This window comes from Physcomitrium patens, chromosome 20 (assembly GCF_059467195.1).
Source record: "Physcomitrium patens ecotype Gransden chromosome 20, ASM5946719v1, whole genome shotgun sequence".
Lineage (NCBI taxonomy): Eukaryota > Viridiplantae > Streptophyta > Bryopsida > Funariales > Funariaceae > Physcomitrium > Physcomitrium patens.
This window is the reverse complement of record NC_143429.1, coordinates 15,443,821-15,515,909: the sequence shown is the minus strand read 5'-3', so window position 1 is coordinate 15,515,909 and position 72,089 is coordinate 15,443,821. Positions and strand designations below refer to the sequence as shown.

The 72,089-nt window shown below is 34.1% G+C and overlaps 3 protein-coding genes and 1 pseudogene across 7 annotated transcripts; 2 read left to right on the top strand and 2 right to left on the bottom strand.

Annotated features, from left to right (window-relative positions):
• Positions 1 to 23,970: 23,970 nt before the first annotated feature.
• LOC112273208 (TMV resistance protein N-like) lies at positions 23,971 to 40,190 on the top strand (annotated as a pseudogene).
• Positions 40,191 to 40,294: 104 nt separating this feature from the next.
• LOC112273091 (SH2 domain-containing protein A) lies at positions 40,295 to 47,168 on the top strand. Of its 4 annotated transcripts, none has more exons than XR_002966897.3 (13): positions 40,339 to 40,507; positions 41,621 to 42,011; positions 42,165 to 42,341; positions 42,629 to 42,841; positions 43,023 to 43,124; positions 43,517 to 43,594; positions 43,763 to 43,930; positions 44,173 to 44,978; positions 45,308 to 45,470; positions 45,679 to 46,034; positions 46,257 to 46,334; positions 46,499 to 46,640; positions 46,818 to 47,168. XR_002966897.3 is itself a non-coding variant. In XM_024501476.3 (12 exons), the coding sequence occupies exons 2-12, from the start codon at positions 41,838 to 41,840 to the stop codon at positions 46,581 to 46,583; spliced, it is 2,400 nt and encodes a 799-aa protein (XP_024357244.1). In that variant the 5' UTR covers positions 40,295 to 40,507; positions 41,621 to 41,837; the 3' UTR covers positions 46,584 to 47,168. The 4 variants fall into 4 exon arrangements, 2 of the variants coding, with proteins under 2 accessions (XP_024357244.1, XP_090101277.1); XR_002966898.3 differs by having other exon boundaries at positions 46,890 to 46,924; XM_024501476.3 differs by having other exon boundaries at positions 40,295 to 40,507; positions 46,499 to 47,168.
• Positions 47,169 to 49,157: 1,989 nt separating this feature from the next.
• LOC112273093 (calmodulin-2/4) lies at positions 49,158 to 50,763 on the bottom strand. Of its 2 annotated transcripts, none has more exons than XM_024501482.3 (3): positions 50,691 to 50,763; positions 49,992 to 50,081; positions 49,158 to 49,770 (listed from the first exon to the last, which is right to left on the bottom strand). In XM_024501482.3, the coding sequence occupies exon 3, from the start codon at positions 49,719 to 49,721 to the stop codon at positions 49,380 to 49,382; it is 342 nt and encodes a 113-aa protein (XP_024357250.1). In that variant the 5' UTR covers positions 49,722 to 49,770; positions 49,992 to 50,081; positions 50,691 to 50,763; the 3' UTR covers positions 49,158 to 49,379. The 2 variants fall into 2 exon arrangements, with proteins under 2 accessions (XP_024357250.1, XP_024357249.1); XM_024501481.3 differs by having other exon boundaries at positions 49,158 to 49,753.
• A 772-nt stretch (positions 50,764 to 51,535) lies between these two features.
• LOC112273092 (uncharacterized protein At5g43822-like) lies at positions 51,536 to 53,736 on the bottom strand. Its single transcript, XM_024501480.3, has 6 exons — positions 53,514 to 53,736; positions 53,052 to 53,170; positions 52,676 to 52,849; positions 52,470 to 52,517; positions 52,173 to 52,237; positions 51,536 to 51,967 (listed from the first exon to the last, which is right to left on the bottom strand). The coding sequence occupies exons 1-6, from the start codon at positions 53,643 to 53,645 to the stop codon at positions 51,924 to 51,926; spliced, it is 582 nt and encodes a 193-aa protein (XP_024357248.1). The 5' UTR covers positions 53,646 to 53,736; the 3' UTR covers positions 51,536 to 51,923.
• Between the last annotated feature and the right edge of the window lie 18,353 nt (positions 53,737 to 72,089).

Genomic DNA, 72,089 nt, shown 5'->3' with positions numbered 1-72,089 from the left:
ATTTAGGTAAATGTGCCCTCGGTACTGGAATCGGTCTTAGATTCCAAGGTACATGCGGTACAGTGAAGATAACCATAGGTGTTATAATATTTGGATCCACACACCCAATTTCATGAGATTCAAAGGCAAACGATCTACCTTGTTTAGCCAACATCTTTTTGAAGCAAGTAATTTCTTCCGGCAATAAAGAACCATCAGAACCAATCTTCAATTTTTCAAAAGTCTCTTTAGTAAACTGATGTCCAATACTCATTGGATCTCTTAAACTTGCTTCTTTTGATGCTTCTCCCATTTGTTCTTTAGAATCCTCTGGTAATGGTCAGGTAACAGGCTTTACCTTCTTATCTGCCGTTTTATATCTCGTCTCTACTGTGACTTCTGGTGCTTGAAAAGATTCAAGCATGGTATAAACCTCTCTCGAATGAATCTCAACAATCTTATCATTATCTCCTAACCCAATAGATGTAATCAATTCCAATGAATCTTCCAGTCCATTTTCTTCATAAACACCCAAAATCCTCTCATCATCTTACAATGTACCTATTTTGCGTAATTATCCTTCAATATTATATAATCTTTTTCTTTATTTTCTTTTAAATCATCAACTTTCTTATACATAATATTTCCATTCTCTAATATATCAATAAAACTCGCATCAAAGGCACCTTCATCTCACGAGAGTACCTCCTCTTTTGTACCTCCATAATCTCGCTTTACAGTGGTACCTCCCCAAAATCCTTAAATCCTTCAACAATCTTTGGCAATGGTTTCTCCCTCAACCTATCTCGATTCCGTTTATGGTTAGGAGGTACTGTTAGAAATTGTACAGCTTTCCTCCCATCTTCGCTCCATACCCTTGCATAAGCAGAACCATCGTCAAGTACTTTTGTTTCTATCCGTGTTGCCATGATATAAGGTTGTCCTAAAATCAATGGATAAGAAGGTGTATCTTGAACGAAGAAATGTTGCTCCGTTGCAACATCCCCAATCCGAATTTTGATATCTGGACAAGCTCCATATAATTCGCCCCGTGTATTATTAGCTGCTCGTATTGCCCATCCATGTTCCATATCAATTGGCCATTTTTGCTTCTTATAAAGATCTTTAGACATGAGATTTATTTCAGAACCATGGTCCACCAAAGCAACTATTGGTTCTTCTATATCTCCTACCTTCACCAATACCTCAGTAGTTGCTCTTGCCCAATGCTTTCGAGTATAATGGCTCAAAGTTTCCATTTCCTTGTGACTAGAATCTTTGAAATGTACTCGCTGATTATACCCATTCTTTTCATTTGTTGGTTGCTTGTAACCAATATCAACCTCTTCTTCATCTCTACATATTCTTGCATCAATAGCATGACTCATTCCAGTTTCGCCCATTAATTGCCTCTTTCGCTTAATGCTGTCAATGATAATATCATGAAACTCTTTCTTTGCAATTTCCAAGACTTCTTTCAATGTGAATTCTACCTTAGCATTTAATATACATTCTTCCAACACCCCTTTCAAATTTGTTGTCGCTTCAATGTCAGAAAGTAGCTTATAAGCAATTGATTTGTCCTTATCTTTTGTCTCCCTTGTTTTTTCTCCCAATAATACTGAGGTATCCTTTACAGGCAATTCTTGTGAAGCTGCCTCCTGAGCCTTGTCTCCTCGAGTTTGCCTCTTAAAAGAATTTCCTTCTCTAGTATCATCAAAATTTCTTCGTCTTTTTTCTTCCATCAAAGCTTCATGTTGGCTCTTAGCAATATATGCATGAACTGAAAGAGACTCAATAGGATCCTCCCAACCTGTTCTACCTCGTATTGTAGCAGCAGTTCTCAATAACGCTTCTCGAGGTAATTTTCCTTCTTGCATTGTAGAAACGACAGAAGCCCAAAACTCACTAGTTTCCGTACTTCCACCAAGGTCATCATCTACTCTAGCACCATAACTTGCACTTTCTCATGCTGCTGTTTCATGCTCTTTTAGGTAATCTTGAACCAATGCTTTCATTCCTCCTTTGCCAAAATTGGTTTGAAGAAGATCCTTCCTATCTTTTAATGCTATCTTTCCATCTTTTCAGCAAATAATTTCTTGTCGTATCATATTATTAAATTCATTGCAATCTTTCCTAGTGTGTGAAGCGTCATCACACAAAATGCATCTTTGTACATATCCTTGTTTTGAAACATTCTTCAAATTATTTGTAGAAGTATTCTCTTCAAGTCTTGCCAATTTGATTTGAAGATCGCGCATTCCTCATATAATTTCTTCCATATTCATATCTGCTTTCTTTGATAAAGACGCCGAAGGTTGAACTGTAGGCATTGTTGGTGGTGTTGTACGTACTGGAGCTTTGGGTGCTTGTACTGCTTTCGGAATATTGCTTCTATCCTTCTTCCTTTTTCTTTTTGCAAGCAACTCCACCGCATCTTCAACGTTCTTCCATTTTGTTGTCAATCCTTCATCTTCTTCTTTGTCTTCAAGAAGGGGTTCTAATTTCTCTTGTTATTTTCCATCTGCAGCTTGAAGAAATAGATCAACTTTGTTCGGCTTCAATGTCAATTTTTCTACCTTCGACAATTGAGAGTATTGCCTCTCAAATTCCCTTAGTAGCTCTGTTGCTTGCAAATTCTTATTGGGCCGTTCAATCCATCCCAGAAACAGCTTCTTAGTAATGCGATCAGAATCTTCCAAGAAATATTTGTCTTTCAATGCATGTGAAAAATCCTCCCATGAATTCCCATAACGATCCGTTGTCATATTATGTGCTTTCCTGCTTGAGAACGTGTCGGGTGTCTGGCTGTAGAAGGTAGTATGGAGATTCATCGATAGTCAAGCAGTCTATCAGTTTTGACTGCTGGAATATAAACGACTGCAACAATGTACCGTAAATCTATACGGATGCTCTTCGACTACTTGTCGAAGTCCTTTTTGTCCCAGCCGGTAGGTCTCTAGACGTTATAGAGAACCCCAAATAACCCAAACTGTTAATCTTCAATACCGCTTTGTACTTACGATCTTGTATCCACTGACTGTCTTGTTAGATTAACCCAATAAATTTCATTCACTCCGCATACTCAATCCTATAGACACCCTTTTAATCCTTCAATCACAGACGTAACTCGATTTCACAAAACAGTCAAGAGTATTCAAACCCACTTCATTAAAAATCCCGATTCACCATTACAATACTGACTTCAGCAGCGATTGCCTTAGTCTTCCCAAAACTCTACGAAGAAAAAAATCCAAATTCTATGTCTTTCCTTCCCCGACCCAAAGCATGAAGCTCCTCTCTCTAATCTCCTTTGATCTTCAAAAACCTCCAATGAAAACCGAACTAGTAACCTTGCAAAAGCTTGAAAACTAGCTCCCCCCTATTCCTCGAGAAAAAAAAAAAAAAAAAAAAAAAAAAAACCCCTTCTTCAAAACTTTTTCCCTCTAACCTTATCCTCTCAATTTCTTCAATCTTCCGTCTTAGATCCGGAATTGGCTCCCACCGTCAAGCTTGGATCCAAAATTGGCTCTCGTCATTTGAGCTTTCTCCTCCGTTTTTACCTTTAAGAAATCCATTTACCGAAAACAACGTTCCTTGAAACGGCACAAAGAACAGGATAGCCTGAAACAGAATCGAACCCCGTAATCGGGACCACATTGAGTCGCCCGACCAATTCAGGTCTCATATTGGATAAGAGTCCAGTAATAACCTGGATGTTCCCGTAATTGGGTCAAATTTGTCCTCACATCAGATTGGCTAAGACCCGTAGTAAGACCTGGATTTCCCGTAATTAGACTACATTGGATTGACCGGCCAATTCAGGTCTCATATTGGATAAGAGGACCCGGATTGGATTCTCGAAATTATATCCAATTGGCTCTTCGAACCCGTCGTGTGAATTGGTCCTTCTCTTCCTGCTGACTCCCGTTATTGGAATCGAATGGAGCATTTCAGTATGCCCCGGCTGACTGTAACGGAGTGACTAAACCTGACCACTCAGTATTTGCCCTGGAGTTGGTCGATGCTCCCAATATTCGAGGTAACTGAATATTAATAAAATTCCCCTTTCTTTTTATTTTCACTGTATACTCGTGTTACAACACGACACCGTAATCGATGTAATGTGGTCTTTTATCTCAGGTATCGTGGCAAGTCCAAATAGTGCAACCATTTTCTTCTCAGAAACCCGATTTAATTCCATTTCACAAACATAACATCTTAAATACCTTGAAATATTCCTCCCATCAAATTGATCAATTTTATTGACCACTGCTTGCAATGCTTTGGTTGCCAAAGCTTCCTTTCGATCATTGCTTTGTTGTTGCTGTATTGACAATGAGAAGGCTTGAAACAAACTAGCAATAGACGGATCCATGTACATACCTTGTCCTTTAGAAGACTCCCTACCAGAAACTTCTCCCAAAAATCCTTCAAAATTTTTATTTTTGTTTTCCATAAAAATAAAGATAAAATCAACCAAAATCCAATACCTTCCACCTCAAGCTTTCACGTCGGGTTCACCACTTTTTGTCGTATTACGTGCTTTCCTGCTCGAGAACGCGCCGAGCGTTTGGCTGTAGAAGGTAGTACGGAGATTCGCCGATAGTCAAGCAGTCTATCAGTTTTGACTGCTGGAATATAAACGACTGCAACAATGTACCGTAAATCTATACAGATGCTCTTCGACTACTTGTCGAAGTCCTTTTTGCCCCAGCCGGTAGGTCTCTAGACGTTACAGAGAACCCCAAACAACCCAAACTGTTAATCTTCAATATCGCTTTGTACTTACGATCTTGTATTCACTGACTGTCTTGTTAGATTAACCCAATAAATTTCATTCACTCCGCATACTCAATCCTATAGACACCCTTTTAATCCTTCAATCACAGACGTAACTCGATTTCACAAAACAGTCAAGAGTATTCAAACCCACTTCATTAAAAATCTCGATTCACCATTACAATACTGACTTCAGCAGCGATTGCCTTAGTCTTCCCAAAACTCTACGAAGAAGAAAAATCCAAATTCTATGTCTTTCCTTCCCCGACCCGAAGCATGAAGCTCCTCTCTCTAATCTCCTTGATCTTCAAAAACCTCCAATGAAAACCGAACTAGTAACCTTGCAAAAGCTTGCAAACTCCCCTGATCTTCAAAAACCTCCAATGAAACCGAACTAGTAACCTTGCAAAAACTTGAAAACCCCCCCCCTGATCTTCAAACTTATTCTTCTCCTAACATTATCCTCTTGAATTCCTTCAATCTTCCGTCTTGGATCCAAAATTGGCTCCTGCTGTCAGAGCTTAGATCCGAAATTGGCTCACGTCATCAAGGCCTTCTCCTCCGTTTTTACCTTTAAGAGATCCATTTGCCGCAAACAACATTTCCTGGATGTTCCCGTAATTGGGTCTGCATTCGGTTGCCCGGCCAATTCAGGTCTCATATTGGGTAAGAGGACCCGGATTGGATTCTCGAAATTGGATCCAATTGGCTCTTCGAACCCGTCGTGTGAATTGGTCCTTCTCTTCCTGCTGACTCCTGTTATTAGAATTGAACGGAGCATTTCAGTATGCCTCGGCTGACTGTAACGGGGTGACTGAACTTGGCCACTCAGTATTTGTATAGGAGTTGGTCGTTGCTCCCAATATTCAAGGTAACTGAATATTAATAAAATTCCCCTTTTTTTTTATTTTCACTGTATACTCGTGTTACAACATGACATCGTACTCCTCATTTTATGGTTGCATCGCTTCTTTGGACAATGTTGAGCATTATGCTTGGGTTCTCCACTATATAAACACAAACCTTCTTGACGATGACAAGTTTTTTCTTGCTCAATAAGAAGTTTGAAACGTACTGCATCAATTTACATATCCTCTACTTTCGAATGTATGTGTTGAAGAAGTATTGGTGCTGCCATTGAATTATAGTAACATTGAGGTCCTCTTGTACGATTCTTTGATCAAAATTCAAAAAGGTGATTGTTGCACTTCACAGCAAAGTCAATTGCTTGACTCAATGTTTGAGGATCAGGTAAGTTGAGCATTAATTTTTTTACCTCATATTGTAATCTGTAGAAAAATTGGATAATAAGTGCAGCATCATCCCACTTGATATCAGTTGTAAGTTGTTGAAATTGTGAAGTATACAACATTACTGATCGATTGCCTTGTCGTAAAATACAAATCTTATTGGTTGCAATACGAATTACATCATGTTCTCCATACATGGATCGAAACTCTGCCAAAAAAGCCTTTAGATTATCCAATATTAGATCTCATCATTCAAAAAAAGATAAAAACTATGATAGTACTGAACTTGAAAGAAGCATATCAATGAATTTAACTTGCGATCTTGGAGTTGGATAGCTTTAGACTTGAAGTTCAATCACTAGTTGTTGTTAATTGATAAATCAATGAAACTTGGATCTGGTGCCATCAAACTTCTCGGGTAGGACAATTCTTGATTTTCTAACACTGGAAGGACGTTCCATGATAGGAGAAGGGACATGATTTGGTACAGATGTTGAAGCAGCTTCAATCATTTCTATATCTTCACTTCCTGCTAATCTTGTTGCCCCTTGTGGTGGTAAATTGAGTTGATGCATCGCAAGCATTAACTCCCTCAATTGCTCTTGCATTTGTGCCATTGCACTCTTTATTTCAGCAAGTTCTGTCATGATAACACTTAGAAAAGAAAAGATGTCAAATATCGCTCAAGACAAATAGAAGAGAGGACTTGAGAACAAAGAAAATACTAAGAACAATATCAGTTTAGAAGAGGCTAATTCGTAACTTTTAATATGCTTGTGTCTTATCAAGAAAATAGGGTAATCCACTCTTAATAAAGATTAGACAAAGCTCTGATATTGTAGGTATACTCTTGTCAATCTGTCAAGGACAAGAATATGATAAAGACAAATAAGTGAGACTTCTCTCATAGAAAGATGAAAAAATAGAAATAATTTGATATATACATATATAAGAAAGAAACTAGAATGGCTATTGCCAAAAGCCAAGAAAACTAGAGACCCTTGAAACTAGACTAGAAGCAAGAAAAGAGTTGACAAGAGTGAAGAAGGCTTCACTCTTGTCTCTATATATACTATCTAACTAGGGACTACGTGACGATGTTCTATAGGACCTCCAATATGTGTTGACTTTATAGGACATATGCCTTGACTTATAAGGCAAGTTTTTCTACATATGGGCCACATAGTTAGCTTGGTCTTGAAGCTTACAACATATGTGGCACATGGCTAACTTGTTGACTACGTTTATAATTCCAAAAAGTCAATTAAAGACACCTATAAAGTCAAAGCGACGTCTATAAAGCTTCTAAGAAGCTTCTATATTAAATACTATAGAATTAATTTACTTTTACCTATTTTTACTTACTTCTACTTATTTATATATGTAATTATTGGCTTACATACATATGTTTATGACAATAATATACTCTTGGTAGATCTATTTTTGTATAGATCTTTGCTTGATTTAATTGATCAAAAAGTCCTCAAATCAAAGGTAGAAAATACTTATTCTTGATGGTGATCTTATTGAATCTTTGATAGTCCACTTATATCCATAGAGATCCATCTTTTTTCTTTATAAATAAGATAGCAGTTTCAGCTGGAGATTTAAAATGACATATAAAATTCTTAGCCAAGTTCTCATCAATATGTTCTTTGAATACAACTAATTCATTTTGTAATAGGCTATAGATTGGTCCAAATGGTGGTTGAGCTCTTTCATGAAGATCAATGGAATAATCATAAGGTTGATGCTTTAGAAGAATATCTATGTTCTTCTTTTCAAAAACATCTTAGAAATCTTGATATTGGCTAAGAATATTACTTGACATCTTCTTGCCATAAAAAATGGGCCCGGTATATAAAGCAAAAGATAATCCTTTTTTGTGGCATGCATAAAAGCTCTTGCACTTATGAGTAAGGATTTGGATATAGTAAACTTATATATTTCTATTTGACTAATAGAATTTTGGATTAAACCATCAAAAAAAATAGGATTACAAGAAATCCAATCTATCTAAGGATTATACTTTTTTAATCAAGATAATCCTAAAATAACTAGATTGGACATAGATCTTATTATGTTAAATATTACTATGCAATTATGATCTTTAATTGCTACATCTAAATGAACAGCTTCATGTTTAACATCTTTAGAAGATAGCAAATGACTATCTATGACTTCTATATGTACAAGTTTAGTTTTTTTGACTAATGATATCTCTTATTTTTTGACAAAGTCTTCATCTATAAAACATGTTGAGGCTCCTAAATCTAACAAAGCTAAGACTATGTGATTTTTTGGTTCTAAATAAACTTCTATTGTAAAACAAGGTGAAGAATTTGTAGAGAGAATAAGATTTTTATTAGAAGTTACATAATATTTTAGATGCACGATCCCTATTGTAGCTAAAAAAAACTCTTTTTTTGAGACATTATCTTCTTTAGCAACCATGCTTCTCATTTTGTGGTTGTATTGTTTTTTTGGATAATGTTAAGCAATGTGTTTAGCTTCTCCACTATATAAGCATAAGCCCTCTTAACATTGTCAAGTCTTTTTTTGCTCTATAAAGAATTTAAAAAATATTATATCAATTTGCATTACTTTTGGCTTTGATGAATAAGTTTTAAAAAATTTGGAAGCTACTATCATTATTTGATTTATTCTTTTCTAGGCAAATCTTTATTTTTGATGTCTTTCAAATAATTAATTATCACATGTAATGGCTTAAATAATAAATTATTTCAAAGATTCTACCTTTGGAATTTTCAATAATAAATCTTTGACATTATCATTTAATCCATATTGAAATTGATTGATAAGGGCTTTGTCATTTTAGTCCACGTCACAAGTGAGATTTTCGAATTCAGCAGCATATATGGTGGTCGATCATGATCCATTCCGTTGTCATGATGTAACATGGCTAATAGGTAAAAGAGTGTAGAAATTATCATATTGTAGAAGATTTTAGTATAAAATATTATACAAAATTATCTTAGAAATATAGATAATAATCAAAAGGATAATAAAACTAAAAGTAGTAATATTTCTTTTTATAAAATGGGCTTCTATTTACTTTGTAGGACAATGAATTTTAAAAAAAAATAAAAATAAAAAAAATAATAAAAAAATTATATAATATAGACATATATAGGAAGAAATTGAGAGTATATTTTAATAAAATTTACCTCAAGAAGCCAAGAATTGATACCCATAGAAGATTAGTTATCAACTTGAGTCGAAATCAGATCCCAAGGTACAAAACTGCACACTTATAGTGAGTCTAGGGTTCTTTTGTAGATCAAAGAGTGGACTTTGATAGCAGACTTGATAGGATTTTTATGAGCATTGGTTTTGTGTGATTTGAATTTTTAATGACTTTGTAAGAGCTTTACAAAGTCAAGTTTGTTTCGGATAACTCGGATTTTTGTGAAATAAAATAGGGTTGATATTTTGGACAATTTGAAGAGTTTTGTAGCAGATATATAAGTGAAATTTTGCAGGTTGATGGTTATAGTTGTGTTTAATATGTATTATAAATTTTAGCTTGATTTAATAGTTGAATTGAGGATTATTGAGGTTTAACTGGGTCAAGGTCTCAAAAAGTAGAATTTTAGGTTTAGTAAGGATTTCTAAGATTTATTGCAATCTACTAGTTGAATTAAAGTGAAAGTTATGTATATAAGTATTTGACTTGTTTTTTTATGTGTATGAAAATTTTGAGATCAATTGAATGGTATAAAGAGGAGATGTTAGTACTAGAAGATCAGCATCAAGATTGGAGAAGGAGGCCGACCAACATCTAAGCAAATTTTAGGATTTTTTTTCTATTTGGTAAGTACAATTGTTTTCAAATTTGTCATAATTATTTTTAATTAAGAAATTAAGAGGTGTGTAAAATTTTAAATAAGATCAATAATTTAATCAAAAGATATTGAGGTTTTAAACTACCTTAGGATTTGGTTTAGGATTTAGAATTTGGTTAGGATTTGGTTAGGATTTGATTAGGGTTTGATTAGGGTTTGATTTAGGATTTAGGATTTGGTTAGGATTGATTAGGATTTGGTTAGGATTTGATTAGGGTTTGATTTAGGATTTAAGATTTGATTAGGATTTGATTTAGGATTTAAGATTTGGTTAGAATTAGACTTAGGATTTAGGATTTGGTTAGGATTCGGTTTAAGATTTAAGATTTGGCTAGGATTTGACTTAGGATTTAGAATTTGGTTAGAATTTGGTTTAGGATTTAAGGTTTGGTTTAGAGTTTAAGATTTGGTTAGGATTTAACTTAGGATTTAAGATTTGATTAGGATTTAATTTAAGCTTTAGGATTTTTTTAGAGTTTCATTAATATTTGGTTTAGGATTTAGGATTTAATTAGGATTTGGTTAAGATTTGGTTGAAGTCCATTAGGATTTTAATTAAGATTAAATTAATATTTATTTAAGATTTATTTAAGATATATTTGTGATTATTTTAAAATTTCTTTAGGAATTCTTAAGGATTCTTTTAAGGTTTATTATAGATTTCTTTTGAACTTCTTTAAGATTTTTTATTATTTTATTTATAATTTTTTTAAGGTTCTTTTAAATTTGATAAAAGCTTATTTATCATTATTATGATTTAATTAGAGTTTATTGAGTGTTTTATAAGAGTTAGGATTTTTTGTTGTAATTTCTATTCTACCTTTCACAACCAGGTGTCTAGTGCATTCTCAAACAAGACTTCACATATTATCAAACTATAAAGATAAGAGCTTAGTTTCTATTAGTCTTTCTTGATCACTTCCTCTAAATGTGGCCGTAAATACTTCTAAGAATGAATTCAAATCATAAAAGAGTTACAAATCTTTTTTCATTATAGGTACAAACCAAGAAAGAACACTTTCTGATAGAAGTGCGCTTGTAAATCCAACTTGAAAAAATCCATCTGAGTATTGAAAATGATGCAATCTTAGATAGAACTTGAATTGTTTTAAAAATCCTCAAAATTTTAATCTCGTTCCATTAATCTTCTCAAGCATACTAATCCTTGTTCCTGTCATATTTGTAAAAGCAAGACTCTCTGGATTTGATTGCAAGATTAATCTAATTACTTCTTTTAATTGCACAACTTCTTTCTACAAACTTTGAATTTCATCCATAAACGTAGGCATAGTACTTCTATGATTCACATTGAAAATATATGAGATTTCCACTCTGAGAATGTTAACAAGCTCATGAAGATCTCTAATAGTTGTAAATCTATTCTCACTTTCATTGAGATTAGAATCCATAATCTTTCTTCCCATAGACAATTCAAAAAAATTCAAAATATTAAATTAGAAGAAGATAACTTGTAACCTCTAATACCAATTAATAAAATTTCTACAAAGAAGGATAATCCACTCTCTTTAAAAAAAAAGATTAGTGTTAAAAAATAAGATTTTTTGTTTAAAGATGGATTATCCGCAACCTTTAAAACACAACAATATAAGTGAAATAATATACTCACTTCTAAAAAAAGACAAAAATAATAAGTTAGCACTCTTATCAAATTGTTAAAGATATGAATCTTGAAGAAAGAAAATCCTCAATATACTCTTGTGTCACTGAAAAAAACTAAAAAATTATTCAAAGATGATATATTATTGAATTAGAATGACTATTGCTAAAGGCAAGAAGACTAGAAAGTCTTAGAATAAGACTAAAAACTAGAAAGGCATTGACAAGAGTGAAAAAGGCTTCACTCTTGCCTCCATATATATTCTTAATTAGAAACTATGTGGCAATGTCTTATAAGACTTCTAAAACGTGTTGACTTTGCAAGACATGTATTTTAACTTACAAGACAAGTTTTCTATATGTGTGCCACATAATTAGCTTGTTCTGCAAGCTATCAATACATAGTTAACTTGTTAACCAAGTTTCTAACCTACCAATCAACTACAAACATATATAAAGTCAAAGCAGCATTTATAAAGCTTCTAAGAAGCTTTTCTAGAAGGTATTATAAAATTAATCTATTTTTATTTACTTCTATCTAATTATATAGGTATTTACTAAAGTACCTATGTATATTTTCGACAACATACTTCTTCCAAAAATTAGACACTTTTATAAGCCCATTTAGACTAAGAAGTGGTATACTAAGTATTTAGCAGATTGGATTGATTGCCACATGCTAACAAGTTTATGAGATTAATTTCTCCGGAGCTAAATGGCTACTATTTTGAAGTGTTTTATTTTACAATTATGTTTGTTATTAGAAGTGACAAAGTAAATAGGCTAATGTATTGATTGTGAATTGAAATTATGTTGTATTAAAAGAAAATAGACTTAGTTTCAAGTAGATTTTGAATAAGAATCTAATATAACTAAGTTATTTTGTCAAATGGAGTTTTTTTTATTGTGATAGTTTTTTATTTATAATATTTAATATATATAAATTTTTTAAATTTTATATACTTTTATATATATGAGAATATATATATTTTTTATAATTAATTTAATAAAATCGATACTTATGCATATTAATAAAATATTAAGTGACTAATTTATTTTATTATTTTTGTAATTAAGTGAGGGATCTTATTAATTTTTTAAAAATATATATAAACTTAGGTTGAAGAATTATTTATAAGTTATACATTAATAGATTTGGAACATGTCATTGATTCTTGATGCAATTATTTGTTATATAAATATTTACACTTTTTGACAAAAGGTTGTATTTTTGCTCAATGGTTGAATAATGTAGAAGAATAAACATAGACATAGATTTAGAAAGAATTTTAAATTGGTATAGAAATTAATATTTTTATTATTTGTATTTATATATATATTTATAATAAATTATAAATTAAAATAATATGGCAATAAATTAATATAGTAAATACTTTTAGGTCTAGCTAAAATAGATAATAATATTTTATTTGATAATTATAGTACATGAATTTATAAGTTTATTTTGAAATTATAGATTTAAAAGTAAAAATTAAAATTGAATTAGTAAGGTCAATTGGATAAGAAAAAAATTAAAAATTACAAAGGTGTGATAACAAGTTATTGTAATAAGAAGTCATAGTAATTAATAATACTAGATCTATTAAGTATAGATATAATTGTCTAAATAAATAGATGTAGTACATGAAATTTTTAAGTTAAAATTTGAAACTAATGGAATTAATAGAAATTCAGATAAAATTGATATCAATAGAAAAATTAAGTAATTTTATGAATTTTTTCTTATGAAATTAAATTAATAGGTAAAAATAATGGTGGTTAAAATTTATATTAATTAAAATTTTCAAGAAGAACTTTTTGGTATAATTGATTAATGTATATAAAAGATATGATTTTTTTATATTTTTTTAGATTTTTTTAGAATTTTAATCAGTTTTTTTATTCAATCAAAAGATAATGGATGAATTTAAAGAACTTATTATAAATATACATACTTACTCTAATAATTACTTATATGATTAAGTAGAAGTAGGTAAAAGTATATTAATTTCATTATATCTTCTAGAAAAACTTTCTAGAAGCTTCATAGACATGGTTTTGATTTTATATGTATTTATAGTTCATTGATAGGTTAGAAACTTGGTCAAAAAGTTAGCCATATGTTACACATGTTAGTAGCTTGTAGAACAAGCTAACTATGTGGTACACATATAAAAATCTTGCCTTGTAAGTTAAAACATATATCTTGCAAAGTCAACATATATTGGAGGTCCTGTAGAATATTGCCATATAACTCTTAGTTAGATAATATATATAGAGATAAGAGTGAAGCCTTCTTCACTCTTGTTAACATCTTTCTTCTACTTAGTCTAATTTCAATAGTCTATACTCTTCTTATCTTTGGCAATAATCATTTTAGTTTAATATTATACCATTTTTGAGTAATTTTCTAGTCTTTTTGAGTAACACAAGAGTGTATTGATCTTTTAGTTCTTTAAGATTTATATCCTTGACAGAACTTTATTTCATGATATTGTAATTTTAATGTAAATATTTTTTAACATGTTTGTAACTTATTAAAAGATATTTTTAATTATGTATCTAAATTTGTAAGATATATTGGTATAGATAGAAGTCATTTAAAGTTTAGGATTAGTAAGTTCTATATTAAAGTTATAAGTTAAAGTAGGTTATTAAAATAGATATAAAAAATTGAAGTATTGGTTTTATAATTATTTAGGATTGGTGGTTTAATCTTTGAATTATAAATTTTATATATAAGGTAGAATATAAAAAATTATTATAATAATTTTTTTTTTTTTATTTATGTCATATATATGTATATATATATATATCTAGTTTTTTTATCAATCCAAGTTGCATATCTTTGTCAATAAAATAACATTCATCATATACTATAAATATATTATAGGTACCAAATAATTATTTTTTAATATAAAATATATATTATATAAATTAAATATTTATATATCATAATAATTACATACATGATTTATTTTATCTAAAAATAGTATTATTATATGTATTTATTTTAAATTTAATTATTTCTATAAAAATATATAATAATTATAAAATAGTATATATATATATATATATATATATATATATATATTGAATAAGACTATTTTTATTTGGATGAAATATACTACTTAAGTAGATCAAATATTGTGATTTATTTATTTTTATAATATTTTAATTTTAATTTCATAAAGTATATATATACTAATATGACTATGTCTAGATTGTTAATTGAATGATGATATTATTGATTTATCAAAAAAAATATTAAATAGTAGTAAGTTGATCTAATATAAAAACAAAATCTATCTACAAGTTTTCATCCATTGGAGGCATGTTTCACGGAACGGTCCTCTACGGGCATGAGCTCAGTTATTTGGAGCCTAATGGAACTTGCAAAGGGCCTTTGAGACTGAAAGAGATTGTGCATCACCACATTATTTAGCATTTGTCGATGGTCCAAGGGTTTGGTGATAGCCACCACAACTTGTGGTACTGCGCTGTGTTCAAGAGCAGAGGTAAATTTCTCTGTGGGAGCTTTACGTCAGAGGAGAGAGATTCACCAATACATGCCTTGACATTGTAGGAGGTTGTAGAGTTTTGATTTGTTGTACGGTTCACAATGGTTGTTGCATTAGGGTATGCATGAGGGTATGTATAAGGTTTCGAGGAACTTACATAATGCATTGCATGGCTTTTAGTGTTCCTATGCGTATCATGATTCTTGAAATATCTCACTTCTCTTTTCAATCTTCAATGTGAGATAGCCATAAAACATTAATTTTGTGCCCCTATATCCTGTATTAGTTTATTTTTCTTTTAGATTCCTGTCGAGTTGTAGGTCAAGCCCCCAAGGTTTGAAAAGCATGAGCATTGTATAGAAGGTGATTCATGTCTGTACAATTGATCCATTTCTTATACCAAAGAGGGTTTAGTCTAGCTTAAATAGAAGTCGCAAAGTACTTTTTGGTAGAGAGCATTTGAGGCACTTAAGGTTTTATTGTATTCTTCAACTTCTAGTATATGTGTATTTGAGAAGCAGCACTAAGCAAGTCGTAGTGGATCATTTGGAAATAATCTCAACTATGAGATGTGATTTTTTTAAAACTTGATTGAGAAACGGCAATCTTACTTTTCATCCTTGCCTTGACGATAGATGGTTGAACTGCAATTTAAGAGCCTCTTCGGTATACTCTACAAAAAAAGTTCTGAAAAGTGACTTGTATACTTGGTGTATTATTGTTATATTCTTCAACTTTTGGTGCATGTGTATTTGAAAAGTGGCACTGAGCGAGTCGTGGTAGATCATTTGTATACAATTTGAATGATCAGATGTGATTTTCTTAAAACCTAATTGACAAACCGCAATCTTATTGAAGAAATAGAACTTTGAAGTCATAATACATAGTATCAGCAAGGTTGTACACAAAGAGAGTATGGAATAAGATATCTTTCACTTCCAACACCCAATACTTATAGGTTGTGGATGTTGTCCTATTAGACAACTTCCACTCATTGATTTTTATACTTATGATCTTTGGTCCTAGGATCCTTTGGTATCTAACATACCTCAACGCTATCCTATGGTCCTTGAATCCTTTGGCATCTTACTAACCACAAAGGTATCCTATGTCAAATACTAATTACTTTTACCTAGTCTTTGGATATTCGCTAGTTCATACTTTATCTTCTTGACTTTGATTCTTAGTCCTTAACCTTATCCTATATCCATAGGATTTCCTTTCTATATACTAAGAGTCAACTCTTTGACCATTAACAACTTACTTGAAGGAATATCCTCTACAAGGTAACTTATTCTTCTTTTTTTTTTATTTCAACGCTCCCATTTTACTATTGGTCAAAAGACTTTGAATCCTAATGCCTTTGTCTACATGTGGTGTTTATCTTTTACTAATACCTTTGTCAACAAATCAGCAAGCATATCTTCCATTGCTAAATACTTCATATCAATCACTCCCATTTCAATCTTCCCTCTTATAAAAAGATGTTAAATGTCAATGTGTTTGGTCCTTGAATGATGTTTTGGATACTTTGCAAATACAAGATATCTTTGGTTGTCACACTTCATTGAAATTGCTTCCATTTGTACTACTCCAATGTCCTTTAAAAGTTGTCTTAGCCATATTGCCTCTATTACACCATGGCTTGCTCCCATGTACTTCGCCTCCATTGTTGATCTTGCAATTGTTGGTTTTCTTTTACAATTCTATAAAATTACTCCCATTCCAACAAAGAATATATATTCCATTGTTGACCTTCTATCATTTGCATCTCCAATCCAATCCATATAATAATAACCATGCATAGTAATGTTATCACCTCCAAGACATAGTTTGAAGTTCAAAGTACTTTTTAAGTACCTCATGATCCTTTTGATCGTTGGCCAATAGATTAGTCTAGCCTTTGATATGTGTTGACTTATAACACTCACCGCATATGCAAGATCCACCGTTGTATCAACTATTGCATACATTAGTGAGTCCACTACTGCCTTATATGGAACACCTTACATTTGTACTTCAACTTTAGCAAACTCTTCTTTTGTAAGCTTCATCAACTTCAAATTGGCTTCTAAAGGTGTTCCAATAGGCTTACTCTCCTCCATGTTGAATCGTTTCAACACCTCTTCAATGTACTTACTTTAACTCATTGTAATTGTCTTCTTAAAATGATCTTTCACAAACTCCACTCTTAAACAATAGTGAAGCTCTTCTAAATCACTTATCTCATATTCTTTTTCTAAATTTTTCTTCAACCAATCCATCATCTTCATAGCATTGGTTGAGATAATCAAATCATCAATATAGAGGATTACAATTAATATGAATTCATTTCATTACATCACATATAATGAATGATCAACATCACTCCTTACAAATCCTTCATTCACAAAGAATGTATCAATACGTTGGTACTATGACCTTGGAGATTACTTGAGCCTATATAAGGATTTTTTCAACTTACAAACAAGGTCTTATTTGTCATCTTCAACATATCCTTGAGGTTGATCCATGTAGATATCTTCTTCCAACTTTCCATTCAAAAAATTCGTCTTCATATTAATTTGATGCATCTTCAAGTCCATTGCTGCTCCAATTGCTACAATAGTTCTAATAGTGGTAAATTTGGCCACGGGAGCAGATATCTCATTGAAATCAACTCCAGCAACTTATGAATATTTTTTGGCAACCAACCTGACCTTGTATCTTAGAACATTATCCATTGCATCCCTTTTGGTTCTAAACATCTACTTACAACCAATTGAAGATCGATTTGGTAGAAGTTGAGTCAATTCTCATGTTCCATTATCCGTGAGTGATTTGTACTATTCTTCCATAGCATTCTCTCACTTCATAGCATCTGTTGACTTCATTGCATCACACAAACTCAATGGATTAGCAAGGAGTGCAATATTGGCATGTTCTTCACTTACTTGAGGAAAGATGTGATTCTTCCACTATGTACTAAGTTTTTTTTAATCTCTTAAAGGATATATTCTTTCACTTGATGAAGATTCACCTTCATGCATGCCAATAGCTCTTGTAATCTTCTTTTTTCTTAAAATTTGTCTCTTCATACTTAAAGGTTGGTACTCTTCATCACCATCATCATCTTCAACATCTTGATTGTCTTCATTGCTGGTTTTAGCAATTATAGGCACCTCATGGTCTACCTTCTTTGATTCTTCATCTTGATTTGAAATTCCACCATCTTCACTATCATCATCATCATCTTCTTTTTCTTCTTTCATTACTGGATTTAAAGATGTATCCACAAATATACCATTATTCTCACTTGGAGACATCTCCAAGTGCTCACAAGCACTCTTGTGCTCCAAAAACTCTACATCACGACTTTTAATGATTTTCTTGGTTTCTAAACACATGAGCCTATATGCTTTGGTATCTTCACAATATCCAATAAATATACATTTTGTTGGTTTTGCATCAAGTTTGGACCTCATGCAATCTAGTTTCTTTACATAAGCAATGCATCTAAAGATCCTCATGTATAAAATATAAGATTTCTTGCCATTCCAAGCCTCTTGTGGAGTCATTGATGTGAGTGCACTTGTTGGACATCTATTCCTTGTATACACAACATTGACCACAACTTTTGCCTAATATTCATGCTCAATATTTTGTATATGAAGCATACTCTTTGCCATCTCCACAATGTTTCCATTTGTCCTTTTAGCAATGTCATTTTGTTGTAGAGTGTAGGAAATAGAGGTTTATCTTATAATTCCTTGATTTTTGAAAAATTCATCAAAATGCTTTGACATATACTCACATCCATTGTCTGTATGCAACACTTTTATCTTGCACTCACATTGCTTCTCCACAAGTACCTTGAATTCTTTAAACCTTCAGAGATACTCACTCTTGGCTTTAATGATGTATATCTATACCTTTCTTGAGAAGTTATCAATAAATTTCACAAAGTACCTTGCGCCTCCAATTGATGGTGTCTTTATTGGTCCATAAATATCAAAATAAACCATCTCCAATAATTTGCTTATATGTATTGCAATTCCACTTGAAAATAAAGCCCTTTGTTGTTTACCTTGGATACAACCTTCATAAGTAAGTGTCATAGCATTATAGCTAAATTGACCAAGATCCAAGCCACTTACCATAGATTGGAGCTCTTTCATGCTTTTGGCATTCAAATGACCAAGTTGTTGATGCCAAATACCAAACTTGTCTTTATTTTGTAGAAAATTCGCATATGCCGCCACTTCAACTCCATTCACCTTCTTACAATTGATGAAGTAGAAGTTGCCATCTCTAAAGCCTTTGGCAACATGTTGTCTACTAAATGTCTTCACAAAACATCCATCTATGTCAAATTGAACTTTACAACCATGTGATACAAGTTTACTCACCGAAAGAAGGTTATTCTTCATCTTTGGCACATGTAAGACTTCTTTCAATCTGATCCTCTTGATTTGGTCCTTCACCACAATCTCCACCACAATGGAGCCAATTTCAATGGCTTGCACTATGCCATTATCTTCCAACCATATTTTTATTACTAGAATTGCTTCATAAGTTTTAAATAAATACTTGTATGGTATCATGTTCTTAGTGGTACCTAAATCTATAATCCATGTAGACATGGCAGCCATAGAGGCTCCTTCATCTACCATGAAAGCATAATCATCTCCACCAAAATTATCAATAGCATTATTTGCATTTTTCCTATCTCTTTTCTTGGCCTTATAGCAATTTCTAGGAAAATGACCTTGTTTTCTACAAATATAATAATTCTTTATGTTCTTTTTTGAATTTTTATGTTGGTGTAGAAAGCTACTTTTGCCTTGTCTTGAGAATAGAGTCGAATCATTACTTTGAAGCTCCTTTTTTTTTCCTCTTGGTTACTTCATATGTAAGTCTTGATGTGACATAATTCATGGTAAACTCCTTCATGTTGATAGACTCCAATGCCACAATGAGATAGTTGTAGGACTCGGAAAGGTTCATGAGCAATATCAATACAATTTCTCTATTATCAACTGACATGTCAACAACTGCTAGTTGATTTGTAAGTACTTTTACCTTATTGACATGAGCCATGATGTCATCTCCTTCTTCCATCTTTATCGTTAAGGACTTCTTCCTTATCCATAGAATATTAAGAAGGTTTCTACTCTCATAGATGTTACAAAGAGTCTTTCATGCTTCTGCTAGTCCATTACAAGCAATTATATGTGAAAAATTAGCATCATCAAGATTTATTGCAATCATACCAAAAGCCTTCTTTTCACATTTTTTGTACTCTTTCTTCACCTTGACATCAACATCATCACTACGAGGCTCTTCACTTTCATCAACAATGTTCCAAAGGTCCAATGAAGTCAACAAAAGCTTCATTTTCTTCTTTCAATGGTAGAAGTTATCACCTCTAAACTTCTCAATCACTCTCAAACCCTCATCCTTACTTGAAGCCATGTCTAAAGAAGGGATTTATCAAAGAAAATCAAGAAAAGAGAAGATAGAACTCTCAAAATCAATAAGAAGGTATTGCTGCCTTAGAATCCCAAAATACCTTCTTTGTGAGTAAAATAGTGAATTCACTCTTTGATCACTCTCAACTTCACTTATAAGACTTCTCACAAATCTTACACACTATTAAAACCTCTCTTACAAGCTTTGCCACTCTTTTATCACCTCTAATGTCTCATAACTCCTCTTTTGACTATAAGAAGATCTATTAGAAACTTAAGCAAATGAAAGTTCAATGTTAGTATATCAATGAGATAGGTCATCAAAGAAACACACCACTAGTATTCTAAAACAACATTCTAAAGTATATAACAATCTTCAAGACCATGAATGCACTTAACAACAAATAAGAGTATAACTACATCAACAACTAGATACAAAAAGAGATTTAGAAGATACCAAACTCTAATATCAGCAACATCTATAAGATCTACTCCTTATAACAACAAAACAACTTCAAAGAACTTCAAAATTCACGACAAAAGGTGAATGGGCCCATAACCTATTGAAGAAATAGAACTTTGAAGTCACAACACATAGCATTAGCAAGGTTGTACACAAAGAGAGTATGGAGTAAGATATCTCTCACTTCTAACACCCAATAGTTATAGGTTCTGGTTGCTGCCCTACAAGACAACTTCCACTCATTGACTTTTACACATATGATCTTTGGTCTTAGGATCCTTTAATATCTAACGTACCTCTACGATATCCTATGGTCCTTGGATCCTTTGGTATCTTATTAAGTACAAAGATATCCTATACAAAACACTAATTACTCTTATCTAGTCTTTGAATATTTTCTAATTCATACTTTATCCTCTTGACTTTAACTCTTGGTCCTTGACCTCGTCTTATATCCATAAGATGTCCTTTCTATATACCAAGAGTCAACCCTTTGACCATTAGCAACTTACCTGAGATAATATCTTCTACAAGATAACTTACTCTTCTTTCTCTTTTACTTCAACGAATCTTACTTATCATCCTTATCTTGGCTGTAGATTGTTGAATTGCAATTTAACAGTTTCTTTTAATAGAGGTATCTTCTATGACAAAAGTTCTCTAAAGTGACTTGTGTATTTTGTTACATATATATTTTTAATGTTTGAACTTTGCATCTTGTTGATAGATTATTTAATTTTTGTATAAAAGTCTTAGGTAGATTTTTTTAAATAGAAATAATTTAAGGTTTTGATGTTTGACATAGAATTAGTAATTTTTAACATAGGTTGAAATGAGATTATTAAAATATGTACATAAATTAAGTGATGGTTTTGTTTTAGAAGTATAGATTCATTTTTTTGGATAAAAAATTGTACGGTTTGTAGAAAAATTTGTATAAAAGAGTTGGAAAATTTTTCTTGAAATTCTAAATACATCTAACATGTTTTTTACATGTGGTGACAAGGTAAAATTGATTTTATTAGTTTACAAAATCAAGATGGGATATCTTTTGGAATTATTGAAGAAATATATAAATATGGTTTGGAGCTATTTACATGGTCTTTTCATATCAAGGTCTTCAAGCACTATGGAACAATATGAAAAAATATTAAAAATATAAGATATTTGTGTAGATACTTGAGAAGGTTCTAAAATCTATATTGGAGTATTCAAGGTTTTATTGAAGAAAAAAAATATATTGAATAGAAATCAATGTACTAATTTGTGTAAGAAAATTGAAAATTTTACAAAGGTTTTTGACCACCTCATGACTTACACCAATGATAAATTAGACTTTGGACTTCTATTAAGTCAGTTATTTTTTATATTGAATAAATCTTACTCTTTAGTAAAGAAGTATAAAAAACCAAATTGGTGTGAAGAAGCTATATTCTAATTCAATAACAAAGAAAATTTTAGAGAACTAATATTAGATTTAAAATATTATAGTCATATAGCAAGTAATTTTCTTTTAAAGCATTACTCTAACATATTTAAAGTCATCATATTTGCTACTTTTAATGTTGCAACATGTCAAGAAGTAGAAGATGATATTATATTTTTTACATAAGCAGTTGATTCATATAAATAAAGAAGAAGATTTTGAATATCATGCATTAGTAAAGTATCTATTACAAAGGTATAAAGACTTATATTACATAGAGATTGTAGAATTGGAAGCTTTAAATTTTATAATAGATATGAAAAGTCTCAAAATCATAGGATGTGTGAAGGAAAAACTTGGATCTTTTGGAGAAGTTTATAAATCTAAGTAGTTGGGACTTTTGTGTGCAACTAAAAAAATGGATGCTGCATTTCATAAGTTATTCATCAAAGAAGTGAACATTCTATCAACTGTAAGCCATGCAAATCTGATAACATATTATTTTGTAATGAAAGATAGTGCTAATTGAAGTATTGAATCTTTTAAAATAAAAGACAAAAAAGAATATTTATATATTAGAATGGAATTGATACAAAATAATTTGAGTAATATGTTGGAAGAAGAGAAAGAAGTATCTTATTAAAGAAGTATCTTATATTTTTTTCATTGACATCATGCATCAAATTGCAAAATGAATGTGTTACTTGCATGACATGTATATTGCACATCTTGATTTAAAGCTTAAGAATATTTTGGTTAAAATTGTGGAATCAAAGATTATGAATAAAATTATTCAACATGCTATTGTGAAAGTGATTGACTTTGGAATGTCCAAGATGGAAGTTGGAAGAAATTCAAAAACCATAGAACATAATTATATTTATGATAGTCCTAAATATATGGCTCCAGAGACACTGAAAAATAGATTTCAAACAATAGCAATGTGTCCTTTTGAAGCTCATGTTTACTCATTTGTAATAATATGTTCTAAGATTCTTTCAAAAAAAATCCATTTCATGATGTTTGTAACTTAAAAGGGATATTAGAAAGAATTGAAAAAGGTGAAAGACCAAAGCTACCTTCAAATTGTGATAACTTCATAGAACTTATCAAAGAATATTGGAGGTTGAATCCTTTGCATCGACCAAAGTTTGCAAGTATTTGTAAAAGATTAAACTTATTAAAATATAATTTTTTAGTTGGAATGAATGTGCCAAATGCACCTTATTTTGGAGTATCAAAGAAAAACTACTATCAAAATGAAGATTTGCAACAAATACTTTATCAATTACGAAAGATAAGACTTGTACAAAAAATTATTGAAAGTATGTAATGAATTTATTAGATTGCTTAAATTTTGTATTGGCACATACACTTACATACTTATAGTGAGGATTATATGCCTTGTCATGAGTATTAGTTGATAAATCTAGATTAGAATAAAAAATAAGTATTATTATGATTATTATTATTAATAATATTCTTTTGTTAATATGTGGTTGAATTTCTAATTGTATGTTGATTTACTTGATAAAGATATATTTGGTAGAGAATAATATTTATCTCAAATAAAAGAAGAATGTATAAATGAAATGAAGGTATTGTGTCTTGTTGGAATGGGTGGAATAGGCAAGACCACAATAACAAAGGCTATATTGGTTGATATAAAAGACATATATAATGCTTTATGCTTTGTTGAGTGCATGGAAAGTGGTGTTGATTGCTTCACAACTTCTTGCAATATTTTAGAACAATTCAAAATCAAATCACAATCTAGTGATTTAAAAGAAGCTCAAGAAATGTTAAAATCATTCTTAGCAAAGAACAAAACTATCTTGGTGTTTGACAATGTGAAGAATCAAAGCCAAATTGAAGATGTACTTATAGATGACATATTTGCTAGCAATGGTAGCACATTGGTTGCAACCACTCAAGATTCAAAAGCAATAGAGCATTGTGGTAAAAAATCTTGTAAAATAAATATTAAAGAACTTGATGAAGAAACACGTATGAAGTTCTTTATCACTCATTCTTGTGGTCAAGAAAATCTATCCAATGAATTAGTTGAAGTTGGCAAAAAGATTGTCAGAGTATGTAATGGCCTACTATTAAATCTAAAAGTTATAGGAGCATTTTTGAAAGAGAATAAGAGATTAAGATGTTGGGAGTGAACTCTATAAAAGTTGAAAAGAGGAAGAGAGTTGGATCGAGATGAAAATAATAGTAACTACAAGATTTGGAAGTTACTAAGAGTAAGCTTTGACAATTTGAAAGATAGAAAGAAGAAAATGTTTTTGGACATATGTTGTTTCTTTTGTAGTGATGTGAGTCCACAAGGCATGTTAAAAGAAAGAACATTGCAAATGTGGGATAATAATCAAAAAAGAATATTTAAACAAGATATAGAAGTTATGTTAGATACATTGATTTACCAATCATTGATAAAAGTAGACAAAGATGGAATTATACAAATACTTGATTAGCTACAAGATATGGGTAGAAACATTGTTGAGAAGGAAATGGAGTATAAATACACACGAATGTGGAACTTGAATGTAGATCAATTTCATGGATTATCAAATAAGATATTTTCACATAATTATTATTCAAATGGTATGTATAAAACTAATAATAGTATTAAAAAAGAATAAACAACTAAAAATTAGAAGTTTTTTATTTATATGTTATGTTATTTATACTATATATTTTACATGTATATCAATAAAAAGGTATTTTACATAAATATGAATCTTATATTGTAAGTAGATTTATATGTACATTAAATATATTACTAATACAAAAATTATAATCTAATTATGTATTTAATTGTGTTGATTTTTAGTTGGAGGGATTATTTTACAAAAATATAAATAACATTATAAGTGAAATAAGAAGTGATTCTTTTTCATCATCTCAATTTTTAAGTTGTAATATTGGTGATTTTGCACCCAATATTGTTATAAGAATACTAAGCATATTTTTTGTATTGATAAAATATTTTCTTAGTTTAAAATATTTTCTATTATATATGTCTAAAGAAAAAAACTTACCAAAAGAATCAACAAACAAAGCATTGCAAATGCTACATAATATAGATTTTTGGAAAAAATTTCAGAGTTTAAATATCTTACAATTGAGAAATTATTCTTTTATAGAAATATTTCTAAATTTATTTTTTAGAATAGCTAAATTATTGGAACTTGACTTAGAAGGATGCTCAAACTTAACTATGCTATTAAATAATTTGGAGTATATGACTTCTTTGAAGAAACTTAATTTGAAAGATTGTAAATAATTATGTTCATTACCAACATCAACTGGAAGTCTTCTCTATTTGAAAAACTTTAATATAAGTGGGTGCTCAAGCTTAATATCATTGCCAAATGAATTGGGCAACTGCACATCTTTGACTAAATTTGATATAAGTGGGTGATCAATCTTGACATCATTGCCAAATGAATTGAGCAACTTCATATTTTTTATTATCTTTGATATAAGTGAGTCCTCAAGCTTGAGATTATTGTCAAATGAATTGGACAACCTCATATCTTTGACTACCTTGAATATGTGGCAGTACTCAAGCTTGACATCATTGCCAAATGAATTGGGTAACTTCACATCTTTCACTGCCTTGAATATGTAGGGGTGCTCAAGTTTGACATCATTACCAAATGAATTGGGCAACCTCACATCTTTGACTATCTTTGATATAAGTTGGTGCTCAAGCTTGATATTATTGCCAAATAAATTTGACAACCTCACATCTTTGACTACCTTGAATATGAAAAAGTGCTCAAGCTTGAAATTATTGCCAAATGAATTTGGCAACCTCACATCTTTGACTACCTTGAATATGTAGGGGTACTCAAGCTTGACATTATTCCTAAATGAATTGAAAAACCTCATACCATTGACTATCTCTAATATAAGAAATTGATGTAACTTAACATCATTGCTAAATAAATTAGGCAATTATCATTATTATTAAATGAATTAGGATATTAAACTTTTTGATACGTTTAAAATCTAATGCTTTGTTTTGATAATAGAATAGTCCAAAAAACGTGACATCAATCAATTAGAGATTTAATTATACATTCTTTCATAATTTTTTTCACATAACTTAGAGAAAATAAGATGTTTTTTACTATGACAATGGAGTGTCAAGGACAAAGACTCGATGAGGAAAAATATACACCAAAAGGCTATCTCGATATAACAAGTCAAAATATAAACAAGTAGATATATTAAAAGAAAACTGGAATGGCTATTGCCACAAGACAAGAAACTAAAGACTCTTGAACCTGGACTAGAAGCAAGAAAGGAGTTGACAAGAGTGAAGAAGCCTTCACTCTTGTCTCTATATATACTATCTAACTAGGGGCTACGTGGCGACGTTCTATAGGACCTCCAATATGTGTTGACTTTGTAGGACACATGCCTTGACTTACAAGGCAAGTTTTTCTACGTGTGGGCCACATAGTTAGCTTGATCTTCAAGCTAACAACATGTGTGGCACATGGCCAACTTGTTGACCACGTTTCTAATCCAAAAAGTCAATTAAAGACACCTATGAAGTCAAAGCAGCGTCTAGGAAGCTTCTAGGAAGCTTCTATATTAAATATTATAGAATTAACTTACTTTTATCTACTTTTACTTACTTCTACCTATTTCTATATGTAATTATTAGCTTACATGATTATGGCCGTGACATTACCCCCCCTTCTAGAGATGAGTTCCACGAGGAGCGGTCATCATATGTTGAGGAAATCTATGATGCGACGAATTGTATTCGCCACATACTCTGATCTCTGTTCTCTTCGAAGATGATTGATAGGGCCTCTCAACCATCGGTAGTGTCCCATACCAGGGCGGGAAGACCACCCAGTTATTTGATGATTGTTGAGGCCTTCGTAACTTCCTTCGAATAGAATATTTGGAACACCATGAGGAGTTGTTCCTACCTCTAGCAAAATCACCAAACATCGAGAGTCCCTTCCCAAATCGTGATACCAAACGCATTGTATCTCACCATCTGTTCGAGGAAGAACATGTCGTTCTTGAAGATCTTCATCTCGATTGCGTCGACTTGAAGGTTGTGACAATCGTAATGTCTCGTCCGGCAGGTCAGCAAACGAAGGTTCTTGAGTTGAATCCGCTGGTTGTTGGCTCTCCATCTAATTAGCGTCACAAATGCAAAGAAGTTACAAATAAGGATAGGAAATTGAATGTTATCTTGCCTCAATCTTGTCTCTTTTATAAGAGAGATTTTCATCTTGGTTTTGATGGATGTCGTTGATGAAAAACTTTGACTTTAGCTGATGCATTTCCTAGATTCCTGGATGGCTCCCATGTGCGTTCACTAATATCATATCCGCGCCAATGAACAAGATATTCCAGCTTATTTCGGCGCAGCCTTGAGTCTAATATCTCTTCCACCTCAAATTCTTCATTATTATCTACTTCTATAGCAGGCGGTGGCATTTGTCTTCTTCCTTGTATATCCACTGTCTTATATGGTTCAAGAAGAGACACGTGGAATATAGGATGGATCTTCATTGACTCCGGTAGATATAACCGATATGCAACTAGGTTGATCTGTTCAGAAACAGAAAAGGGGCCAAGCCTACGATAGTCCAACTTGTCACAAGGTCTAGTAGTCTTGATATTGCGATGAAGTAGCCATACCTTATCACCCACGTTGATTTGTGGTTGCTCCTTACGATATAGATCTGCGTTTATCTTTTGTCGTTCTTGAGCTTCCTTCAATTGCGTCTTCATTATTGCATGTAACTCTGACAACCGATTTGCCATATCTTCTGCTGTAGGATTATCAACTTTTGAAAAATCAAAAGTATCAAGTCGTGGATGATAGCCATAATTGGCAAAGAAAGGTGTTTGTTGCGTGGAAGAATGTACCGTATTATTATAAGCAAACTCTGCCAATGGCAGAAGGGTTGTCCAATCATCTTGTTGGTAGTTGATAGTACACCTTAAATATTGCTCCAAGACTTAGTTTACGCGCTCTGTTTGTCCATCAGTTTGAGGATGGGAAGCCGAAGATAGCTTTATGTCCACTTTTAAAATCTTGAAAAGGGTCCTCCAAAATCTTGACACAAATTGAGTTCCCCTATCCGATATGATATCTTTAGGTAATCCATGATAGCGATAGATATTATCAATGAAAAGCTTAGCTGTTTCTTCACCTGTGATAGATTTTGTACATGGCACAAAATGTGCAATCTTAGTGAAACGATCTACTATCACAAATATAGAATCATAAGATCTTGAGCTTGGAAGATCTATGATGAAATCCATAGAAACAGAAGACCATGGTTGTTCTAGTATAGGTAATGGCTGAAAAAGTCTGTAAGGTCGATGACGAGGAATTTTTGATCTTGAACAAATATCACATGATTGTACAAAGTCTTTGACTGACTTCCACATTTGTGGCCACCAAAAATCTCTTGATATGAGTTCCAAAGTCTTATTATATCCAAAGTGCCCTGCTGCTAGAAAGTCATGACGTGCTTGAAGAACACGTAAACGTGCTTCTTCTTTTGGAACATATAGGCGTCCTTCAAAATATAATAGATTATTCTTGAACTCGAACTTAGAAGGATCATGAGATTTGGAAGAATTATTCTCGATATCATAAACAAGAGGGTCTGAGGACATACTGGACTGGATTTGCTTGAAAAAAGTTGAATCAACAGTCAATGTTGATTTCATTGCTCGAAGATGAAATTGCTCCGATTTCAAGAGGACCGTTCTTTTTTGCTCAAAAGCTGCATCTCCTTCTTTTGGTGCAAAATAAGAACGTCTAGATAGGGCATCGGATAAACCTTGTTGTTTTCCTGGCCGATAAGTGATAATGAACTCGAATCTTGACAAAGACATACTCCAACGAGCTTGACGACGATTCAACACGCGTGCTGATATGAAATACTCGAGGTTCTTGTGATCTATATACACAGTGACTGGACTAGAAGCGCCTTCTAGATAATGACGCCATTCTTGAAAGGAATCCACGATCGCAAGAAGTTCTTTATCGTGGATCTCATAATTGATCTTGGCTGCTGAGAATTTTTTTGAATGAAAAGCTATCGGATGAAGTTTGTCATCTGTTCCCATTTGTGATAAAACTGCACCCAAGGCAAAATCTGATGCATCTGTTTCCATAAAAAATGCCTTGGAAAAATCAACACGATATAAGACTGGTGCAGAGACAAACGATATCTTCAAGGCTTCAAATGCTGCTTCCGCTTCTTGATTCCATTGGAATTTATCTTTACTAGTCAAGTGTATAAGTGGAGCTGCAACTCATGAGAAATCTTTGATGAAGATCCGATAGTAATTGGCAAATCCCAAGAAACATTGGACATCTCTTACTGTCCTTGGAATCTTCCAATCTATGATTGTTTGGACTTTCTTAGAATCCATCATGAGACCATCATTTGAAATGATGTATCCTAAAAAGTCAACTTGAGTAGTATGAAATACATACTTTTCCATCTTGGCGTACAATCCTGCATCTCTAAGTTTTTGTAATACTTGACGAACATGTATTTCATGTTCTTCGACGTTCTTAGAATAGATCAAGATATCGTCTAGATAGCAGACGATAAAATTGTCTAAGAATTCACGAAATACATCATTCATGAGATGTTGAAAAGCAGCTGGTGCATTCGTGAGTCTAAAGGGCATGACATTATATTCGAAATGTCCATACCTGGTTCGAAACGCAGTCTTCCATTCATCTCCTTCTTTGATCCGTACTAGATTATATGCTCCTCTTAGATCTATTTTTGTATAGATCTTAGCTTGATTCAACTGGTCAAGGAGTCCTGATATCAAAGGTAATGGATACCTGTTCTTGATTGTGATCTTGTTGAGTCCTCGATAATCAACACACATTCGTAAAGATCCATCTTTTTTCTTTACGAATAGAATTGGAGCTCCTGCTGGAGATTTTGAATGGCGTATGAAATTCTTCGCTAAATTCTCGTCAATATATGTCTTGAGTTCAGCCATCTCATCTTGCGATAAACAGTAAATTGGTCCAAATGGTGGCTGAGTTCCTTCCTTGAGGTCGATTGAACAATCATATGGGCGATGCTCAAGAAGAATATCTGCATTCTTTTTCTCAAAAACGTCTTGATACTCCTGATATTGACTTGGAATGCCAATTGAAGTCTTTACGTTTTCAGAAATAGGTACAGCATAAATAGCAAAAGTTGATCCTTCTTTTGCTGCGTGTATAAATGCTTTTGCACCTATCAGTACAGGTTTTACTATACTAGACTTATAATTTTTTACTTGGTTGGTAGAACTATTAATAACGCTCTGGGAAAAGTCAAGTTTACACGAATTCCAATCTATTCGAGGGTTATATTTTTCTAGCCAGGATAAACCTAAAATAACTGGATTGGACGGGGATTTAATTATGTTAAAAGCTATGTAGCTATCATGACCGTCTATTGTTACTTTTATAGGATGAGTTTCATGAGTGACATCTCTAGAAGACAAGGGACGACCATCTATGACTTCTACATGTACTCGTTTAGGTTTCTGTACAAAGGATATTTTACGACTTTTAACAAATTATTCATCTAAAAAACATGCTGAGGCTCCCGAATCTAATAAAGCAGAGGCTTTGTAATTCTTAGGTCCTAAATATAAGTCTATTATAAAACAAGGAGAGGGTTCTGAGGAGAGGATAGGACCTTCATTAGGAATTGTACAAGGTTCCAGCTGCACGGTCCCTATTGTAGCTGGACGAATCCATTTTCCGACATGTTGTCTTCTTTGACCGTCGTACCCCTCATTTTATAGTTGCGTTGTTTCTTTGGACAATGTTGAGCAGTGTGCTTAGGTTCTCCGCAATATAAACATAATCCTTCTTGACGACGACAAATCTTTTCTTGCTCAGTTAGGGGTTTAAAACGTACCGCATCAATTTGCATGTCTTCTACTTCTGAATGTACGTTTGGCAAAGATGTTGATGTTGCCATTGAGTAATAACGTTGAGGTTCCCGTGAATGATTCTCGGATCGAAATTCGAAAAGTCGATTATCACATTTTACCGCAAAATCGATTGCTTGACTCAAAGTTTGAGGATTAGGTAAGTTGAGCATCAATTTCTTTACTTTGTATTGCAATCCATAAAGAAATTAACTAATGAGTGCAGCATCATCCCACTTGATGTCAATTACAAGTTGTCGAAATTGTGAAGCATATACTGTTACTGAGCGATTTCCTTGTCGAAGAATTCGAATCTTATTTGTTGCAACACGAGTTGCATCATGTTTACCATACATATCGAAACTCCGCCAAAAAAGCTTCCAAATTGTCCAATATTGGATTTCGTTGTTCAAAAAAAGACGAAAACCACGATAATGCAGAACCAGAAAGTAGAGTGCCAATAAACCTGACTTGTGATCCTGGAGTTGGATAGCTTTGCGGTTGAAGTTCAATTGTCAATTGTACTTGATTGATGAACCCTCGAAACTTTGATCTCGTACCATCAAATTTCTCAGGTAAGGTAATTCTTGGTTGTCTAGTGCTTACACGGTGTTGTACAATTGGTGAAGGAACGTGATTTGTTGTAGATGTTGAAGCAGCTCCGATCATCTCTATATCTCCACTTTCTGCTATTCTTGTTCTTTCCTGTGTTGGTGAATTGAGTTGATGCATCGCAAGCATTAACTCCCTCATTTGCTCTTGCATTTGTACCATTGCACTCTTCATTTCAACAAGCTCTGCCATAATGACACTAAGAAGAAAAATTTGTTTGATATTGCTCAAGACAAAAGAAAAGAAAGACTTGATAACAAAGAAGATACTAAGAACAATATCAGTTTAGAAGTGGGTAATCCGCAAACTTCTAATATGCTTATGTCTTGTCAAGAGAAAGGGGTAATCCACTCTTACTCAAGAAAAAACAAAGCTCTGATATTGTAAGTGTACTCTTGTCAATCTGTCAAGGACAAAGACTCAATGAGGGAAAATATACACCAAAAGGCTATCTCGATATAACAAGTCAAAATATAAACAAGTAGATATATTAAAAGGAAACTGGAATGGCTATTGCCACAAGACAAGAAACTAAAGACTCTTGAACCTGGACTAGAAGCAAGAAAGGAGTTGACAAGAGTGAAGAAGCCTTCACTCTTGTCTCTATATATACTATCTAACTAGGGGCTACGTGGCGATGTTCTATAGGACCTCCAATATGTGTTGACTTTGTAGGACACATGCCTTGACTTACAAGGCAAGTTTTTTTACGTGTGGGCCACATAGTTAGCTTGATCTTCAAGCTAACAACATGTGTGGCACATGGCCAACTTGTTGACCACGTTTCTAATCCAAAAAGTCAATTAAAGACACCTATGAAGTCAAAGCAACGTCTAGGAAGTTTCTAGGAAGCTTCTATATTAAATATTATAGAATTAACTTACTTTTATCTACTTTTACTTACTTCTACCTATTTCTATATGTAATTATTAGCTTACATGATTATGGCTGTGACATGGAGTGCACATGCTTGAGATTTACAACTAATATATATGGAATCTTTTATCTATAAACAATATTCAAAAGAAATATTATTTTGATGAACTTAGAGCTTGAATCTTAGCTAGTTTCTTGGACTTTTATTTTTTTTCTTCTTCTTCACTCTCCTAAATTAGATAGTATACATTTGTAAAATAAATATATTAGGAATATTTCTTTCTATCTTGACCATAAACATGCTTGAAATTTGGAACAACTCTTAGTTGAATGGTCTAAATGTTCTTGATGTTAGTAGGATGTCAATATGATCAAGAAAGGATATGTTGGACCTAATGAAAGTTGGTCAAAAGAATAGAGCAATTGGTGCTACAACTTTCAATGAGTACAATAGTAGATGTCATATGCATCATTTTTTACTTATCTTTTTTTTATGTTTTCATTATCTATGTCACTTTACTTTGTGATAAGTCTTTTCAAGATTTTCTTGATATACTTTGTATTTACTTACCTACTTGATATTCAATGGATATAAGCAAAATTATGACTAAACGGTTTGGTTGTTTCTATTTAATTTAATCTAAAATTTTAATGAATGTCAGCTCAATTTTGTTTCTATTTATTATATTAAAAAGAAATCATACACATATCTAAGATTTGGAGGGTAGTATTAATGACAATTATAAGCAATTTAGAAGTAATGTAAAAGCAAATCTAACATTTAATAGTTTAGTTATCAAATTTAGTAATAGAATAATGCATCAAATCTAACATTTAATAGTTTAGTTATCATGTTCCTCAACAAATTTATTCTTTATGTGTCAAATATATTCTTTTAAAAGGTTTAATAGTCATTTTTTTGCTATAAATAAGTGTAATAAGAATTTTCTTTTACATTAGTTTATTATGATCTTTTATATTAATTTATACTAATTCAAGATTTTTAGAGTGTTTAAATGTTTTTAAAAGATTTTGTATAGAACCTTGGTTTATAAATCTTGTTATAACATTATTGTCGGTAATTTGTTTGGCTAAGTCAATAAGGATTTTTAAAATAATTTTTTAATCTTAAAATTATTTTAAATAAATTTTTTTGACTTTGTCTTCAATTTCATTAAAAAAAATATTAAAAGTATTTGGTTCTTTGTAGCTTATTAACTTCTTTTTTTATTATTGTTACATTCTAATTCTTTCTTAAATAGACATACAAAAAATAATTTATTTATGTTAAAAGAATCAAATTGTATTGTTGACCAATTTGTAAGACTTATTAAAATAATAAAAAGGCTTATAAGTTGTAAAAATACTTTATCATCATTATTATTTTAAAAAATAATATAATTTTATATATTTTAGTTTTTTATTTTATTTTATAAATCATATTTAAAATTTTTTTTAGTATTATAATATTAAGTTAAAAAAATATAAAATTTAATTATTATTTAGATGATATATTGAAACATTTATTTTGTTTTGTCTTTTAAAATATTCTTATTACATCAAAGTACATAATATATTTTAGAATAATATTTATGTATTATAAGGCTTTAATTAAATTAAATTAAATTAAATATAATTCATATTTTTTTAATTATAGATTTTATAAGATATTTTATAATTTAAAGATATAACTAAATATAGTAAATTTAGGTACTAAAGTCTTTCATCATTTTAAATTTTAAAAGAAAATCTATGGAGATGAATATGAATAAATCTAATAAAACACATAGATATTTGTATATTATATGAAGATTTTAATTGTGTACTTTATTTAAATATATATATATATATATTAGAGTAATAATATTATTTATTGTAATAAAAATATATCTAGATATACTTTTAAAAATTTCAACAATGTAGCAGAATAAAAAAGTGGTTGAAGTTTATGTAAGATATTTAAAATAATCGTTAGTTCTTTATATCAGTTTTGTAATGAATTGTAGAGTTTTTTTAAAAGCCTTATTGTATTATTTATTGATAATAGCATATTTTTATTGCAATATTTTTATAAATTATTGAAGTTCTTGAATATGATGGTACTATTATATTAATTTTGACTCATTTTAGATATCTTGGCTATTTCTATTATAGAGCCACTAACTTAACAATGTAGCTAATACTTCCTATTATAATTAAATACATTTAATCTAGAATTTTTAATTTGTTAAAAAATAATATCATAAATAAGAAATAAAAATCTAATAATATTTTTTCTAATTTTGGCACTATTCAAAAGTATTAAATAATATTAAATAAATAACTATACATTTTTTAAATATAAATTTTACTTTTATATTTAGCTTTTATTTTTAATAGTTATGAATTTTAATTTAAAAACTAATTATAAGCTAGATTTAGAAACATTTAAGAAATATTACATTTTAATTTTTTTTCATTATATTCAGTTATTAAATTTATAATATATATATATATATATATATATATATCTTATTTTTATAATATTTTAAGAAAATTTTAAATATTTTATTTTATTTATATAAAAATAATTTTTAAAAACATGAAAAAAAATTTAAGATAAAAATTAATTTAAAATGAGTCTTATGGTTATTTTGTAAGAAATTTAATTTTAGTTATTAAAATTTTGACTAAATTTATTAATTTTTTTAATCTGATTGCTAATTGGTCCAATTTGGAATAATCAACCTAGTAGTGAGACTTAAATCAATAGAGTCATGACAATAGAAGGTAAGTTATAGATACTCATTCTATGTAAAGATTGAACTAGTAGAATTTTTACCATAGAGGGCAAATCAAAGATATTTGATCCACATAATAATCAAACATTGTAAAATTTAAGTTAGAGCAGATTAGGTCATGAAAATATATAGTTGCTTAAAAAAAGAAAATTAATTGCTAATAGTTAAAGCATTAAAGTAACTACCAAGGTTAATAATTAGTAATATTAACACAATTTTAATTTTTATCTTTGTTGTTTATTTTAGAGTTTTAATTGAATTCATTGTAAACACATATTATTATTTTTCAAAGTGCTACCCTATCTCATCTATAGTTTGTTCTAAATTAAGTCCATATACTCTTTCTATTAAAGTTGAGTTGTATCTATTCCAATTCAAACTAGTAATTCATACAAAATTCTTCTTAGTGTAAATTCTAACTACACCTTGTCAATTTTAAAATAATGAACATTCTTATTTGAATTAGAACTTATAGATCAATATCCAATAAGTAATATAACAATCCAATGATAATTTAAGGTGATCAAGAAGCTCTCCAAATCAAATCAAAGTCTAGGAAGAATTTTTTAACCTACCAACTTTTGGACCTACTTACATTTAAAATATTGAAGTTTGGACTTTACAACCATTGAATATAAATTCTTTTTTTTATTTTTTATTTTTTAATGTTTTTGTAAAAATCTATACTACTAATTTGAATAGTTTTGCTTTGGAATTGAATGTTAGATTATTATAGTATTTAAGTTTAATGATTACAAAAAATACAAAGAAAATATTTATAATTTTAGCTTTTTTAATTTATATATATATATATATATATATATATATAGATATGTTATTTTTTCATATAGGTTTCATATAAGCTAAAAATATTAGAAATATTTTTTGAATATTTAAATTTATAAATTTTAAATTTTTTAAAATGGGTTGCATTTACAAAGAAAATAAATCTATAAGATTATTCTTAATAAAAATTCTTAATATAGAATTTGTATAAATTAAATATCTAATTTTTTAAAAAAATTAATTAAATATAAATTTTAATATTATTTTATAATTATTTTATAATTATTTTATCAAAAAAACTTATAGTATTGGTAGTTTTTTAGGAATTGTTAATACAAATTTTATATGTAATAAAATTGACCAATACAAAAACAAAAAATATATATGTATATATATATATATGTATTTTAATTTTATTTATTTATTTATTTATTTATATTTTCAGATATTTATAGATCATATAGATTATTTTCAACATAATAATAATAATAATAATAATAATAATAAAAAACTACAAGCTTGAATTTAAGTTTATACTTTAAGATTTTTTTGATATATGAATAATTGAGAATCAAATCAATTGATTATAAATATAAAGAATAATGTGAGATATTTATAACATCCTTTTATATTAAACCAATAAATTATAGTTTATGGTTAAAAACTTCCTTTGTTCAAAAGATTAATTTTTAAAAATTTATTAATGGATTCTCTAAACTTAATATTTGTAAAACAAATTCTTAGCGTGATGAAAATTTGATCAATCAAGAACATCATAATATGGCTTGATATTTTTTTTATTACATATAAATTTTACATGGGTTCAAAAAATTTCAAACATATTGGTTTTACAAATGCAAAGTATATTTTTCTCACTTTATTGTAAATATATCACATTCATTTAATAAAATAATAGGAATTGTTTCTACAGATGCACAAGCTTAGTATACATCATTGTAAGAAAGATGTAAGCTTGATGTTTAGAATCAATCTTTTGTTTCTACACCCTCTATTGGTGAGGGCAATACCAAGATAACACTCTACATTAGTGTAAAGATCCCTCTACTTTTCATGCCTGTTAGCGTGCAATTCACAGTCAAAGGGCAAATGTTGACAAGAATTGGATGGGCTGAGTCAAGTGTGAGTCAAGAATTGAATTGATCATTCTATTCAACACTGTGGAGTCAAGTATTCATGATTCTGCAACGGATTACTGAATAGAAACTGGCAAACACGACTCTAGAAACATTGGATGCTCTCCACTTTGTCGATTGTCTAGAAAGCACTAATGCACTTATCTTGTTAAGAATATGACCCTTGATGTGAATGTTTGTCATAGATCTACCCAAGTGCCATGTCTATTCAGCACTGGAATACTGTGAATTACGATCGCTGTTAGCACCAAAAATACCCAACGTAGCATGACTGATACACTGAGGCTAAAATCTTAGCAAGATCTAGATACGGTAAAGGCTTTGCGCACACGTTTTTGAGATGGGCTAGATGATGCAACAGACCATGCAACTATGAACATTTCTCCTACTTTTTCAAGGCATCTACAGTTCCACAACTGCCTTGAAACCCTCATCGAAAAGCACGTTGCTTGACTTAAATTTTCGATGCAACCTGAAGTGCACCCGATCTTCGTGCAAACATGCTACACCGATGCTACACCCGCTAGAACAGAAATTCAACGCTAATTCAGGATTAGTGTCGCTAGTCCCCCGGACGTAGAGTGCGTTTATGGAAGACGCACTTGCCCGGGGTTTTTTTTCACGTGAACTTGTGGACAAGAAACAAGCTTCTTTTCATTGGCACCATTTTCGCAGCTGCAGCAGATTTCGGTGTCAAATTTGCTGCATGCTTGGGCTTCTGCGGGATAGTTCCCGTCTCCTCGATCTGTCGTTTTTTGGATATGTTTACCGCAATAATAGCTACTAGTAGGTAGCACACCTACGCAGATAACTCCAAAACCACCACTAGAATGAAGCTCGTAGGCACTAAAGTTCTTCCTGAAGTTGCTGGGTTCCTTGAGATTGTATGCCAGGGATTCGTCATCAAGGTGCATTAAGAAAGATGGGTGCTCGTGGTTGTCAAATCCTCCCCACTTTAAATAAAGTACTGTCAAGAGCCCAACAAAGATAGGCCCAGCAACTGCTCCGCAGATTCCACCAATTAGTCCAGGTCCTGATCTGGTTGAATCGGTTGTATCAGATTCATCCCCCGAAGCTGGAGGATGTGATGGACTGGATGCTGGACTGATGTCAGTGCTGCTGATACTTCAAGAACTGGTTCGATGAGGATCTTGCGAGGCTTCAGCTTCACAGCACAATTCCAGTTGAGGGCTTTGAAGCACAGTGTTCTCGTGGGATGGTTCCGACACACACGAAGAGAATCCTTGAAACTCTATTCTTTGTTTATGACACCGTTACTCTGAAAGGCTTCATACCAGCAGAGAGTTCTAACTACTCCGAATGAAGTGAACCCACCGTGAATGATTGTCTTTCACAAGTGGGGATTGTAACCAAAAGCTTGAAGTCGTGGTACCACAATGTCGGCTCGATTCGGTGTTGTGCTTGTAATTTGCGATTCTGATCGTATCATGTTTTTCCTGTTAAATAAATCTGCATGTGCATAGATTTTGTGTTGCAGTTGCATACTTATTTTCATACGATGTCCATGATGAGTTTAGATCTCCTTGAAAGTAATTTTCTCATGTTCAAATCCACTAAATTCAAAGTGATTTTGAATCTTGCTCAAGCCATTCAAGCTGCCAAAAGCTGCTTAAACTTCAAAAAAGCGGATTAAAGCTGTCCTACACTAACTCCTTATACAGTTCAAGGCTAGATGTTATTATCATTATTTTAGTGACATGAATTTTATACGGATTACAAATGGGACGTATTATTCAACACTTTTATAGAAGTGAGGTTGTTTTATTTTAGGTTTTGGGAAAAGTTTTAATATATTTTTGTAAATAGTAAATCTTTCTTTAAAAAGTGGTTTGTTAAACATATATCTTGCCATGTTTTTAGTTTAAGTAGTATTTAAACTATTTGTCCATACATTACCTTAAGAAATGAAGTGAGATGTCAAATTGTTTAATATGTCTAAAATGGGTTGGACTTTTGTATAGGTTTTTTTATATATTAAGCAAAAAATAGCCAATTCTTACAATCTTGGACTAAAAATAAATTTTTTATATATGAAAAATTATCTAAAACTTATCAATAGAATTTAACTATACTTTTTCTTAAGCAATATGTTATTCAAATGTTTGTTAACATAACCAACTTTCAAAAGATTTATTTTTTCTTTAATAGTTTTTATACCATATTTAAAGAGTTTTTTTAAAATTAAAGTGTCCTTGATTTAATTTACAATACTATCGTTTTTATTAGGCTTTAAGTTGATTCCAAAAAAATAATATTACTTTTCTTCATACTTATTTCATTGTACTTTTGCAATCTTTTTTCATAAATTCTGGAACATAAAGTTTTTGTTCATTTGAACTTAAAATTACAATGTAAAAAACATATTAAAACATGCATCGATAAGTAATTAAAATTTTTATTTCTAAAGAATATTATAATAAGAAATATTACTTCCAAATTTAACATATAAATTTTTTTTGGAGTAAAAAATATAATTTAACATATAAAAATATGTTAGAAACGAAATAATTTTTGTTTAATCCCTCCAGGTGGAGCACGGCGGATCCAGAGGAAGAAGGCAGGGGGAACAAGAAAACGGGGGTTGGAACTGCGCTTGACACCGCGCGGCGTACGGAAGGAGGCAGGGATGGGAGGGATGGATGAGGGAGTGGGCATGCAGATAAATGGATGAATAAAATGGATGGATGAAGTAAATGGATGGATAGAGGGGGGCTCATGCAATTCAGCAGACACGGAGAGTAGAGGGAGACCTACCTCCAAGGGCTCTTCCGCTGAGCAGAGCAGAGCCTTCGAGGCCACGACGGGGGAGGAGCAGCGAGGGGAAGGGAAACGGGGAAAGGGAGAGAAGGAGAGAGACACAGAGACACACACGCTGCGCACTTGGCTGAGGGAGATCTTCACGAGCGTGCGGCAGCAGCTGCAGTTTGCAGCCTCGGCGGCTTGTTCTTCTTAAAATCCTCGTGAGCACCTTTCGTTCGCGCCGCTTCTCGAGCTTTATGGTATTTTGAGTCGTGCGATTTGTCTCGTTTTTTTTGTTTTTTGTTTTTGTTGTTCCCCTTCTCCCGTGCACAGGGCTGCAGGAAGTGGTGGAGGTGGTGCTAGTGGTAGAATAGTGGCATTTCAGCTGGTGACTTCGGCCTGGTGGAGTGCGGGTGGATTGGCGGAATTGCGGAGGAGATGTGCGGATGTGTTGAGTCTTTGTGCTGACGGAGGGATGATCGGTGGTAGTGGTGGTTTTGGGCCTTGTTTGAAGTCCTTTTTAGTGTGGTTTTGTTCAGTGGGACGAGGGTTAGATGATTTATTTTTATTTTTTGTCATCAGAGAAGTGGCTTGGCAGGGTTAGTGGTGGTTTGGTGAGGGGAATTTAGTTGCGGCGAGGATGTTGTAGAACGGGCACAATTGCTCCGTAGAATCGGTGGCCTATGCCGGTTCTATGGATCCGTGGTCATTCACGGTTAGGTGCAATTCTCCTGGAAGCTTTCCAATGGAGACCTGGCTTTAGAACCGTTATTCTTAGTTGCCATTCTTTTTTCGGGTGCCTCGAGAGGGGATGATGTGCGTTGTTGTTGACCTTTACATTGGAAATTGAATGTCCTAGAATTTGGGTCCTTTTTGGTGGTTCCCCCTCCACTTTGGTTCCTTTTTAACGATGTTTGAAGATGAGCCTAACCTTCTCGGCACACCTAAGCATCACTAGATAGTAGATGGGTTTTACGAGCTAGCTAGTTTCTATTTTATGACACAGTTTGAGTTTGTCATTTACTCATAAGTTTGTAAATTCTTCATCATGGGAAGCGCGTACCGAGCAATACAGTGAATCAGGAGCTCTTAATCATGCGTATAGCTAAGTTATGGGTTTTAGTTTACAATGTGAGGAGTACGTTGACAGTCACTAGTTTATTTGCAGGATCTTGTGTATGATTTTTTTCTTGATCGACTGTGAAGTTGAAGTCTGCTAAGAAAAAGTGTTTCCTTTTTCTTTTTTCTGTTTTTATTGGTGTAATGTGAAAGTAACTTCCAGAAGGATTGTTTTGTTGGAATATTTCTGATGCATTTGTGGGCGATTTGTGCAGTTCCATGAGTTGCTGCGGAGACACACCTTATGAGGATTTTAGCAACACATTTAAAGAGACCCGACCTACATGTGAGAGTGAAGAATTTGATACTGGGGATCAGTTTCGGAAGCATTATTTTCGCTTCAAATGACGGAGGAAGCTTTTGCAGGTTACCAACGAGGAAATTTCATGAGGCAGAACATAGCAGCTTGAACTTGAGCTTGAACTAAAGCCCATGGCTTCTTCAGGAAGAAAAGTCGGTGCCATATTTGGGGATGATGACTATTTATCCCTAGAAAAAATTTCAGTGAGGCTAGAAAAAGAGTGCTTGAACGAAGAAGGCACGTTTACTCTGTGTTTTTGGGTTTACCTACTAAAATGCAGCAAGACAGGAGTCCTCATTCGTCAGGTAAACTTCCATAATCAACTAGCTCCACAAGTACACTGTTGAAAGGTATTTTCTTTTAATTCTTTCTATAAATGCATGCTTTACTGTAGATTTTAAATGTGCTCGTACAATTTATAGAAATTGACTGCATTGAACATTGCATTCTCACTTCAGGGACGCTCAGAAGCAGGTTCTAAAGTTCCTTTCCTCACTATTGAAGAGGATAGAAAACTCACCCTGCACCCTCTGCCACCACCCGTAGAGGATGGAACAAGTACACGCGAAGAAGCTATCATTGTTGTTGCTGATCAACCTTGCGCGATGGAAAAATGGGTCCACATTGGATGTGAGGTGAGGCGTTGCGACCTTATTTTGAAATTTCAAATGAAGTACTTCTTTCTGAACCTTTTGGCAAGTTTGTATTGTCAAATACACTGATTGCATTAAGTAGTGTGCTTCAAGGAGTGGTCCTTGAGGAACAATTTAGTGTGTATGTTTTTTCATTGTCAGCAACTGAAAATTGTGGACGGCAACGGTAAGCTCATGACCATTTTGCGAAATATCAGAGATTTATTCTCTAAAGACTGCTTTATTTTCTACTGTACTGGTTTTAAACACCACCCTGCGCAATCAATCAGATTGGTCCAGACATCGCACGGCTTCATTTGAATGGAGGAGTTGTAGGAGAAAGGAAAATAAATCACTCTGATGCCAACCAAGGTTTTGGAGGTGATCTGAATACGGTCCTCTTGTCGGGAGGTGATGACAATACTGATTGTAACAGTGTACAAGGTTACGCACATTACGTGCGAGTACTTCCTCAACCCACTGTCACAAACCACTATGTTAAGGTTGGTCAAATATCATCTAAGAATTTTCAATAATACTTTCTGCTGGAATGTTATGAAAAGGTGACGTGGTAGTTAGGCTTTTTGTAGCTTCGCATCATACTTTAGATGGACATGCCTCCAATTTTTTATCATTTCAGTTTCGAAGGGTTTGGCTGACACTGCGTACACTTTTATGTGGCAGAACCCGCCACTGGAGCTTTCTCTAGATGGTTCAACAGGGGCATCTGATGATCATGAAGTGGAGGAAGGAGGTGATGGGGTGTGGAGTGTTGTAGGAGGAAAGGTTGACTTTTTGTACATTTTCTTTGGACACGTCTTCACTTTGCATGTGGACTTGTATTTGCAGTAACATTTATAGTCATAGCAAAAAGATTTAGTACTCCACGGTAGGAGATCAAGTTTTGAATTTTTAGTAATGATGATTTTTTTTTAAGTGCTCTCTTTTAAGTTCGTCATGAAATGACTGTAGCTTGCAGTTAAGCGATTTCTTGTTTGCAAGTTTAGTTTCCATGCAGATTGACGCAAAATGTTTAACTTTATCTTCATTGGGTCCTGTGCTGGGGAATTGAGAATTTTGCGCCACGCTAGGTCTCGATTTAGTTTGATTCTTAATGTTTATTAATTTTCCACTTTTGTTTGTTAATTTCTAGTAATTTCGCGCATGCACTAGTACAGGCTTCATGTCGACGAAACTTTGCTTTGGATGTGGCGTTGCTTGATGCCTTAGGACGTTCGATCCACAAAGAAATGGAGGTAAGCAAACGTCGATACGCATTCTTCTGGTTTCAAGGTGTATGCCGCCTTGACAAAATCGGTGCGGATGTTGATGCGAGCATACAAGAGTCGTTGAACGGCAATTTGTACTTAAGATTCGTTGTTCACCTAATTTGAAGCATAGTAACAAATCTTGTACTGTGGCAGTTGGTAGCATTGCTGGTTTATGCGGATAGTGGAAGTCCCGTAGAGAAGCCCAAGGATGATGCGGAGGCACCTCTGTTAACCACATTTGATGGCGTGGAATTTCCATCAACAGAGCGGCCTATTAAGCTTATCCATGGGCGGGCTTCGTTCAAATTGAAAATATCTCAGGTATGCTGAGTGAGGGATCACTCTTGTCAAGTGTGATGTCATCTATTGAGCTAATTCTAATGGTGTCCTGGAAACCCCTCATCCTTGTAAGAATGTTTTAGGGTTGTGAAGCATATCAGTCTCCTGTCTTCATAATTTATTAGGTGGAGTAAGGGTTGGGTGGTTAACTGTTCTAAATTTTATTTTATGATAAACGATTCCCCACGTATATTATTTAAGAGAGGGAATTATGTCTTTTGCAGTTGTCGTCAAAGTGTGACAATCGGCTTTTTCGTGTATGTTTTGACTCTCCAAGTATGCCCCATTATCCTTTCCTAAGAGCTTTCTCCAGGCCCATAAGGTGCGTTTCTCGGAATAGGAATCACCGCACTCCAGCTGGAGCATGGAAGCAAAAACCAAACAATCCTCCTTTTCCCCTAGATGGAACTATCTCTCCCAGCAGCAAGGACATGATAAGCGGAGAGTCTCATCTTGGAAACAATGATGCTCATTGTAATGGAACTTTACACAGTGGAGGTGGTGTTCATGTATCTCCATACCTTCCTGGTCAACCTCCTTTGAAGCGGGCTCGATACCAAGAAAAGGTTCCTATCGGGGCTGTGTATATTGAGACATCCACTGACAGGATGGGAGTAGCAGGAAATGGGGAGTTGAAGGCTTCTTTTTCGGGCACATTCCAGAGGTCACTTCTGCCAACTTCGCCATCTCTGGGAGGAACCTTTGGGTCGCCAATCTATGGTCACCTGCCTCCAAATGGACCTGTCTGCAAGAGTCCAACCCCCCTCGACTCTAATGGTTCTTTAGATATTTTGAACAAGCAGGACGTGATTAAAGGTAGTAGCCCCTTGGAAGGTGCAGGAACAGAAGTTACACCAAACCCCAAGTCAGGCGCAACCGGGTTTTCTGATCTTCTAGTATTTAAGTATTGCTTGGAGAATATCACTTGCCGAGCTGCATTCCTAAAAACTGTGATCACGGTTAGGAACGACCTCGACCTTGCCGACTTTGCAGGGAAGGTGTCTCATTTCACTGGTTGTCGACATAACGGGTATGTAGCACGTGTGAATGAAGCCTCGAATGCGTATCATGCTTTCTGCGTTTGGTCTTAAAGTTGGTAATATATTTATATTAGTCCTTGGAAAAATCTTATTGTCGCGTCAATGTCAAACTTCAATGGATAGATGATGACTGCAGTTTTTGTTATTTATATTTCTTTTAATTTCTTGAAAGTGTATTGTAAAGATTAATGATTCGTCAGATGTCTGTACCCTCAAAGCAGAAATTTGGTTAGCTGATGACACGGGAAGAGTAGTTGGTGTGGGGACCACAATCGTCAAATTCAATCTCATGCTGAGAGTGGTAATGAAAATTGGACAGGTATCAAATTTTAATGGGCAAGAACTTACTGCGTGATGGCAACGAGATGTGGAAAATTATGTCAGCTGACAGCCGTCCTGTATCGTGGTCAATAGTTGTGAAACACATTGAAAAGAGCTTCATGAAGATATCAGGCTGTGATCGCCGATCCTTTTCTTTCAAGGTAATTTTTCTACTTCACTAACAGAATATATGTGTCAGGATGTCGTGTTTATATGTATCTAGTTTAGCTTGGATAGGTGGCTCAATAATAGTGACTTTGCCTCTAATCTGAATTTGTTTTCGAGTACAACGGTTAGACTTTCTAGCCGCAAAGATAATGTAATTGTCAAAAACTAAGTTATTGGAATTCGTGGTTTTACCCTTGCCAGGATAAGGAGTTTCTGCACCAAATTGCCAAATGTGGGGAGTACACCTCACGTGAGGAGTTTGACAGGCTTTGGCAGTGGATTTACCCTACAGCAGTAGCATTGTCTTCACCCCAGCTGCAGTCTACTTGGGAATGTAAGGATCCAAAATGGATTGAGGGCATGGTATCTCGAGATGAAGCAGAAACTCTTTTGAAGACTGACGAAGCTATGTCCACCCCTGGCACTTTCTTGCTTCGTTTTGCCAACTCCCGTATGTGGCCACATCCAGATGCCGGCGCTCTTGTGGTTAGCTACGTGGGTAATGATAGGCGCATACACCACAAGTTGCTTACTCTTGATGTTGAAAGTGGAGCCAGGTATGTCTTACATCTTAAGCTTCATCAACCATTCGTGCTCCAACTAAGTGATGTACTCATAAATTCGTGCACACGAAACCAAGAATTCAGCCAATATTTTGGGCAGCAAAATCTCGGTAATCTTCTAGGATGTATACTGACGTCCGCAATGTAAGGAACGACTGTTGCTATAGACGAAGGAAGCAGCTGCTTAACCTCGTTTTGTTACCATGGTGACATCAGGTATGGAGTAGGGGAGACCTTGTTGAAGCCCCTATCAGAGATGCTACTTTTGCAACCAGAATTGTCACAGCTGTGCAGGTATGGATTTGGTGGAGTGCTTAGTAGATTAGTCTGTCGTTCGTGTCTGCCTACCTGCGTCTTCAAATAACTATCTACGTCGATCGTTAAGTGTGATGACATTTGTAATTTTTTAATCCTTAAAACCATATTACCAAGAGTTAGCTAACCATAGGGACATGCAGGGTACTGAATTCACAAGCTATGCAAACAACGGCAGATCCGAAAGAGGAAGCATTTATCTCCGAAGGAATGGATACTGTACCATAGCAAACTTTGGTGCATTCCTTGTTGGCACTGCGACAACTGAAATCTTTTTGGACTGACGTGAGTCCTTGGCATTACATGTTCCTGGCTTAATGCGTAGGATTCTCGTCTTTCCTCCTGGATCTTAGAAGAAATGATTTTGGGTTTGTAGGTGTCTCTCACGTGTGCAGTCATTATTTGCTCTGGTTGAATTATATTTTCAGTATTTACTTATTTGATGACTCATATATTGTGCAGATGACGATTAGGATGGATGTTTTTTTTTATAATCTTCACCACTTCCTGGTCCCTGAGGTGGCTTGTTGGCAGGAATCTTTTCTCTAATGTCGAGGTATTGCGTGGTCTCAGAATGTTGAACACGTTTGCAACAGCTGAATCTAGGAATGCAATGAAGTCCAAAGTTATGCTTTGCACTGAGCAATTGTAAGAGGTTGCACTACACGTAGCCATCACGAAGTACCTATGCTAGAGGTCTGCTCTGTCGCTTGAACCTCTTCACAGAGTTTCAAGTGTCCGATTTGCAGATTATTCAATGTTGAGTGTTTTTTGCGAGCATGAATGCAGAAATTTGAATGGACGTTTCAAACATGTAAATGTCATAAACCTCTGATTTTTTGTTCACATTTGATTACTACGTTCGATTAAGGAAGGTGCTTCACGCACACTGGAATACTGTTGAGACTAGAGAACTATTTCACCGTGCCATATCCAAAGCACTAGAGGCGTGCTTGAAGTATGGCATGCTGGCTAGGTCAACTTCATTCTGCTTTTTTGGATGATATTATTATGTGCGAACCTTCGATTTGAAAGTCAATTCGTACAAAACTACGAGCCACTCACGTAATATTCGAGATCACTGCCTTTCATGTGATGCACGCCTAGCTTTCGCTCGTTCTAAGCCGTGACCCATTCGCCACAACCTTCTTGCACGGTAGTGCTTGAGAGCTACGGCTCCAGTACTCATGTTGCTGGTGGAAAATGCGGTGCCGGTGGAACCCATGTCCACTAGTACCCTAAATCAAGCTCATCGACATTTAAAACTAGTGTCCATGAGACCTCCATCACATGATGGGACCTGATAAGTTGACAACTACTGAGGTGGGCTACGCTCGAATCTCTCGCCACCTTTGCAAAACTTGATGCAGCAATGGCCTCTTCTCACTTCCATACTTCGCGCAGTGGCAGCCCCACCAAGTCCATGAATTCATCCTATTCGCGGACTACCGAAATGGGATCTGCTAAACTATCACACAGGGGGTAAGGAATCATGCTGAATCGTCCCAAGAATCCTTTCCCTGGGTGGCAGTGCCGATTGAGAGAGTCAACTGCTTAAAGATGATGATATTAGGGACTCTAATTTTGGGTGTAGAGATGGGAATGAATGGTTCTGGGTGTGGGGTTGAAGCTTCATGGGTGATGAAATGGAATTAACTAAGGGTGTGTGCAGGGTGCCACCACGCTGAAACAACACAATTGAACAACTAGTCTGAACAGAGAATTTAAAAAAATATTATGTTCCAAACTTAGTTTTATCGTGCTTGAAGATTAATACCACTTAAAACGTTCTTTACAGTCTACAACCAACAAATCAGGATTGGTATTAAATTTTGAATAGGAAATCTTTTTGTTCTCTTTTCTTTCTTAAATTATGTATTCCTACTTCAACAATAAAAGTTTTAAAGAAGAGTAAAAGTTTATTATCTCCGGTGATTGAGGAAGTTGCATTCAAGTGAATGTACGGAAAGTACTCAAAAAATAATTATCCAGTGTGTCTAATATTTTCATGGACGTTAGACAAATTTGCATAACCACATATGAGATTGCTTGTGAGGCGTTAATTAATGAAAAGGCAAAAATCGGCAGAACTGCTGTACACATGGATCGAAGTAGATGACGGACAGTTAACCAAGTTCGTGACAGGGAACTGAATGGGTCAAGTAACTAAGACAGGTACTTACTGCGAACTTGGTATTCACTCTGTGAGCCATGGCCAGCTGTGTTGTCTAATAATCACTATAAAATTGCACTTATTTATCACAAGGAGTGTGACATCACTGCACGTGTCATTTTTCCTTTCAAAAGTGTACAACTGAGAAGGAGAACATCTAACTGAGTTATTACGGGCAGTAACATACAAGTAAGACAAACTCACTCGCGAAAATGCAAGCGACGATGCATCTTTCCGTCCTGTTGAGGCCAAGTATCAATACTGTTCGTAAAATGCACCAGTGCCATGGTAACGTAGAGTGTGTACAGATATTGTTCATACAAAAGCGAGGAGTACCAAAGAATCTGAATGTCTCGAGCTGTTGATAAGGCAACGAAGCGTCACTTATGATCAAATAAATGACCAGAAAAGTAAACACTGGGGATCGAACGTTCATACAAATCATAAATGTCACCAAATCCCCCCCATGGAAATTATGGAACAATCTAACGAAAAAATACGGTCAGGGGAAATCAAGTCCCGTTAATTACGTGAGAATTTAAAGACAGGCTTCAAGCACGACAGATCCAAAAACGTCAAAAACGTGTGAAAATGAGAAATCCAGTCAGTAGCCACGACTCACAAGGTCATTGCTTTGGATCAAACAGGCCGAAATTTCCGAACATAATCCTACATAGTCAAATTAACAAAGTGTTGACACTGCTAAAGCAGGGCACAAGACTTTGCTAACGATGAACAAATCGTTGCACCGTATGAGGCACCATTAGCAAGAAGGATTAGTTCAGCGAGATTCTGGCTGCAGCAGGTTCTGTTCCACTAGAAACTAACGAGGGAATAAACTGATCATGAAACTATTTAGCCATCATCATTTTCACAAATTCCTCGTAATTGATCTGGCCGTCTCCATCCACATCGGCTTCCCGAATCATCTCATCCACTTCGTCATCTGTGAGTTTTTCACCTAAATTAGTCATCACGTGCCTCAGCTCGGCAGCAGAAATAAAGCCATTCTGATCCTTGTCGAACACGCGGAAAGCCTCTTTCAATTCTTCCTCAGAATCAGTGTCTTTCATCTTACGAGCCATAAGGTTCAGAAATTCAGCAAAATCAATAGTGCCGTTGCCATCGGCATCGACTTCATTAATCATGTCCTGCAGTTCAGCTTCTGTGGGATTCTGCCCCAGTGATCTCATCACGGTTCCAAGCTCCTTGGTAGTAATGGAACCTTAACACATGTCGACCCTGGATTAACAGAGGAGGATGCGAAATACAGCCACTTACATAAAGTTACAGGATCACATTGTGGAAGTACTACACCAAGTTACTAGGCAAATGGGCAAAATATCGTACACCACGGATGCATCTCGTAATTACATATAAATCTTAGTGGTAACCATCTCAGGCTAGCATCCGGAAAGCATTTTCTATATTTCTGTAAGACAAGCGGAAAGGATCAAACTCACCATCGCCATCCTTGTCGAACAGGCTAAAAGCCTCCTTGAACTCGGCAATCTGATCCTCGGTTAGCTGCTCCACCATCTTGGATTATTTTACTGCATGCGAAAATTAACAGTCAGAGGACCCTCACACAAAACATCCAACCAGACAGCACATTTGATCAAGTTACACAAACTCGCAACTAAGCTCAATGCCTCAGATCTGCCGCTGCCTAGCCACTTGGCGTATGAGTTATCGCATCCTAGTGCTCCAGGACATATACCACTGCTAACCGCCACGCAGACCGACCGCTGCATGTAACTAGCCTCGCGGCTCTGAACTACCGGGAACCGACTCGAATAAAGAAAAGGAACGGAACCCGAAAACGCACATCCCACTCTTTCACAACACCTAGATCCAACCGCTCTCCCAAAACGCAGCAACTACCACACCACGTCCACCAACCTCAAACCTCAACAACAGACCTATCAAACTCCACCACCGAAACACAATACAACCAAATACACATCAAAGACCTGTAAATATATACATATATAAAAATATATGTATGAATAATAAATGTATACGTGAATATACATATGCGCATATAATACCCCAAAGAAACTGGCCAACCGACTTCACACACAACAATGCAACAAAACGGAAATTGAAGAAAGACGAGATAGAGGAGAAGCAAGAATGAAAACCGCGCGGGAGAAACAAACCTGCGCGAAGAAGTGGAACGCGGATGACGGATAGGGATCAGAGCCGGACCAGGGGAAGAAGAGGAGCAGTCTCACACACACACACAAGGAATGCACGAAGGCCAGGCCGTTGCTATGAGGACGAGAGGCGCAAGGGTGGGGGGGGGGGGGGGGGGACGATGAAGATGGAAAGCCCTAGTGGCCCGATCGACTGCTCTGGCGCTACTGCAGGAGAGCGAGGCGGGGAGGGGAGAACGAGGACGAGGACGAGAAAGGGGCCCAGTTACCGCGTGAAAGTTTCCCCTCCAACGCGATTGGGGCACGTGGAGAGGCGCGGACGATCCTGAAAACGCGTTAGTACGGACGATTCTTGTCAACACCATCCGGGGACAAACCGCCCGCTGGATGGATGACCTGTATTTGGATGAAAATAATCTTCATCTATCACTGCCTCTTGGGGAAAGTTTCTCGAAGGCCTTCAATATCTTTCTCTCTCGACCTCTACCTCTGCAGATGGCGCCCAAATTAGGCTTCTCGTACCTACAATTAGTAGGGGGAATCCTCGTCGCAACGCACCCCGACATACACATGTGTGCCCTGTTTGCTATCCGCTCGCATCCACTTAAGAAATCCATCCATGCAGTGGTCTCCTGATTGTCTTAACAATTGAATTTTGGAGTGCCAACATTTTTGGCGGAAATAATGACTTATAAATAATCGTCCCGTTTGAACTTTCATGTATGTGTGTATACTGAGAAAGGGCGAGAGGGATATACATAGGTAAGAATGTCTTTGAAAGTGGTCTTCCAAGTGGGATCAGTTTAAGCGAAGGATGAATTTGGGAAGCATTGCTTTCTGAGGCACGATTGTTTTTAGAGTAATGGCAGCATTTCCAAGGCCAATTGAAGCAGGGCTTATCAGAGATGAAACTAAAAATTTGAACGGCCACACTTTTGAAAGAACACTTCGCTCTTTCGGAATATCAGTTTTGGAAGCAGTAATCAACTCTACACAAACTGTGTCTCTGTGGTCTCTGTACGTAACCTTGGACTCCTCAGGGTCTGACAATATGATTGGGGTCATCCTTCAGATTCTACGAAGCTTAAGCAGAAGGTCCTAAAATAATGACCATGTCGACGTGATTCGACTTTTGCTACAAGATCCATTCTAAGCCGCTAAAGAGTACACACGCCCAGGGTTGATGAAATCTTGATTGAAAAAAAAAAAAAAAAAAAAAAAAAAAAAAAAAAAAAACTACCAGACATCACCAGCAGCAATCACTTCAAAAATATGTTTTACTGTCACAAACAACAGAGCATTTGTTATTAGTCAAACAAAGAAGATAGTTTTGAGGCCGTTTAGTACGATAACAGTGGTTAACAATCCAGAAAACATAAGAATCATCCTATTAGATCTATTGCAATTCCAGCTCAGTTTGGCTGAATAGAAGTGTGCTTCGATAACAGAACAAGGAACCCGTCGGATTTGAAAGCAATGACTAACCTTCATCAGGTGGTAGATTCGGTTGATCTAGAAGTAATACTTGCAAAGCGCTAATATCATCACTCCTACGAAACATGTGCCACTTTCGATTAGTTCGAATGATCTAATTTGCTGTACAAGTGTTATTCATTTTCACTCTATACATCAAGGTACCTAGGAACTTGGAATGTTAACGTGCAATTGACTCGACTAAATGCTGTGAAATCGTGTAAAAAATGACCATGCTGTATCGAGATTGAGTGGCAAATCCACCTACTAACTTTTCAACAACCGATACAAACGTGAGATATTTCATACCTGGACTCGTAAGACAAAGAAGAAATAATAGCGAGTTTCAGCTTATGTCTGCGAGTACAAACAACACCAATTAGGAAGGCCCCTACAATTATGAAGCCACTCTTCTTATGATCCACCAGTTTTGATATATCCTCTGTATTCACACTTCAAATATGAACCAGAAAAGGAGCTAATGCCAACCATGATACGATTACAACGAGACTTACTCATCCCGATGCATTAGGTAAAGATCATGCAGGCCCTTCAAGCAATCATTCAAACTTGGTCTTGATCCGACCCTTTGCTCAGATTGCTGTGCTGTGATCTTCTCAGCTTTCAGTAGCCCAATTCCATCACGCCATAACTTTTCAAATGACTTGACGATCTTTTCCAGATCAGCTCTGAGTCTCAACATTCACACCAGCGAAAACGAGCATGAGTAATGAGATGATTGCGCCCGTCACATGTATGAGGCACTTAAAAACTCAATGTTTCAACTGTGCTAAAACCGTACGATGTCCTGAAGATTACAGATCTGTTCCAGAGAGACTCAGCTGCCTGGATGTGAGCGATTTGAACAGAAGACGAAGGAAAGTTCCTCACAAGGTGGAATGCATTGACCGCAATATTAGCTCTAGTTGTTCAATCTGCACTGCTGGCAAAGCTTGCGCTATTGACTTCACGTTCTCCAAGATGCCATAATTCTTTGACTCCAGGAGCACCTGAAGCCAGCATCTACAAATCTCACATACATAAACTGAAAAGCCTTTCGAACACAGGTTTCCGACACAAAGCTTCGCACAATTCTGTTCTTTATGGAAGCGAGTTCAATGAATATCGTAGGTAACCAAAAACAGAGGTACCACAAGACCTAATAGAGATACAAGGCAGGTTGTCAACTCGGAAACATCAAACAAATAAACTCGCAATCTGCCGCAGCCAACTCCTATGTAGCAATCATCGCTGCAGTAACAAAAAAACAAAAAGAAAAAAAAAAGAAAAAAAAAAAAAGAAAAACGAACGAACGAATTCAATATTGATGAGAAAATAAAGATAATAACTTACCGGCAATCTCTCAAGAATGGCACTAGCGTTAGAAAACTGTTTCAAAAGTCGTGACTGTAGCTCCTCCCACGTATTGTGATGGTCCAGCGCTCGCCGGTACCTTTGTTCAAATTTCTTCACTAATCGTTCCATCTCATCAGATAGTATCGACTGCACTAAAGAGTAGAGTCTCCACAGGAAGTAAAGAGGCCTAGGGATTTGCGATTTCGCAAAAAACAGGTACCCGGCTCACACTTCGACCTTTTCTTACTTCATCCGTCTGCCATCCATTAGCGGGCAGCTCAATGACGGGCAACCAGCGGTTGAGCTGCCCTTGAAGTATTAAGCTGCCCTTGAAGTATTAAGCTGCCCTTGAAGTATTAAGCTGCCTCCCGAAAATACTAGGTCGCCCCCAAGTTGGGCAGCCCAGTATTTTGGGGGCCTGGGATTCTAAGTAGATTATAAGCCCTAACAGTAATTCCTCAATCTAGGTTAACTTTTCAGTTTTTGCCAAATCCTATTGAATAGGTACTTCATGGGCCAATCATTATTATTGAATATGCTATCATTTCTTTTGAGCCATGTTTCCAAAGGGACAGATCTTGAAGGAGAGTCCAGATTTCACCAAGGATTCCAAATCTTTTCAGTATTCTACATATAAAGACAGAGTATGTCCATTTGAGGTCGGAGCACGTGGATGGATGGTGGTGTTTGTGTTGGATAGCATGGATGACCCTTGATCTCAACTCCCAGATTCTTTGCATTCTTGGGCATTCCCTAAAGCGATGTGCTGTGGTTTCAATGATCCTGGGACAAAAAATATGAATTTTTCAATGTTGGGTGCAAATTTTTCAATTGTGGGATAACTTGTGTCATGAAGATCAGGGTGTTGTCAATGCCATGCATATAGATTGCTAGTTATTTGCCAAATTCAGCTTCTTACATCCCTTACATCAAAGTTGTTTTAAATTGGATATGAATGATTGCTTGTATAAATCATTATCTTCATTTTTCTTCTTTTGTGAATGAAGATTTTACTTGTGCTTCTTCTTCCTTTGTAAATGAAGGTTTTACTTGTCTTTCTTTTCATATGAGGTATTCCTTGTAATATTGTAACCAACAATCATTTATTCTATTGATGCCATAGTGATAGAGTTCTATAGCTAATTATAAAGAGAATGCCGACTGAGTGATATTTGTGAATTTAGGGCTATGCTATAGTCCAACTTTGTAGATTTTTTCAAAGATAAAGAGGCACTTTTATTGTATTGTTTTCACCACCTTTTGTCATCTTTCCAATCTATATGCAAGTTTTTGAGTCCAAAGATCTTTGATGGTTTTGAATCATATACTAATTTGGATCTAAATTCCAATTTTGTCTTTTGATAGGTTGGTAGTTGCATAAGTAGTTGCAAAAAAAGATAAAGATATTATAGTTATTACACTTACAAGCTCTGACCACCCGCTTACTTAGTAAATAATTAGTGGCATCATTAGGATCAATAAGGTTTATTCTTCTCACATTGTAATTCAAAATATAAATTTTTCATGCCATATACACTTAAATTTGATGTTTTCCTCTTGGCTATAAGTAGTTGCAAAGGAGTACTTTGACTTCTTTGATTATTTTTCTTGAATTAGCCTAGACTTCTATAAAATACAAAAGAAAAAATAAAAGTATTTGGTTGACAATTAGTCTTTGGCTTAAGAGAGATAGTTTCAAGTTACATCAATATGTGAGTTTTTTTTTTTTTTTTTTTTTTTTTTTAATCTTTTCAAGTATGAAGTTGTCAGTATTAGATGTGTAAATAGAAAGACCAAAGAAAATTTTGAAGAGCTTAGGAAGTTGGCCTTTCTAAAACTGTATCTAGTCAAAGGTCTAGATCCAAGGTCAAAATGATTTATATTTATTGATCTAGTAAGCCTCTAATTTGTGCCAATTAATTAATAAACCAAAGACTAAAGAAAATTTACTTGATATATTATCAAGGGCATGAATCTCAAAGAAAGAAAATCCTTAACACACTCTTGTATCACTAAAAAGAACTAAAATATTTCTCAAAAATAATATAATATTGAATTAGAATGGCTATTGCTAAAAATAAGTAGATTAGAAAGTCTTGAAACAAGACTAAGAACTATAAAGGCATTGACAAGAGTGAAGAAGGCTTCATTCATGCCTCCATATATACTCTCTAACTAAGAACTATGTAGCAATATTCTATAGGACCTCCAACATGTATTGACTTTGTTAGCCACATATCTTAACTTGTAAGGCAAGTTATCTATGTATGTGCCATATAATTAGCTTGTTTTACAATCTACTATACAAAGATTTAACTTATTCCACAAGCTACCAATACGTGGTTAACTTGTTGGTCAAGTTTCTATCCTACAAACACATGTAAAGTCAAAATTGCATCTATGAAGCTTCTAGGAAGCTTTCCTAAAAGACTTTATGAAATTAATCTATATTTACCTATTTCTACTTAATCAAACAAGTAACTATTTGAATAAATATATATGTCCATGACATTATCCTCCCTTCTAGGTACAAGTTCCATGAAGAATGATCATCATTTTTTATGGATCTTTGCAATTCTTCATCTTGATTTTGATGGATGTTATTAATGAAAGGCTTCAACCTTCTTTGTTGAATTTACAAGATTCTTTACTAACTTCTATGAACATTCACTAATATCATATCTACGCCAATAAATAAGATATTCCAACCTATTTTGGCATTGCCTTAAATCTAAAACTTCTTCCAACTCAAACTTTTGATTATTATCCACTTCTATAGGAAGAGGTGGCATTTGTCTTCTTTCTGAGATATTCATATGAGCTGTATTCATTGTCTTATATAGCTCAAGAATAGACACGTGAAATACAAGGTGGATTTTTATAGACTCTAGTAGATGTAATCAATAAACAACATGATTGATTTGTTCACAAATAGGAAAATATCTCAACCTACGATAGTCCAACTTATCACAAAGACAAGAAGTCTTGATATTGCAACAAGGTAACCATACCTTATCACCTACATTGAATTGTCGTTGCTCCTTGCAATATGCATATGTGTAGGTCTTTTGTCATTCTTGAGCTTTTTTTAATTGTATCTTCATTATTGCATGCAGCTCTAATAAACGATTTACTAAATCTTTTGCCGTAAGATTATCAATTTTTGAAAAGTCAAAAATATCAAGTCATAGATGATAACCATAATTGGCAAAGAAAGGTGTATGTTGAGTAGAAGAATTTATCAAATTATTATATGCAAACTTTACCAATAGCAAAAGACTTGATTAATCATCTTGGTGATAGTTGATAGTACATCTCAAATACTACTCCAAAACTTAATTCATCTATTCTATTTGCCTATCAATTTGAAGTTAAAAAGTCGAAAAGAGCTTTATATCTACCTTTAAAATCTTAAATAGGGTTCTCTAAAATCTTGATACAAATTGAGTCTTCATATTCATTATAATATCCTTTGGCAATCTATGATAGTAATAGATATTGTTAATGAAAAGCTTAGCTATTTTTTGACCTAAAATAGGTTTCATATATGGTATAAAATGTACCATTTTGGTGAAATAATCTATGATTATGAATATAGAGTCATATGAACTTGAACTTAAAAGATTTGTAATAAAATCCATAGAAATAGAAGACCATGATTATTCAAGTATAGGCAATGGCTGGAAAAGTCTATAAGATCAATGACGACAAGTTTTTGATCTTGTAAAAATCTCATATGATTAGACAAAGTCTATTATTGCTTTCCACATTTGTGGCCACCAAAAGTGTTTAGATATAGTCTTGTTGTATTCGAAATATCTTGTTGGTGGAAAGTCATGACATGCTTGAAGAACATCTAAATGTGCTTTTCTTTCTGAAACATATAAGTATTCTTCAAAATAGAAAAGTTTTTTCTTGAACTTGAACTTTGAAACATCATGAGACTTAGAAAATAGATTCTTGATATCATGAATAAGAAGATTAGAAAATATACTTGATTAAATTTATTTGATAAAGGTTGAATCAATAGTCAATGTTGATTTCATTGCTTGAAGATGAAAATGCTCTAGCTTCAAGACGATTGTTCTTTGTTGATAAAAAGATATGTCTCCTTCTTTAGGTACAAGATAAGAGTGTCTAGAAAGAACATTTGATAAATCTTGTTATTTTTCAAGTCAACATGTAATCTTGAAATCAAATCTCGATAATGACATGTTGCAACGGGCTTAGAGACAATTCAAAATATGTGCCAATATGAAATACTTGAGATTTTTGTGATTTGTATATATTATAATTAGACTTAAAGTGCCTTCTAGATAATGATGCCATTCTTGAAATGAATCTACAATTGTAAGAAGTTCTTTGTTATAGATCTCATATTTAATCTTAGTCATTCAAAATTTTCTAAAATGAAAAGCTGTTGGATGGAGTTTGTTATCTGTTCTCATTTGTGAAAATACTATATCCAAAGCAAAGTCTGATGCATCTGCTTCCATAAAAAATGCCTTAGAAAAGTGAATGCAATAAAAAGTTGGTGCACAAAGAAATTCCTTCTTTAAAACAACAAATGATACTTTGGCTTCTTTATTCCACTTAAGTTTGTCATTACAAGTCAAACGTGTAAGTAGAGCTACAACTTGAGAAAAGTTCTTGATAAAGCTTTGGTAATAATTTACAAAGCTCAAAAGTATTACATATATTTTATTATTATTAGAGACTTCCAATCTATGATAGTTTGGACCTTCATTGGATCTATCATAAGACCTTCATTGGAAATTATATATCTCAAAAAATCAACTTAAGTAGTGTGGAATACACACTTTTCTATCTTCGTGTATAATCATGCATCTTTTAGTTTTTGTAATACACAACAAACATGAGCTTCATGCTCTTTTGTGTTCTTAGAACAGATTAAAATGTCATCTAAATAATAGATGATAAAATCATCAAGAAATTCACAAAAAATATCATTCATTAGATCTTGAAAAGCAGCTAATGTATTTGTGAGTCCAAAAGGCATGACATTATATTCAAAATGTCTATACTTAGTTTTGAAAGCAATCTTCCATTCATCTCTTTTTTTGATGCGAACCATGTTATATGCTCCTTATAGATCTATTTTTGTATAGATCTTTGCTTAATCTAGTTGATCAATAAGTCTTAAAATCGAAGATAGAGGATGCACATTCTTGATAGTGATCTTGTTAAGTCCTCAATAATCTGCACACATCCGTAGAAATCCATCTATTTTCTTCACCAATAAGATAGGAGTACCAGCTTGAGATTTAGAATGGCATATAAAATTTTTAGCCAAGTTCTCATTAATGTATTCTTTGAATGTAACCAACTCATTTTGTGATAGGCTATAGATTGATCCAAATGGTGGTTGAGTTCCTTCTTGAAGATCGATGGTACAATCATAAGGACAATGCTTCAAAAGAATATTTACATTCTTCTTTTCAAAAACATGCTGAAAATCTTGATACTAGCTAGAAATACCACTTAATATCTTCTCACCATCGACAATGGATATGACTATATAGCAAAAGATGGCATTTTATTGGCAACATGCATAAAGATTTTGCATCTACTAATAAGGATTTAGAAAGAATATGATCTTTATTAGATATTGTACATGATTCCAATGGCATGGTTCCAATTATAGTTGAAGCAACTCGTTTTTTGATACATTGTCTTTTTTGGCAATTGTGCTTCTTATTTTATAATTACATTTTTCTTTGAATAATGTTGAGTAATATGTTTAGCTTCTCCATAATATAAGCATAAGTCCTTTTGACATTGTCGATTCTTTTCCTACTCTATGAAAGATTTAAAATGTACCATATTAATTTGTATTAATTCTTGCTTTGATAAATAATTTTTTGAAAACTTAGGAGTTACTGTCATTATTTGATTTATTCTTCTTCAGTCATATCTTTTTTCTTAACATCTTTTAAATAATTGATTATCACATACAATGGCTTGAGCAATAAATTGTTCCAAAGATTTTGTCTTTGGCATTGTCAAAAAAAAACTCTTTGATATTATTCTTCAACTCATATCAAAATTGATTGATAAGGGCTTTGTCATTCCAACCCAAGTCGTAAGCAAGGTTTTGGAATTTACCAATATATATGGTGGCTGATTGTAATCCTTGTTGAAAATATAAGAGCTTGGTCTTTACCACTCTTTCTTGATCACTTTCTCCAAATGTGGCCATAAAAACTTTTAGGAATGAATTCAATTCTTAAAGAAATTATGAATTTTTTTCATTAAAGGTGCAAACCAAAAGAAAGTACTCCTGATAGAAGTGCGCCTATGAATCTATAAGTCTAGTATATCTTTCCTTCCATAGACAAGTTAAACAAATTTAAAAAATTAAATTAAAAGAGGATAATCTACAACTTCTAATAAAATTTTCTATAAAGAGAGGTAGTCTACTCTCTTTAAGGTAAAGATCAATTTTAAAAAACAAGATTTTTTGTTTAAAGGTGGGTAGTATGCAACCTTTAAAATACAACAATAGAAGTGAAATAATCCACTCACTTCTTAAACTAGACAAAAATAATATGTTAGCACTCTTGTCAAACTATCAAGGATATGAATCTCAAAAAAAGAAAATCCTCAACACTTTCTTATATCACTAAAAGGAACTAAAAAGTCACTCAAAGATGATATAATATTGAACTAGAATGGTTATTGCTGAAAACAAGAAGACTAAAAAGTCTTAAAACAAGACTAGGGACTAAAAAGGCATTGACAAGAGTGAAAAAGGCTTCTTTCTTGCCTCCATATATACTTTCTAACTAGGAGCTACATAGTGATATTCTAGAGGACCTCCAACATGTGTTGACTTTACTAGCCACATGTCTTAATTTGCAAGGCAAGTTATCTATGTATGCACCACATAGTTAGCTTGTTTTACAATCTATTATATAGATTTAACTTATTCCATAAGCTACCAACACAAGGTTAACTTGTTGGCTAAGATTTTATCCTACAAACACATCTAAAGTCAAAACCACATCTATAAAGCTTCTCTATAAGACTTTATGAAATTAATCTATATTTACCTACTTCTACCTAATCAAATAAGTAACTATTGGAATAAATGTATATGTCTGACATATATTGACTAGATTTTGCACATACACTTATTTTGCTTTTATGGTGAATGAAATATAATTTTTACATTATAATATAAGTTATTATTAATTAAAGTTGAATAATTGAATATTTTTGATATAATTTTTTTCTTATTCTTATTTAATTTATCTATTAAAAGCTCCATCTATTAGAAGAATAAATATGTGGAATATGATACTTTTTTTTTTATTATTCCGTATTGGATTAAAAAAGCTATAGAAGACTAGCTATTGATGTGAATAGATGTTATTATGTCTTCAAGTGTCAACTTAATCATGTGAATAAATTCTTTAGAGAATTCCATCTTCCACATGGTATTGATAAAAAACCTCCAATTAACTTGATCATAAGCTTTAGCAAAATCAAATTTAAAAAAAATAGCAATTTAATTAAATCTTCTGATTTAATCAATTATTTCATGTATAAAGATGATGTTGACAAGGATGAATCAATTAAACATGAATGTACTTTGATTAAGGCTAATTATTACTATTAATGGACCTTATATGTACATCTAAAGGATTTTAGAAATTATTTTATAAATTATACTTAATAGAATTATAGGACAGTAACTATGTGATATTTAAGCGAAGATCTTTATTTAGATGCTACTTAATTGGATCTAGTAGACATAGTTTAAAATTATACCTTAGCTCATAGTTAAAAGGATAAATATCTCTTTGAAATGGATGATTAGTTTTCTTTTTCTAGCTCCTTTCATACCATCTATATTATAACTTACTTCCACTTCTATTGTATAACTTGAGTAGCTTTGCCACAATATTTTGTAAAGGTTCTGTACTTGATTGTCATAGGTTTTATGTTTATGGATGAATATTACATCCACTTCTTATTCTAATTCCTAAATTTAGTTCTTAATCATATCTACTTTGTGGATGGTATTGAATCCATAGACATTGTACATTAGGATTTTGAGATTCATAAAGAAGTTGGAGAAATGCCTATCATTGGTAGGCTACTGGAGTATCTATTGCTCTTCTTTATTGATTTTGGAAATTGGAGTATTGCATGTGATGGAATAAAGATACAATCTCTTGTTAAATTTTTGCTACTACTTTGACTTCAAAAGTTGGATGATGTAGGTGATTCCATTTCAAGCCATTGTCAAGTTTGCTACTTCATGTAACTATCTCCATTGAATGCCAACAATTCTCTGTCCTCCTTTGATATTATTAAATTGACACTCAAGTCAATAGGCAAGCATAGATCTTAATTTGGCGATGCTAGGTTCTAAATAGAAAAGATACTTCATCTTGTTTTTGATGCAATATGATTATGTTATTTAAGTTGTTTATTTTGGTCAACCTCTATATTATGTGAAGGATGATCTAGCAAGTTAGCTTCTTAGTTAGAGTTTATTTTTGGAATTATATAAAATATCATGGATGTTGTACTTCATGTAGAGGTGAAGTAGCCGGATGTCACGGACACAAAATATAGACTTGAAATCTAACAAGAAATTCAAGAAGAAGTGGCAGAACTAGATTAAACAGATGAGTACAAGAACAACACCAGAAAGGTGAGCTAGAACTGCAAGAGATGTGTTGTCGAGACTGAAGAACTCTTCAGCCTCGACTCCTATATATACTACTGGCCTATGGTTCTAAGGAAGCGCATCAAGAAGCTTCCCAAGAACTATGAAGCTTCTCGAGCAACTACCCAAGAGCTAGGAAGCTTCTCAAGTAACTTCCTAGAATCTACTAGAATATTCTAAGAATCTTCTAGACCCTTCTAAGGGAATCTTTAGGAAATCTTCAAAGAATCTTTAGAGAATCTTTGAAGAATATTCTAAGAAAATATTTAAGGAATCTTCTGGAAGTTTCTAGAGACTTCTTTCTAGAAGGTTCTAGAAACTTATCTCTAGAAAGATCTAAAGACTATGTCCCTAACATCACCTCTTCCTTTAGCTTCGAGGTCTCCGAGAAGCAATGTTATCGTCAGTCAATACCAACGCAAGAAAATGAAGATCTGTCGCATAACCTCTGCTATGAACTCCAATTGTTGTTCACGAGGCAAGTGATTCAATGGTCCTTGAAGCCAACGGTAGTGGCATACGTCTTCAACTTCTGACCAAGCATGAACCTCCGTGTCTTCATTGTAAAATTGTCCTGCAAACTTTCCTTCTGGCTGACCATTGTAGGCAGTCGCGACCTCAAATACAATCACCAGCGATCTGTTGCTCGGAATCTTTCGACGTCGTCGTGGTGCAAGCGGTTCTTCATCTCGCGGTCGTCTTCGTGAGCTAGTTGCTTGAGATGACATGACAAGTGTAGTATCTTGGCTATCCATATTAAAAGGCTAAAACAATAAGAACAAACTTGGGCTACTAACAAAGTTCTACGCTATCTTGGAGAGAATGACTACATCAACTATGAATTTTGCTATTGCTCTCCCCTTTTCTTATATTGTTGGGAGAACAAGCTTCAGAAAGAAGCTATCATCGAATTGATTCAGGTTTATCGGGATGTCGTTGATGAAACTCCTGTATCTTTTGTGGCGCATTCGCAAGATTTTCAGCTAGCTCCCACGTTCGCTCATTAATGTCATAGCCGCACCAATGAACAAGATATTCTAACTTTCCCCACCTTCGCCGTGAATCCAATACCTTTTCAACCTCGTATTCTTCGTGGTTCTTGATTTCAATACTAGGTGGCGGACATTGCACTCTTCCAGGAAAAGATGACTCTCGATAAGATTCCAACAGAGAAACATGAAAGACTGGATGTACCTTCATAGAAGCCGGTAACTCCAGCCGGTATGCCACTGGATTAATTTGCTTCTGGATGATAAATGGTCCCAATCTTCGATAGTCCAACTTATCACATGGTCGCTTGGTCTTGATATTTCGTCGAAGAAGCCAGGCTTTGTCTCCAACTTTGAAAGTAGGTGCTGGATTCCGAAATCTATCTGCAGACGTCTTATAGGATTCTTGAGCGGATTGTAATTGAAGCTTCAACATAGTTTGAAGCTCTGATAGTTGCTTCGCAAATCCTTCAACTGTTGGATTGTTATTTGTTGACGGACTCAATAAATCAAGCTTCGGATGATACCCATAGTTGGAAAAGAATGGTGTTTGTTGAGTCGACGCATGGAGGGTGTTTTTATATGCAAACTCGGCTAGCGGTAGATATGCCGTCCAATCGTCTTGTTGATAGTTGATGCTGCATCGTAAGTACTGCTCCAAGATTTGGTTCACCTGTTCCGTTTGGCCATCAGTTTGAGGATGAAAAGCTGAAGAAAGCTTGATATCCACCTTCAATATCCCAAAGAGAGATCTCCAAAACTTTGACACGAACTGGGTACCTCGATCTGATATGATATCATCTGGTAGTCCATGATATCGATACACATTATCGAGAAAGAGTCTTGCTGTGACTTCACTGGACGATGTCTTCTTACAAGGAACAAAGTGTGCCATCTTCGTAAGCCAATCTACCATGACAAAGATGCTGTCAAATGAGTTTGTTGATGGCAAGTCCGTGATGAAGTCCATAGAAATTGAAGACCATGGTCGACGTGGAATTGGCAATGGCTGTAGAAGTCCATAAGGGCGATGCCGAGGATTCTTAGATCTTGAACAGATGTCACAAGAGAGGACAAAATCTTTTACATCCTTCCACATTTGGGGCCACCAAAAATCTCGGGAAATAAGCTCCAAGGTCTTGTTGAATCCAAAATGTCCCGCAGTTGGAAAATCATGGCGAGATTGAAGAACTCGGAGTCGTGTTAGTCCTTTTGGAATGTACAATCGCTCTTCAAAGTATAAAAGATCTCCCTCCACCTTGAACTTGTCGTCGTTGGTACGTTGCTTGATATCAATGGCTACTGAATCTTTAATGGTCATAGCACATACCTGGTTTAGGAAGTCAGCATCAAATGATACAATAGTAGCACAAAGTTGAAATCTCTCTGGCTTCAATAACGTTGTACATTGTTGATCAAACGCTGCTTCTCCATCCTTTGGTGCAAGATACGATCTCCTTGATAAAGCATCGGATAGTCCTTGATGCCTTCCAGGTCGATAAGTGATAAAAAAATCGAATCTAGATAACGACATATTCCACCGAGCTTGATGCCGATTTAAAACTCGAGCCGTCATGAAATACTCCAAATTCTTGTGATCCGTATATACGGTTACTGGATGTGTAGCTCCTTCAAGAAAGTGACGCCATTCTTCGAAAGAATCCACTATGGCAAGAAGTTCCTTATCGTGGATCTCATAATTGATTTCAGCAGCAGAGAACTTCCGAGAATAGAATGCAACTGGATGGAGCTTCTTAACTTCACTTATTTGTGAAAGCACAGCTCCCAAAGCAACATCTGAAGCATCAGTTTCTAAATAAAAGGCCTTTGTAAAGTCTGGATGTACCAAAATTGGAGCTATATTAAATGCTGTCTTCAAATCTTGAAACGCCTTCTCCACCAAAGGTCCCCATTCCAACTTATCCTTGAATGTTAATCGAGTGAGAGGAGCAGCAATTTGAGAATAATTCTTGATGAAGATTCGATAGAAGTTAGCAAAACCAAGAAAGCATTGTACATCTCTAACCGTCTTTGGAACCTCCCAAGACATGATTGCTTCTACTTTCTTGGGGTCCATCTTCAAACCTTCTGTAGTCGCAATGAACCCCAAAAATTCCATCTCCGTCTGGTGAAATAAACACTTTTCTAATTTGGCATATAGTCCTCGCTTGCGTAGTTTCTCCAAGACCAAACGAACATGCTCCTCATGCTCTTTCTCGTTTTTAGAGAATATTAGAATATCGTCCAAGTAGATGACAACAAAATCGTCGAGGTGTTCTCGAAAGATGTCATTCATCATATGTTGGAAAATCGCTGGAGCATTGGTAAGACCAAAAGGCATGACATTATATTCGAAATGACCATACCTTGTACGGAATGCTGTCTTCCACTCATCTCCTTCCTTGATTCGTACGAGATTATAAGCTCCCCTTAGATCAATTTTTGTAAAGATCTTCGCACATCCAAGTTGTTCTAAGAGACTAGAAATCAAGGGTAATGGGTAACAATTTTTCTTTGTTACCTTGTTGAGGCCTCGATAGTCCACACACATCCGTAGTGATCCATCTTTCTTCTTCACAAATAAGATGGGTGCTCCAGCTGATGATTTTGAATGACGAATGAAGTTCTTGGCTAGATTTTCGTCGATGTACTTTCGTAACTCTGCCAACTCCGTTTGCAATAGATTGTAGATTGGGCCAAAAGGTGGTTGTGCTCCTTTTTGCAAGTCTATGGCACAATCATATGGTCGGTGTTCCGATAGTATGTCGGCGTTCTTCTTTAGAAATACGTCTTCAAAATCTTTATATTGCTCCAGTATACTTGCTGTTGAGATCTTCTCGGTAGTTGGAGCCGCATAAATGACAAATGGAGTGCCTTCCTTAGATGATCTTATAAACACTCTTGCTCCAATGAATAAGGCTTTCTTTTTTCAAGGTTTTTTACTAGATTTTTTCTTGGGTGGTTTTGTAGGAAAAGTCATCTTCCGCAACCTCCAATCTATCAATGGATTATGTTTTTCCAACCAAGAAAGACCAAGAATAATAGGATTTGATGGGGTTCTAATAATATTAAAAATAATATGACTACTATGGTCTTTAAACCTTACTTCTATAGGTTTTGATTCATGGGTGATGCTACCAGACAATAAAGGTCGCCCATCTATGACCTCAACATGAACAGGTTTTGATTTTTGTACTAAAGGGATCTTATGACGCTTTGCAAATTCTTCGTCCAAAAAACAAGCAGATGCTCCTGAGTCTAGTAGTGCTAAGATTCTCAGTTTTTGAGGGCCGATAAATAGAGGGATTGTAAAACAAAGTGCAGGTTGGGCAGAAAGAAAGGAACCTGATTGTTGTTGGGATATTTCATTGTCCAGCCGCACGGTTCCTACTGTGGCTCGGCATCCTCGTTTTCTTGAACAAATACTCTCCTAGTCTTAACTATGCCTCGATTTTGCTTTTTGGGGCAGTTTCCGACTTTGTGGCCTTCTCTACCGCAATACAAGCATAAATTTTCCTCCATACGTCGCTTTTTTTCTTCTATAGTAAGAGATTTGATACGTACCGCATCAATTTGCATGTCTTCCACCTCTGAATGCGAATTCACACCGCCTGCCGACATAGTTGGAGCATGGCGAATTGTATGTTGTCTTGAGCGTTGGTCTTGGCGACGTTGGAATAGGCGATTATCGCACTTCATAGCTTGGCTAATGGCTTCATTGAGCGTTCGTGGATCAAGAAGAGTTAACAGCAAATCCTTCATATCATCTCTTAAACCCCAATAGAATTGACTCATCAACGCTTCTTCATCCCAATTGATGTCGTATACTAATTGCCTGAAATCTGAAGCATAGACTGATGTAGAACGCATCCCTTGTCGTAGCGACCGGATCTTTGTTGTAGCCCATCGAACCTTATCGTGTTCACCAAATGCTTCCGCAAATGCTTCCAAAAAGGTTTCGAAGTTGTTTAATATGGATGATCGTTTCTCAAACAAAGGAGCAAACCATGATAGAACTTGTCCCGTTAGTAAGGTTCCAACAAGCCCAACACGTGACTCCTCCGTTGGATATCGTTCGGGCTGTAAAACTGTTATCAACCTGATTTGATTGACGAATCCTCGAAACTTGGAACGTGTTCCATCAAACTTATCTGGAAGGCTAACTCGAGGCTCCTTATGTTGTAGAACTAGTGGTTCTTGTCGAACTTGAGGTAAAGTTGTTTCTCCAAGTGCCGAAATTTGAGGCTGGTGTAGTTTATATTGTACTATCCCAGATACTCCATCATTATGAAGCCTTGCCACCACTCCTTCAATCTCTGCAGTTCTTTGTGATAACGTAGCGAGGGCATTCATAATAGCATCTAACTTAGACTCCGAACTTTCTATCATACTAATGTCTGGACCTCCAGCCATTCTAAAAGAAGGACAAAAATGACCCTATAAGAGGCAATATTGGTTTATAGGAGGGTAATCCACAACCTATAAAACGCCTTAAGAATTTCAAGAAGAGGGGTAATCCACTCTCTCCAAGAAGAATAAGACTCCAATATTATAACACAAGAAATATCAGTTTAGAGGAGGGTAATCCGCAACCTCTAAAAAATGCTAGTATACCTTCAAGTAGAGGAGTAATCCACACTCTACTAAGAAAGAACTAGCTCTGATATCTCAAGTTAGTGTAGTCTCGACAAACTGTCACGGACACAAAATATAGACTTGAAATCTAACAAGAAGTTCAAGAAGAAGTGGCAGAACTAGATTAAACAGATGAGTACAAGAACAACACCAGAAAGGTGAGCTAGAACTCCAAGAGATGTGTTGTCGAGACTGAAGAACTCTTCAGCCTCGACTCCTATATATACTATTGGCCTATGGTTCTAAGGAAGCGCATCAAGAAGCTTCCCAAGAACTATGAAGCTTCTCGAGCAACTACCCAAGAGCTAGGAAGCTTCTCAAGTAACTTCCTAGAATCTACTAGAATATTCTAAGAATCTTCTAGACCCTTCTAAGGGAATCTTTAGGAAATCTTCAAAGAATCTTTAGGGAATCTTTGAAGAATATTCTAAGAAAATATTTAAGGAATCTTCTGGAAGTTTCTAGAGACTTCTTTCTAGAAGGTTCTAGAAACTTGTCTCTAGAAAGGTCTAAGGACTATGTCCCTAACACCGGACTAATAGCTTAGTGTACTAGTGAGTGTAGTCTCTAGTATAAGTAATGATTCTTGATATCCCAAAGATTGATTGATAATGATCGACAATGTTATATTTACTTCTTATAATATAATACTATATCTTAGTTTGGAAGCATCTATCAATGAAAAATTATTTTGATTAATAGAATTACAAACTTGATTTAATATGAAATGTTTACTTGATGATTTTATAGCAATTGTACTTTGTATTGATAGTTGTGAATATTTTAATGAGGTTGTATTTTTTGCAATAATTGTACTATGTATCACTATTGTATCATATGCCATTGTTCTTTCTTTAGTGATGTTTGTAGGAATTGAATCAAAAGTGAGCTATAGTGAGCTTCTTAGATTCCGCTCTCTCCAATCTATTGTAATGAATATGTCTATATCAATGTGTGTTAGGATTACTTTGTGAATTTACTTTGTATCATTCAACACTATTCTTTGATCATCTTTGTCTATATTGTTATTGCTGGAGTAGTCTTTAGTATATAAATCATAGCATTTTGCATTATTATATCTTGAAATACTATTGCTTTAGTTTCTTGGACATATTATTCTTTTGTATGGATAGTCTTTGACTTAATGGTCTATCTCTAGGTAGATGTGACATCAAATTGATAAATTTCTATAATCTATTGTCATTATTGTGATTTTTTCAAACTTCCTATCTTTTATTTTTATATATGCCTTTCACCTATGGCTATTGTCAAAGACAACACAAAAATGTGATTTAAAGAAGATGATGTTATTTATATTTGCTTCAATTAATTTTCCAAGAGTTCTTACAATTTCTAGTGCTACAACATTAAATTGGCAAGGCAAATTCTTGAATGAAATTAAAGTAAGAATCAACATTCCTTTATTATTTTTAGAATAGAATTGTAGAGTCCATGGTTGAAAAATATAGAAGAAGCCAATATCTTGATATGATTTGAGGATTAGGATTTGTTGTTCAACTTCTTGGTGTACTTAAATAGAAAAATCTCTAACCAATTTTGTTGCTAGAGGTGATTTTGCTTTTGAGTTCAACTTGCAAATGCAATTTGGTTAGGTCGGTTTTCAATGAAGCATACCACAATGACATGTTCATTGATGTAATGTTCTTCTTCTATTACCACCTCCTTTAATACATGAAATGTTCTTCTTCTATTACCACCTCCTTTGACACATGAATCTTTTTGCACATAAAAAACCTCCATAATTCTTGGCTAAGCTATGCCCAAGGAAATGGTTGAATGAAACTCCATTTCCTTGGGCATGGTTGGGTTGATCGTCTTTTGAGCACCATGTGCCTTGAGTGACATTACCAAATCCGAATTATGCTCTTTGACCATATGTTCATCGTTGTGGCCGTTGGAACGCTCCCCCTCTCGCTGTTACGAGCTGTTCATGTGCCCAACCGCACTGCTTTGGCGTAGCTAATGGCAAACATGAAAAACTGCATTTGCAACATAGCTAGACAAGCTGCTCCCTCTCTCACCGGAATTCACGGATCCCCATCGCTCTCCTCTCCTATCTACTTCAATTTCTGTTTTCGGTTAGTGTATTGTGTCGTATCAGATTTGTTCTTTGTGAACCCTTCTTGGATGTGGTATCGATGCCCCGTTCTGTTGAGCTACATCGTCCACCGCTGTCTTGTATCATCGATATCCCTCACAGACCTCGACGACACCCATGTTGTTGAGCTTCATTGTCGATTGATAATTTCGTTTCATCGGTATCTCTCGCAGACCTCGTTGCCGTGCTTTGCCGGTTGTGTGAAGATGTTTTCACTGTAGTGATGAAACACTCCCCCTCCGTATTCAGCTTATATTTGAATTACAAGTAAGCGTGGTCTCAGCACCTCGAAGCTGAACAAGCTTAATTCGATCACTAGTGAGCATGCTGAGTTGCTTCGTCCACCGCTCTTTTGTATCATCATACCCCTCACGGACCCCGTTGTCGTGCTTTGCCGATTGTTTGAAGAAGTTTTGTCTTTCGTGACGAATCACTGCCCCTCCTTGTTTAGCCTCTATTTGGATCGCTAGTAAGCGTGGTCTCAGTAGCTTAAAGTCACGAAAGCCGAACATGCCTCGTGTAGAATTTGTCATTATTCGAAACCGCTTCTCTTATCCACCAAATTATCTCCCCTGTGCTAAACATCACATGCGTAAGCAAAGCGTCTCGAGAGCAGCATGTCTAGAAATAGGTATATGCTTGCAGTGCAGATGCTAGGTGACAGTGGGGGTTAACCATGGATCTAGTACAAGTCCTAATACTAGTTCCGATCTTAGAATTGAAACTGCAATATCTCTATCGAGACCGTATTAGGGGGAAACGATGCAGGAAATCGAGCATGTTTTAAACCGAGATTTTTTTATGTGTGGTGCTGCGGTTTGTCTGTCCACGGGTAGATTTTCAGTATTGGCGGATCTGGTTCTTTTGTCAACTGAAGTCAGATGTCTGACTCTGCTCGAAGAAATGAACTAGCTACGAAAAGCAAAACTCGATGCTCAGCACAGAAACTGTTCATGTTTCATTGTAACTTAAAATTAAAATGTAGTCTATCCACAAGATCATTTATGTAATAGGACGCATACCCGCACCAAAACGACTAGTGCTCATCGAGTTGTTTACGTTTTGAATAACTTGAAATCATGGTTAGCTTTTGCATGATGTCTTTTGTGTCTACAAATATTCATCTATGATAAAACCATGTATACAACAACCACTTAAAACAACAAATGTCAAAATTAACAATACAAGTATTATGAGAATACATGTGATCCATTGCATTTAAAAACACATTTTTTTAAAAAATATATTATTATTATTCATACTATCAAATTTATATTATTATTTTATTGGTTATTTTTTTGGAAAATAAGTAATAAATAAATTAACATATATAATAGTTTTTATTGAATTTTAAAAATTACATCGAATTCTTATTTGACAATGTTTTTTGCAACATTATGTTCAATAAGGCTTTTAATTACAACTATTGTGGTAGTTTTATAATAATATGAGAGGTCTTAGATTATTTTGTAAATTTCAGTATATTAAATATACATATATATATATATATATATATATATATATTAGAATAAAAACCAAAAAAATATAAAAGTAAAATATATATATATATATATATATAGAAGATGAGAAGATATGTGAGGAAGGAGGAAGAGGAGAGGTACTACAAAAGTAGAAAAAATTAAATTATAGTATAATAGGTATATATTTTCTATCAATCCACCTTTATTAAATTAATAAATATAATTAATTAAATTTTTAATAATATTATTATAATAAATAATAAATAAAAATTACTTATGAATAATTATATTAGTGTCTAATGGTGTTCATTTTGGAATGCAATCTTGTAATATTTATTACTGCAATACTATTATCTAAGTTCACATGGCCAAAAATTATTGAATAATTTATTTTTTAACATCTTACATATTTTTTAGTACTCCAACTTTAATGTTAAGTTTAGCCACCACAAACTTCTACATTGCCACATATAATTCTAATCATTACACCTTAATGTAGTAATCTAAAATAATAATAATGCCTACAATTTTGATAAAAATTTTACTTAAAAAAACATAGATTCTGAACAAATTACAAAATATATGAAGATACCTCACCCCTAGGACAAATAATATTATTATTTAATTATGATATCTTCTGTAAGTCTA

Coding starts and splice junctions, on each gene's coding strand:
- LOC112273093 (XM_024501481.3), bottom strand. CDS start 50,067: ATGGTGGAGCAGCTAACCGAGGATCAGATTGCCGAGTTCAAGGAGGCT. Junction 49,754..49,991: donor GTTCGACAAGGATGGCGATG/GTGAGTTTGATC, acceptor ACATGTGTTAAG/GTTCCATTACTACCAAGGAG.
- LOC112273092 (XM_024501480.3), bottom strand. CDS start 53,645: ATGGAACGATTAGTGAAGAAATTTGAACAAAGGTACCGGCGAGCGCTG. Junction 52,850..53,051: donor CGGTCAATGCATTCCACCTT/GTGAGGAACTTT, acceptor GTTGAGACTCAG/AGCTGATCTGGAAAAGATCG. Junction 52,238..52,469: donor TCTTTGTCTTACGAGTCCAG/GTATGAAATATC, acceptor CATGTTTCGTAG/GAGTGATGATATTAGCGCTT.
- LOC112273091 (XM_024501476.3), top strand. CDS start 41,838: ATGGCTTCTTCAGGAAGAAAAGTCGGTGCCATATTTGGGGATGATGAC. Junction 42,342..42,628: donor GGGTCCACATTGGATGTGAG/GTGAGGCGTTGC, acceptor GCAATCAATCAG/ATTGGTCCAGACATCGCACG. Junction 43,595..43,762: donor CGATCCACAAAGAAATGGAG/GTAAGCAAACGT, acceptor GTACTGTGGCAG/TTGGTAGCATTGCTGGTTTA.